Here is a 72089-nt window from a genome sequence, read left to right as displayed (position 1 = left end):
CACAGCTAGCAAGTGGCAAAGACAGGATTTTAACTTGGGGCCTCTGACGATACAGCCCTGCTCCTTCTCCTGGTGGCACATAGCTTTTCCTTCTTGACAGCATCACACATGGGTCAGGGTGGGTGCAGGACCACCTGAAATTAGAGGGGCTCAGGGTCTGGAGGTGTGATGGGAGCAACCTCCACATGCTGAACAGAGAAAGGGTCTTATTGTTTTGTAGTCTTGCCTCACAATGGAAAACACAACTTCTTTGGGGAATATGAGAAGTACCAATGGCAACAGAGGAAATCACTGAGCAGGCAACTTGGAATTTTGGGAAGATGGGCTTTGGGGTCTGAAGACCAGGCTCAAGTCTTAGCTCTATCACTTACTAGCCATGCTGAATCTCTCCGCAACTCAGTTTTCTCATCTCTAAATAGGGATAATGAATGTCTCTTTCCAGACTTAAGGTACAACATAGGAAGTATCTAACAGGATGATTGGTCCCATAGCAGATACCCAGGAAAAGGCAGTTACCAGTTGCACAGTAAGAGCATGTTAACTAAACACACAGATAATGTGTTGGTTCAAAGTGAAGACAGTTGGGAAATTCATTATTTGTTCAGTGTCTTCCTTGTCCTGAGTTTTGATTCATTTCCTGGCATTTTAGCCTTGGAGATTAGTAAGTAAACCAAACAGACCCTGGTCTGGTTATCTATTACTGCATAATAAGCCACCCCAAAAGAGTGGCTTAAAGTAGCACTCATTTATTTTGCTTAAAACTCTGAGGGTTGACCGGGCAGTTCTTGCTTGGGGTCTCTCTGGTAATTGTAGTTGGATGGTGCTGGGGTTTGGGTCCCTTGAAAGCATCTCCATTCATGGCTCTGGAGTCTGGGCCTGCTCCTTGGGCACTTCTCTTTAAGTGGTCTCCCCACATGGTCTCTCTGTAATACCAGCAGAGGTCCTGGGGAGACGCTCAGTATCCAGCCTTGGACCAGTCACTGTGGCCAGAGGGAGACAGCTTTGAGGGCCAGGCCTGGATCATATACTTCCCCTGAGTCAACGCAACCCAAACGACTTAGACCGAGGGTGGGAAAATGATGATTCCCAAGGGGAAAATGTGGTGGAGATGGAGGAAGGGAAAGCAAGGCTAGCAGATGCCCAGTGGAGTTCCTTGTTTCTTGTAGATGCTCACTAACTGTTCATTGATGATGGTGATGGATAGAGATAGGCCTGATACACTGTTCCAGCCCAGCTCTTCAAGGGCTTGGGTCAACGCAGCTGTAAGACCAAAGAACATATAGGCACAGAGTGAGACATGGGTTTATTAGGACTTATGAACAGGAGGGTCCCCAGTGGCGGCGGTCGGAGGGAAGCAGAATTAGCGCTCCGCAAGGGTGGGGAGTGAAAGGGCAGCTTGTAAGAGTTTAGGACAAAGACATTCCATAGGGTATGGAAACAGAGTTTCAGCAGAGTCTCGTGACACAGGGGTCTGGAGGTTTGTTCTCAATAGTGATCAGGGGAGGGGAGTTTCAATGCTTTGTTTATGATGCCGTCTGTATATGCTTTCTTTCCTAAGGAGGTCTGATGACCTTCAACTTCCATCCCAGTCACACTGGCTACTATGTGCGGTGGGGCCTCATTCCCCATTAGGGAGGGGGAGCCCAGGCCCTGGGTTCCCACATACACCTTGCCTTGAGATGCCAAGACCAGTATCTTCTCCGCCTGGATCAGAAGGCACACATAGTGCTGTAGCTTAGAGGTTGGGGTGATGGGCAGCTTGGGGTTCACTTTGGTTAAACTTGCGTTTTCCTCCTTCTGCACCTTTTCTTGTCATCTCCTCCACTTGGAATGCCCTTCCTACCCATTTCCACTATTTGAATTTAATTGCCCAACTTGAAAGGCCCAATTTATGATCCCTCTAGCCAAAGGGGAGCTTTTCCTCCTCTGATCCCTGTGGGCTTGCTACTCAGAGTGTAATCCAAGTACCAGCAGCATCAGCCTCCCTGGGAGACTGTTAGAAATGCAGAATCTTGGTCTCCACCCCAGAGCCATCGAGGCAGAATCCCTAAGATCTTTGGGGGGAGGAGGGCACGAGGTCAAAACTATTTCCCTAATAACACTCAGACTTTATTTGCTTTTTGCACTCTCATTCTCTCATGGGTGTACAGTTGAGTTTTCCCAGGGCATCTTTGACCAGTGTGGGTGGTATCCCTCTGACGGCTAATGGAAGGTACACTAGTGTATTCTGGCATTTCAAAAATTTGTTTTGATTTCTGATAAGATAAACATAGGTAGATATAATCCACATAAACAAAGCTCTTTGGGATCTTCAATAAGAGTGTAAGGCGGTCCTGACAACACAAAGCTCGAGCACAGCTGCTCTTGAGCCTTCTGTCTCTGGGTAGGGGCAGTGGTGTGTTTACCTCTGCATCCTCAGCTTCCAGCACTGAGCTCCTCCCCTGTAGGCATTGGATGAGGAGCTGCCTGTGCCTCCACATCCTTGAGGGCAAAGAGGGGCTCCTGAGGTCACCCCTGGAACTCTGGCTCCATGGAGACCCTTTGTTTTGTTCAAGGCTAGATTCAGAGCCTCTGAATATAGATATTTGCTCAAAATTTGGGAAATTAGGAGATCAGATTTCCATTCCAACATCCTCCTTTCATTTTTTGGGGCACTTTTCAGTCTTTAATTCACACTACTGAAACTTACCTATGGGATAAATGAAGAAATCTCGCTCCCATTTAAAGACAAGAAACATAGCTTAAGAGAAGCTGTATGACCTTCCAGCTTCATAGAACAAGCCAGTGACAGCTGGGGCTGGGACCTGGATCTGAAAATACCTAGACCAGATTCCTTGTCACCAGACTGTAGGGCAGGGAAAGGCCATAAGTGAATTCAGAGATGAATTGGAGAGCTCATCTACCTGGGTGTGCAGGGGGCTGTGGCTTGCTTGCTTCTTCTGGAACTCTGTTCATGGGCTTTATCCAGTGCTTTCTGTGCACCCCACCCAAGGCTGAGTCCTGTTCTGTACTCTAGGAATCTCAGTTGTGTCTCTTAGCAGTTCAATGAAATGTGCACTCCTATTATTTTGACTACTCCTATGAGAAAATTGGGGCTTCAGGAATAACTCACGCAAAGTGTAGTTGGTAAGTGGCAGATCCTGCCTTTGGAGACCTGCCTCTGCTGAAATCCCTCTGGCCCATTTTCCACTTGGCCTGACTTTGCCAAGTGACTAGTTTTATGGTCTCCGTGGTGCTTGTTTATCAGTCTGATCCAAATCAGTCATGGAGAGGGTCTGTTCTAGGACTTTCTTTTGGAATCAAAACTCCATTCAGGTTAGCATGCAGGTTCTCCTCCCTCCTTTCCCCCTCTCTCTCTCCCTTCTGCCTTCTTTTCTTTCATCCTTCCTCTTCACCTTTCCCTTCCACTCTTCCTCTTCTCCTCCTCCTCTTGGCAGTTTTTGGAATCCCAGAAAGTGCTGTGTAAGAGGATGAAATTGCCCCTTTCTAGGGTTAAAAGCATTGCTGTCCCTGGTGCAGAGCTCCCAGAATGTTCTGTGTAAAAGCCAACACCCTGCTCAGCCCCATCTGCTCCCTGACACGTTCCCCACGACATTGCAATGAGTTTGATTGCTCTCGGGTTCTTCCTCCGGGCTGCTTCCCACCCCTGCTCCGGCACTTGAAATATCACTTTCAGAATCCACAGGGGTCTGTTTCTATGCCCCACCCCATCCAAAGTAAACTGTTGGTTATCCAGCATTAGGGACTCAGGTGGGGGGCCCAGGCACTACTGAGAGACCAGCTCAATGAAATCCGGATAATCCCCAAACCTCATTTTCCCCACTGCACCCCACTGCCTCCCCTCCTGCCCTTTTACCGGATGGGCCAAGAAGCCACTGGCTCACTTTGCCTTGTGCTCCTTTTATCTTCTTGGCCCGAGGGGGCATGGGCTAATGATCAGTGAAATCAGGGAAGGCCCAGAAGCCCAGCTAATCCACAAATTGGATCATCTGCCCTTGAATAATCAAGTTGCTGGCACAATAGTTGGTTTCTGTCTTTGATTATCAGCAAACACAGAACCCACGTACATTTGCTTCCTGTGGGAGTTCTTTGGGGAATTAAAGACTGATTCTCTTTGGCCAAATAAAATTCAGATAAAGGACCCCAAATTCCCGTGTCCTGGTGTCCTACAGGGACTGTTTTAGTATGACAGTGAGGAACAGATTGAAATTCTAAAGAGGCTATGTAAACTCACGAGATCTGATGGGTCAGTTTCCATTCAGTGTCGTAGACACTTCTCCGTCAAGATGGGTATTAAATCATCTATAAACCTTAGCATGCCATATCTAATGTTATAGATCTTAATGATGTGTTGCAATGGGGCTGAAAGTAATAATTCAGGTAGCTACTGCTTTAGAAAAAAAAAAAAAACAACCCCAAAGTACAGAAACCAAAATTTGGGAGGAAGAAACAGAAATAGGGAATCATTATTTGTATTACAAGATGATTTTTGTTTTCTTAACTAAAGATTTTTCTTCTCAGTTTCTTTTAAATAACAAGCACATCAGTGTTTTGCAAGTGATTTAAGTGACGAAAATTGGATTTACTCACACATTTTCATGAATGGATTCCAGTGGCACACATGCTCACATTACTAATTTTTAATGACAATTAAGGTATGTCCACCTACATATCATCTTGGCCAGAAAGCTGAAAGTAGCAGATGCCCCCTTCTCAGGCTAGGAATTTCCCATGCACTGTGATATTGTGCGGGTGGGTTCCAGGCAAAGGGAAACCAGGAATTTGGTCAGGTGTTTCAGCCCTCAGAGAACTTTCTGAGAAGGAAAATATTCCCATGTTCTCCCTTTGAAATAAGAATGCTGGACTCTCTTTGGAGCCAGAAGGACATGGATTAAATTCTGACTCTCTTATTTATGGGCAGTATTGCTTACTGCCTCTGAGCCTCAGTTTCCATAAATGCTTCACATCCTTGCTCAGAAACCTACAATATTTTCCCATCCCACATCACATCCTATAGGACCCTATAATCTGACCACTGCCAGCGTCACAGACCTCTTGCTCACTAAGCTCTACTCAGTCGAGCCTCGCTTGCCTCTGCTTCAGGACCTTTGCACCTGGTCTTTCTATGCCTGGGAAACTGCTCCCTAGACCATGGCCTGGCTCACTTCTTACCCATTCAGGTCCTTGTTCAAATGTTATTTTTTCAGAGAGGAGGTCCTGGCCACATACCCTCGGCCCCTCCCCTGACTTGATTTCACTTCATGGGACTTATCATTGCCTGGCACATTTAATATTTATTAATTTGTTGATTAATGTGCTGTTTGGCTTTGTCTTATTAACTCCGGTGCTATCACTGCCCAGGAAGTGCCTATACTTGACACAGATGCCCTGAGGAGACCTTTGACAGTGGATTAATTCATCTTAAAGAACACAGCCTCAGGAAACTGTGTTTTTAAGGCAGCCGTCAAAACCTCCTTCTCCAGCCCAAGGGTCTAAAACTCATGCTTGCAGGGGCCAGGCGGATAATATTATGACTGAAACAGTCTGGGCAGGAACTCGAGCTGGAGAGGTCATGTTCAATGCCAACTGGAGATCCAGGGTTGCGAGAACTTTTGCTTTTGCAAGAGAAACTGGAAATCCAGATTTTTATATAGAATCTTCTGATTTTAGATGTTGGTTGCTGTGTTGGGGGGTGGCGTCCCCAAGACCACCCCCATGTTCAGAGATTTGCTCAAAGGACTCCCAGGACTCAGCATATAACTGTACTCGTGGCTAAGATTTATTACAGTGATGAAGTAAGGATACAGAACTGAATCACGAAGGAGAGAGACACATTAAGAGTCTAGAGAGAGACACACATAGGCTTCCTTACATTCTCTCCTTCCCTTGAGGGGTCTCACTGAGCCCATTCTTCCTAGCAATGAAAATGTAGCAACATGAGGGTGATGTTTCTGCCCAGGGAAACCTATTAAAAACTCAGCACCCGCAAAGGAGAGGCTAGGCCTCCCTATAATTGTGCCTAAGAGCCTCCTCCCGAATGCCTCTTTGTTGCTCAGATGTGGCCCTGTCTCTCTAGCTAAGCCAACTTGAAAGGTGAAATCACTGCCCTCCCCCCTACGTGGGATCAGACACCCAGGGGAGTGAATCTCCCTGGCAACGTGGAATATGACTCCCGGGGAGGAATGTAGAGCTGGCATCGTGGGACGGAGAACATCTTCTTGACCAAAAGGGGGATGTGAAAGGAAATGAAATAAGCTTCAGTAGCAGAGAGATTCCAAAAGGAGCCGAGAGATCACTCTGGTGGGCACTCTTATGCACAATTTAGACAACCCTCTTTAGGTTCTAAAGAATTGAGGTAGCTGGTGGATACCTGAAACTATCAAACTACAACCCAGAACCCATGAATCTCGAAGACAATTGTATAAAAATGTAGCTTATGAGGGGTGACAAAGTGATTGGGAAAGCCGTAAGGACCACACTCCACTTTGTCTAGTTTATGGATGGATGAGTAGAAAAATAGGGGAAGGAAACAAACAAACAAACAGACAAAGGTACCCAGTGTTCTTTTTTACTTCAATTGCTCTTTTTCACTTTAATTATTATTCCTATTATTTTTGTGTGTGTGCTAATGAAGGTGTCAGGGATTGATTTAGGTGATGAATGTACAACTATGTAATGGTACTGTGAACAATCAAATGTACGATTTGTTTTGTATGACTGCGTGGTATGTGAATATATCTCAATAAAATGAAGATAAAAAAAAAAAAGAAAAGCAGATAGAATAAGAGATACAGTATAAGATAGTATTCTTAGGAACTGTATCCATAAATGAAAGCAAATCCTAAAAGAAAATCCTATAAAGTTTTTTAAAATCCTAAAAAAAAAAGTTAACTGAATTCTTGCTTTAACTACTACAGATTTTTTTCTTTATTGATCGTATTCACAGACACTCATGTTCCAAGAATAACTTCAACAGTAGAAATAATAATAGTCTATCAGATTAACCCTGTTTATTACCACCCCAATGTTCAGTTACTCAAACATATTCCCTGGTTCTTGTAGTCAGAACTCTCTAGAGAGTGTGACAAAGACTGACAAGCTATTCAGCAAATCATTTATATTTTTTCCTCTGGGCACACCATTAGGCCACATTTCCCAGCCTCCCTTAAAGTTCAGTATGCCCTATTAATGAGTCTGGTCAATGGAATATGGATAGAAGTCTTGCTCATAAAACCTTCCCCTGCATGAATGTCCATTGATGCCCCTCATCTAGTGGCCAGATGTGGAGGATCTAGTGGCAAGGACCATGAAGAGGCCCCAGGAATCATGAAGCCACTAGTTGTAAAGAGCCTATGTCCCTGAATCACTGCTGGCAAAAAGTTGAGTCACCTGTGGAACTTTTTTTTTTTAATAAATGAACATTTTATTGTATGAAAAAAAAACAAAAAAAACAAAAAAACTCAGCACCCAAGGTTTTTACTGGGGACTAATCACTCTGCCGACCATGTACTAAAATTCCTGATTCCCAGGAAGAAATCAGGTGTCCAGGATAAATTGTATTGTTTGCACGCACAGTCTAGGCACAGTGAGCCACTCTATAAGTTAGGGATTGTTTTATATTGGTTAGGTAACTGTTTACCAGCCAAGTTCTCAGACACCAGCCAAGGACCAACTTTGCAAGCAGGCCTTCCTAAGAATACAATCTTAGGCCTGATATGTTAACTCTTCAGAGCATTACTAAGTAAAAAAAAAAAAAAAAAAAAAAAAAAAATTAAATGTTTTATTATGGAAAATTTCAAACATATGCAGATACAAAGAAAATCAGATAATGAACGCTGTGTGCATATAACCTAGCTGCAACAATGAACACATACCTATATTAATTCAATTAGCTATACACCCATTTTCCATGCCACCTATATGTGTTGGTTTGGATGTATTATGTTGCCCAAAATACCATGTTCTTTAATGCAATCTTGTGGGAGCAGATGTGTTAGTGTTGATTAGGTTGGAATCCTTTGATTGAGTGTTTCCATGGAGACATCACTCAGTCAACTGTGGGTGAAATGATTAAATTATTTCCATGGAGACATGGACCCTGCCCATTCAGGGTGGGTCTTGATTTAATCACTGGAGTCCTGTAAAAGAGTTCACAAACAGAAGGACTTCAGAGCAGCTCAGAGAGACATTTTGGAGACGGCTGTTGAAATCAGACTTTTGCTAATGCTTCGGAGATGCTAGCCTAGCATTTGCTCTGGAGACGCTAAGAGAGGACAAATGCCCCAAGAGCAACATTTTGAAGAACACACAGAAACTGAGAGAGGAGCTAGAATATAACCTGGGATCAGCAGATACCAGCCACGTGACTTCCCAGCTAACAGAGGTTTTCTGGATGCCATTGGCCTTCCTTTAGTGAAGGTATACTCATATTGATGCCTTAATTTTGACATTTTCATGGCCTTTAGAGTATAAATTTGTAGCCAAATAAACCCCCTTCATAAAAGCCAATCCATTTCTGGTATTTCGCAAAGTGGCAGCGTTAGTACACCAGAACACTTACTACAGTAGTACCTCAATTTACATGACATATTCATTCCATGACCCATCACATAAGTTGAAAATCAGGCATAATAATAGCAGACCCAATTATTTCATATTTCTTATATGAACATACTTATCACACTTTTTTTGTGAAGAAGGAAGTGAGCACCCTAGTAACAATAAGTAAACAAAATAAGTCATAGAAATAATTTTTAAAAATTTTAATTCTCTCTCTCTGCCTTTATTTTTTTTTGGGTTGCCAGTCACCTATACCTGAATTCACTTGTGTTGGGTTTGCATAAAACAAGGTCCTACTGTATTTCTCTTTTTAACTTCCTTTTAATTTAATTTTATTGCGATTGTTCACATACCATGCGATTATCCAAAGATCCAAAGTGCACAATCAGTTGCCCACAATACCATCCTACAGCTCTGCATCCATCACCACAATTCATTTTTTTCCCAATTTTTAGAACATTTTCATTACTCCAGAAAAAAAATAAAGACAAAAAAGAAAACTCAATCTCCCATACCCTTAACCAATCCTCCTCCATTATTGACTCATAGTATTGGTATAGTACATTTGTTACTGCTGGTGAAAGAATGTTAAAATACTGTTAACTGTAGTACATAGACTGTAATAGGTATATATTCTCCCCTATATATCCCTCTATTATTAGCTTCTAGTTATAGTGTCATACATTTGTTCTGGTTTATGAAAGAGATTTCTAATATTTGTGCAGTTAATCACAGACATTGTCCACCACAAAGTTCACTGTTTTATACATTCCTGTATTTTAACCTCCAACTTTCCTTCTGGTGACATACGTGACTCTAAGCTTCCCCTTTCCACCACATTCACATACTGTTCAGCACTGTTAGTTATTCTCACAATAATGTGCTACCATCACCCCTGTCCATTTCCAAACACTTAGGTTCACCCTAGTTGAACATTCTCCTCATAATAAGCAACCACTCCCCATTCTTTAGCCTCGTTTTATAGACTGTTAACTTATATTTCATGTCTATGTGTTTACATATTATAATTAGTTTATATCAGTGAGACCATGAAATATTTGTCCTTATGTGTCTGACTTATTTCACTCAATGTAGTGCCCTCAAGGTTTCTTCATCAACCCTTTTTTTTTTTTTAAGATGGTTTTGTTCACCTACCATACTTTTGGTCCTAAGTAAACAATCAATGGTTCTCTGTATAGTTACATATTTATGTATTCACCACCATCACCATTATCTATATAAGGACATCTCCGTTTCTTCCACAAAGAAGGAGGAAGAGTCAAAGAAAGTAGAGAGAAAAAAGAAAAAGAAAAAGAAAAAAAGCCCATGACAGCTAAAAAGCAATGAAAGGAGAGATAGAATTAAACTGAAGTACAATAAAAGAGTCAGACATCACCACCAATGCCAAGAGTCCCATATGCCTCCCTTATGTCCCCCTCTTATATGCATTTAGCTTTGATATATTGCCTTTGTTACATTAAAGGAAGCATAACACGAAGTTTCTGTTAACTATAGTCTCTAGTTTGTATTGTTTGTAATTTTTCCCTAATACCACCCTACTTTTAACACCTTGCAAGGTTGACATTCATTTGTTCTCCCTCATGTAAAAGCATATTTGTATATTTTATCACAATTGTTGAGCATTCTAGGTTTCACTGAGTTATACATTCCCAGACTTTATCTTTCCTCTTTCCTTCTGGTGTCCTTCATGTTCCTAACCTTCCTCTTTCAACGATACTCACAGTCATCTTTGTTCAGTGTACTTACATTGCTGTGCTACCATCACCTTAAATTGGGTTCCAAACCTCTCACTTCTGTGTTTTCCTATCTGCTGTAGTACTCCCTTTAGTATTTCTTGTAGCACAGGTATCTTGTTCACAAACTCTCTCATTGTCTGTTTGTCAGAGAATATTTTAAACTCTCCCTCATATTTGAAGGACAGTTTTTGGATTCTTGGTTGGTTTTTTTTCTCTTTCAGTGTCTTAAATATATCACACCATTTCTTGCCTCTGTGGTTTCTGCTAAGAGATCCACACATAGTCTTATCAAGCGTCCTTTGTATGTGGTGGATCGCTTTTCTCTTGCTGCTTTCAGGATTCTCTCTTTGTCTTTGACATTTGATGATCTGATTATTAAGTGTCTTTAAAATATTCTCTGACAAACAGACAGTGAGAGAGTTTGTGAACAAGATACGTGTGCTACAGGAAATGCTAAAGGGAGTACTACAGCAGATAGGAAAAGACAGGAGTGAGAGGTTTGGAACCCAGTGTAAGGTGATGGTAGCACAGCAATGTAAGTACATTGAACAAAGATGACTGTGAGTATTGTTGAAAGAGGCAGGTTAGGAGCATGAAGGACACCAGAAGGAAAGAGGAAAGATAAAGTCTGGGACTGTATAACTCAGTGAAACCTAGAGTGCTCAACAATTGTGATAAAATTGGTGTAAGTCTATTCAGATCTATTCTGTTTGGGGTTTGCTGCACTTCTTGGATCTGTAATTTTATGTCTTTAATAAGAGATGGGAAATTTTAATTATTTCCTCTATTATTGCTTCTGCCCCTTTTCCCTTCTCTTCTTCTGGGACATCCATGACATGTACATTCATGCACTTCATGTTGTCATTTGATTCTCTGAGACATTGCTCATATTTTTCCATGCTTTTCCCTATCTGTTCTTTTGTGTGTAGGATTTCAGCTGTTCTGTTCTCCGGTTCTTGAGTGTTTTCTTCTGCCTCTTGAGATCTGCTGTTGTATGTCTCCACTGTGTTTTTCATTTCTTGTATTGTGTCTTTCATTTCCATAGATTCTGCCAGTTGTTTTTTCAAACTTACTATTTCTACCTTATGTTCGCCCAGTGTTTTCTTTATAGCCTTTATATCTTTTGTTATGTCTTCCCTGAACTCGTTGATTTGGTTTTTGACCTGATTTAGCATATTTCTTTGAAAATCTTTCATATATTGTTACATTAAAATGAAACTGTCTCAACTGTATCTTGATTGAGGTGTAAGTTTGTTCCTTTGGGTGGGCCATATCTTCATTTTTCCTAGTATAAATTGTAGTTTTCTGTTGTCTAGGCATCTGGTTTCCTTGGTTACCCCAGTGAGATTTTCCCAGACCAGAACAGGTTCAGGTATCAGAACTGGGTTATATTCAGGGTGTATCTTAGAGGAATGACAGACTTTACTGTGAGGTTTCCAGTTGCTGTATCTTTCCTAACCTGTCCAGCCAGTGGCATCTGTCAGCCTGTCACTCCCGAATGGTGTAAAGTGGTGTGGCCTCCTTAGTTTCTGTTTCGGCTGTTTTCCTCCAGGCTCTGGAGTCTGGTTCTGAAGGGAAAGCTGGGCCCCACCTCCTTACTCTTAGGGATGATACATCCCCTAGGGAGTTATCATCTGTATTTGAATAGTTTCTCTGACTCTGTTATCTCCACTCCTGTCTGGGTCAAAGGGCTGCAAACTGAAAATGGCTGAGGCTCTCTCCACTGAGAAGGAGAGAGAAAGGGACAGAAAGCCCTCTTTCGGAGCCAGTACACAGCCCCCCAGTTTCACTTGTTGGCCAGAGGTAACACCTGGTCTTCTGGGCTCTCTCTCCCAGGAAAGATGAGTCTTCTGGTTCTTTAAGGTCATTTGTCACTAAAAGCCTCTGTCTGCTTCTTGGGGATTTGTAGCTTGTATTCAGCAGTCCACATTTGTTAATCAAAACCCCAGTTGGAGCTTAGCTGAGCTATATTTGCTCGCTTGGAGAGTGCTGCTAGTTTCTACCACAGCGAGGTTTTGCAGCTGAGCCTGCCTTGGGGGTAAAGAGCTCTTGGCGTGGTTCCACAGCTTTTACTTAGAGATTTTATGCTGTGATCTCAGGCATTCCTCCCAATCCAGGTTGGTGTATGATGTGGGACAGTCACGGTTGTTCCCCAGCAGTTATTCCAAATTATTTACTGGTTGTTCCTTGTTGTTTATTAGTTATTTCAGGGGACTGACTAAATTCCACTCCTCTCTATGCCAACATCTTGCCCCTCCTCAAGGTCCTACTGTATTTTGAAGCAAATCCCAGAAATTATATTTCATCTGAGAATATGTCCAAATGAGTAGGTATGTCTAAATGAGAAGGACTCTTAGAAAGTGAGGTTTTCAACCTTTACCCGAGCCCAGGCCAGGAATCATTTCCCAACAATGATTTTCAGTTGACTGTCTGCCTTGCTAGGCCCTCCTGTGGTCAGCATCAGTACCACCAGGACTAGGAAGAGGGTAAGAGAGCACATTTTCAAGGGCACCCCCCTGCCCTGGTGGTCAGGGACTGGGTAACCTGGCACTGAATTTTAGTGGGATATTTGCTTTGCTAGCATGATTCCTGTGGCTGTTGCTGTGAGTCATATTGGCTTCTTTGGACTGATTGTAAGCCCCCAAAGGGCAGTAGTTTTATCTGTTTTTATTTCAACAGTCTTCAGTGAGGTCCTGAAGAAGCCTGGTGTTTACAGATCCCAGGGAAGTAGTGACATCTGAACTCCAGCCAAAGGAGGGAGGCGAGTAAGTTAAAGCAAGCACTTCCTGTGAACTAAGAGGCTTTATGTCTGAGTATTCCTGCTATTGGTGTTGGGAGATATGGCATAGAGAGAGATGAGCACTGGACAGGGAGTCAGGCTTCCTGGGATATGTATCTTTGGCTTGTCACTAACTAGCTAAGTGTCCTTGGCCAAGTCACTTCACTTCTCCAGCCTTGGTTTTCTCATTTGTAAATGTATGGTTTTTCATTTATTCATTCATTCATTCACTCATACATTCATTCTACAAGCATTTATTTCATGGTAGATATTGTGCTAGGCACTGAGGATAAGCTCCCTGAAGGAGCTTATACTCTAACATCAGGAAAGCACACATACACACATATACAGAGAATTATATCCAAAAAATCATACGTGCTGAGTCCCGTAAGAGAAGTGCAGAGTGTTGGAGGGATTGGGTGGATACGTTAATTACATTTATTGGGCTCCCGTTATAGACCAGCCCTGACTATCTCAGACAGTCTTAAATGCATTCTTCTTGTTCAGACTTCACAATGAAGCAGCCAGAGGGATACTGCTATTTGACTTCTTCCCTCCTTCCCACACACCCTAATTTTAGTTGAGAGTAGTGAGACTCAGAGAATTTAGGTAACCTGATTAAGGCCACACAGCTAGTAAGTGTCTAAGCTCCCTTTTCAAACCAGATCCACTGGGCTTGAAGTCTTTTTGCCTGGCCCCTCATTTTTGTCCCCCTGGAGGGACAAATCTGGATGCTCTCAAGGGTCCTTCCCTACTCCAGTCACCATGGACTCTATGGCTCTTTCCGTGTGTCAGCCAGGAGCTAGAGATTTTGGGGTTGGGTCCCCTAGAAGCAGACCCTAGTGTGAGGACTTGAGAGTTAATAATTTATTAAGGAAGTTGTGCCAGTTCGAATGTATTATATCCCCCAAAACGCCATTAGCTTTGATGCAGTCTTGTGTGGGCAGATGTATTAGTGTTGACTAGATTGTAATTTTTTGCTTGAGTGTTTCCATGGAGATGCGACCCACCCAACTGTAGGTCATAGCTCAGATAAGATAATTTCCATGGAGATGTGGCCCTGCCCATTCAGCGTGGGCCTTGATTAATTTACTAGAGCACTATATAAGCTCAGACAGAAGGGGCGAGCTTGCTACAGCCAAGAGGGACGCTTTGAAGAACGCACAGGAGCTGAGAGAGGAGCTGCAGCTTACAGAGACATTTTGGAGATGGCCTCTGAAAGCAGACTTTTGCTCCGGAGAAGCTAAGAGAGGAGAAATGCCCCAACAGCAACTAAGAGTGACATTTTTGAGGAGCTGCAGCCTAGAGAGGAACATCCTGGGAGAAAGCCATTTTGAAATCAGAACTCTGGAGCAGATGCCAGCCAAGTGCCTTCCCAGCTAACAGAGGTTTTCTGGATGCCATTGGCCATCCTCCAGTGAAGGTACCCGACTGTTGACACCTTATCTTGGACACTTTATGGTCTTAAGACTGTAACTTTGTAACCAAATAAACCCTCTTTATAAAAGCCGATCCATTTCTGGTATTTTGCGAAAAGGAAGCATTAGCAAACCAGAACAGAAGTGCTCCAAGGGGAAACTCGAAAAGGACTTTGGGAGTCAGGACAGGGAAAGGCAGATGTTAAGCAAGGATAACAATTTCAGGAAAACTTTCTCAAAAAGTAGCTGCAGCCTGATCCCGTAGGGACCTCTGGAATAGGTTGCACATCAGAATTCATTCCAAGCAGATGCAAGAGCTCCCAGGCAAACACCTCTGGCTCTCTGGACATTCAGACAAGTTGATCCAGCACCGGATGGGCCTCCAAAGAAGAACCACAGGTGCAGACTGTTAGGAAAGCACACCAAAGCTCAGGGAAGGGGGGCACTGGGAAAGGGGTCCAAGATACAGAGAGCAAAGGAAGCTTCTTTGGTCATTAAAAGATGTGAAGATAGCTATTGCAAATGTGAGCTTGGTCTGGCATTGTCCAATTTTGCTCTTATTCTACTGATGTTAAACTCTGTGGTGGCATTTCTAAGGGGTACAGTCAGCCTTGGGAAGACTTCCCAGGGCTTTGGTTGGAGACTTCACGGAAGCCTGGGCTGGGGGTTCTGGGTCTGGACTGGCTGTCACTCTAACCACGAGTGTGGCCCTGAGAAAGTTGTGCTCTCCTCTCATCTGAACAGTCAAGATAAAAAGCCTGTCTCTCCTTTCCCAGGCATCTGGTGAGGGCAGAATGGGATCACAGAATAGAGAATAACACTGAAAAGTAAAAAAATTATATAAGCACAAAGTGTTATTTTAGTAATATGGCAACTGTGCTATGAAGGGAAATATACAAAGGCAGGAATTTAAGATCTCAATTAAGATTCCTATAAGTGTCCTCATTAGCACCAACCCTAAGCCCTGCTGTCAGTGTCTTTGGGCTCTCTCAGACCCACCTGATGGAGAGCTCCATAGGTGAGGTTGTCCCCTTCTCTTTGGAGGGCCTGGTGGGGGCTCAAATGGTATTCCTTGCTCCTCCACTCCTTCTGTCCCAACCATCCTTCCAGACTCAGCTCCAGGCTTTCCTTCCTGCACTTTCCCAACCCTCTGACCTCTTTTCTCTACTTTTATACGGGCACTTAAATGGTTCATGATAGGGGTTTCCAGAAAGGCTTTGCGGTTAAGAGCGTTGGCTTCAGGACAGAAACTTGGTGTCCCTTATTAGCTGTGTGACCTTGGGCAGGTGACTTAACTTCTCTGTGCTTCAGTAAATGTTAGCTGTCATTATTATTATTTCATTGGTAATTAATCACATACCATTTAAAAGTTACCTGCTATTTGTGTGATGGACTGATACTGGATCATTCTAAACTCTTAGGTCTCTCTTCCTATTGTGAATACTCTTTGAATGAAGGGGCTGTGTCCTCAGCATTGTTAAAATATTTGTTTTGGTAGCATGTTGTTCTAGTTTGCTAATGCTGCCGGGATGCAAAACACCAGAAATGGACCGGCTTTTATAAAGGGGGTTTATCTGGTTACACAGTTGCAGTCTTAAGGCCATCAAGTGTCCAAAGAAGCACATCAACAATCGGGTACCTTCACTGGAGGATGGCCATTGGCATCCGGAAAACATCTGTTAGCTGCTTCAGAGTTCTGGTTTCAAAATAGCTTTCTCCCAGGATGTTCCTCTCCAGGCTGCAGTTCCTCAAAAATGTCACTCTTAGTTGCTCTTGGGGTGTTTTTCCTCTCTTAGCTTCTCCAGAGCAAAAGTCTGCTTTCAAAGGCCATCTCCAAAATGTCTCTGTAAACTACAGTTCCTCTCTCAGTTCCTGTGCATTCTTCAAAATGTCCCTCTTGGCTGTAGCAAGCTCACTCCTTCTGTCTGAACTTACATAGTGCTCCAGTAAACTAATCTTGGCCCATGCTGAGTGGACAGGGCCACACCTCCATGGAAATTATCCAATGAAAGATCTTGCCCACAGTTGAATGATCACATCTCCATGGAAACATCCAATCAACACCAATACGTTTCCTGCCCACACAAGACTGCATCAAAGATAATGTTTTGGGGGACATAATACATCCAAACCAGCATACACACACACACACACACACACACACACACACACACACACACACACACACACACACCGTGTATATATATGTATATACATATATCAACACAAAATTTCCCATGTTGATATCTTTCATGTGTGCCATTCAGTGACTGTAATTATTTCCCAGATGTTGTGCTACTCTCATTACCATCTTTATCTCTTGGAGCTTCTGGCTTGCCTGGGAGGAGGAGAGGGGCAGGTGGACACATAATGACAGTGCACTCTCATGTGTCCTGAGATGGAGGTAGACCAAGGATGGCTTTGGGGCCACAGAGGAGGGGCCTCTAGTTTGAGGCTGAGGGTGAGGGTGATGAGGGGTCAGCAAGGCTCCCTGGAAGAGGGGACACATAAGCTGACTCTTAAACTACTGTGATTATCAAACCTTGGCATGCATTATACCACTTGCAGAGTGTGGCAGTTTGGAGCTATGCACCCAAGAAAAACGTATTCTTAAACTTAATCCATTCTTATGGATGAGAACCCATCATATATATGTCCTTTTGATGAGGTTACTTCGGTCAGGGTGTGGCCCAACTGACTGAGGATGGGTCTTAATCCTATTACTGAAGGCTTTACAAGGAAGGACACAAACACAGAGAAAGACAGAGGGAGCAGCCAGAAGCTAGAAGTCAATGGAACCAAAAAGCCAGGAGAGGCCTCTACATGCATTGTCATGTGACATAAAAGCCAAGGACCAAGGATCGTCAGCAGCCAGCTCCGGAATGCCACAGTCTTCTGGGAGAAAGCATTGCCTTAGCATTGCGTTGATGACACCTTGACTTTGGATTTGCTTTAACAACAATGAAACTAAAACAGGGAGCTTGTTTAAAATATAGTAACCAGAGCCTGCCCCAACCTACTGACTCAAAGTATACAGGCATGGGGCTCAGTCATCTGGTTTGTGTGTGTTTTCCAAAACTTGCCAGGCTCTAGTAGGAGTTTGTGTTTTCAAGGCCAGAAGGGAATGCCAAATTTTATGTAGTTGCTTGTTAGAGATCAAACTACTGATTTTAGCAAACTCATCCCATTAAAATAGACAGCACTTGGAAGTTTTAACAAAGAATTCAACCTAAGGAAGTGTTTTTGACAGGTTGTAAGAGAAATTAGATCACTAATTAGTGACTTATAGTTAGAAGATATGACCTGGGGCATTCAGAAACCAAGTATGGAAGCTAAGACAAGGAACATGACTACCGCTGCAGCAGGATGCCCAGCCAACACTTCCCCTGGGTGCAGAGAAAGTTCAGGAGGCCCATGTTCAAGAGTGATGTGGAGGGGACCCAGCAGGGATGTTCAGCTGTGTAAAGCCATATTTTGGGAAGGAAATGAGGTGGCCTGTGCTGTGTACCGTTGTGCACCATAGCAAGGCACGTTATAATTGAAGACACTAGACGTTTAAATTAAAATCCTGCAGAGAAGAAATAAGTGCAAGATATCCCCATATCACTTGCTGAACTTCATGTCTGTCATTAGAATTAAGAAGATGCATAAAAAATTCACAATATGTTCATGGAAGTCAAATGACAATTGAGACTGAATTAATAGGGGCTTTACAATTGGACTTTAGAATGATAAGGAGGAAAAGGGTCATTAGAAAATGATTAGCCCAATGTCCTCCAAACTCTGTTCTGTGGAGTTCTAGGGGGTCCCATGGAGCCCCCTTAAGGGTTATCTGGATGAGGAGGGTGGAATTTTGGACTCCTTTCAGCCAAAGGAGCTCTGTTGTTATTTGCTGATTTGTTTATCCTTCTTGGTATTATTTTCTTTTGAAGAAAGTGTTCTGGGACTAAAAGAACATTTTGAAAACTGCCTATTTTATCGGACCCTTTCATGTTGCAAAGGGACTCAGAGAGACTTGGGGGACGTGCACTGCCCGAGCAGTTCAGCTCCTGGAGTCTACACTGGGCCCAGGTCTCACTCCTTGTCCAGGGCACTTCCAGTGGTTGCATCGAGCCTCTGTTCCATCCTGCATGACCCAGAGTGGCGCTCTCTTGGGCAGAATTCAGAGGTCAGGGCAGGGTGTGCCAGGAGGTTTCGCAAACCCTTTTGGCATCTGGAGTCAGGTTGTCCAGGTGGATTTATGGGTAGTCACCTGTGGCTGGGGAAGGTAGAAAAGCATCACGGGGAGGAGATTCAGGCACTATATTTTCAAGGCCAGTTCTTGTTGAAATAAATAGATAAAAGCAAAGAAAGGCCCTGTGTGTGCCGATGCTGAGGTGTGCCATGAAACAAAGTCATGATTAATCCATTTCTGTGCACTGAGGCTGCCAAAATAAAAGCAAGAACACAGTGCCTTTGGGAAACTGCAAATACTGCAAATTGTTCATGTGTCAGGAGTCGGGGTGCATGTGGAGAGAAGCTGGATGTGGTGGTTTGGAGCTGTATGTAATGCAGAAAAACATGTTCTTAAACTTAATCCATTCCTGTGGGTGTGAACCCATTGTAAGTAGGACATTTTGATGAGACTACTTCAGTTGGGGTGTGGCCCACCGCAATGAGGTTGGGTCTTAATATTATTACTGGAATCCTTTATAAGCAGGATGAAATTCAAAAGGAGAGAGAAAGCCACAGGAAGCAAGAAGCTGAGGGTCAGCAGAACCTGGTAGAGAAGGGTGAGGCCAGGAGAGGCTGCTGTGTGCCTTGCCATGTGACAGAGGAGCCTAGGAGCAAAGATTGCCAGCAGCCAGCCCCAGAACACCAGCCTCCAGGAAGAAGGCATTGCCTTGATGATGCCTTGATTTGGACTTGATTTGGATTCAGACTGTGTCTGAATTTCATTCTGCTTACAAAGGATTCTTTTAGCCTCAAAACTGTGAGCCAATAAATCCTCATTTTTTAAGCTGACCCATTGCATGATATTTGCTTGAAAAGCCAAAGAAACTAAAACACTGGGCAAGGGGCAGGGTCCAGGTTCCATGGAGAGTCCCTAGAGGTTTAGTAAGGAATTGGCTGTGGCCCTGATAGCAACCTAGGAGCCAGTTGAAATGGGGGTGGGGTATAGTAGGAGTGGTGACATGCATCGTCTTAGTTTTCCACCTGTGATCACAAATGCCTCACAGTGGTTTGGCGTAATCAGTGAGAATTTATTGGCTCATAATTTTGAGTCTAGGAGAAGTCCAAAATCGAGGAGTCAGCAAGGCCATGCTTTCTCCCCAAAGACTGTAACATTCTGTGGCTGGCTGCCAGTGATCTTTGGGATTCCTTGGCTCTTGTGTCACATGGCAGTGCACATGGCCATGTCCTCTCCTTTCTCCTCTGGGTTCCATTGACTTCTAGCTTATATTTCCTCCCTGTGACCTTCTCTGTAAGGCCTCCAGTGATAGGATTAAGACCCATTCTGATTCAGTTGGCCATACCTTAACTAAACATAACAACTTCAAAAGGTCCTATTTGCAATGAGTTCACATCCACAGGAGTGGATTAAGATTAAGAATTTTTTTTGGGGGGAGGGGGTGCCCAATTCATTCTGTCACTTTCAGGATTTGCCTTCCTTTTTTTTTTTTTTTTTAAATAGATCATTTTGATCACCAACTTTGGGAATAATTGGAAGGACAAGACTGACGTTAGAAAGCTTCATAGTAAGTCAGGCAAAGGATGATGTTGGTACTGGTAGTGGGGACGAAGGAAGGAGACTGACTTGAGAGCTCAGGTGGAGGATAATGGCAGGACCTTGTGACCAGCTTGGGTGCAGGGATGGATTTTGAGGCCACTGACTGAGCTAGGTGAATAGGGGAGGCCAGATTAATCACAGTAGCTAACATTTATTGATCACTAACTATGTGTTAGGCACTGTGCTAGGAACTCAGCAGACTTAAGGGTATTTAATTCATATGCAAGTGCTTGGCTATATCATTTCCATCTTACAGATGGGAGAACAGAGGCTCTGAAGGTTGACACTTGTCCAGGACCACAAAGATTGTCCATGGTGGGTGGTCCTGAAATGTCCACCTTGGCTGCACTAAACTACGTTTTGCAAAATTCCCTTTCTTGTGTGGTTCTGGTTAGGGTGTGTCGCAAGGGAGATTCTTGTGGGAGCCTTCGTGGGCAGAAGGGAAGCAGTTCACACCCACTGATGCTGGTCTGTTGGCTCAGCTCATTGGCATGAGGCAGGGTCGAGGCTGTAACTGTTCCATCTTCCCTTGGATCCTCCTCCAGCAGATCCTCCATCTGGTTCCTGGGCCAGGTGTGTGTGCTAGCTCTTGTCACAAAGGATTCCAGCTGCAGGATACCTGCACCACAAAGGTTAGAGGCCACAAGAGCTAGAATGGGTTTTAGTCCATCCTCATAGGCTTGAGATTGTGCTGGTGGGCTTCAGCTTGTTCTTGATCTCCATCTTCCTTTCCTGATGCCTTGCAAACTTCAAGCTCCAGCATCAGATGCAAAGACAGGCCTAAGAGAGATTGCTAAACCACCTCCCACAATCGGGAGGCCAAATCCCTGCAACAAATCCATTTATATGTGTGTGTGTATCATATATATGGTACCATATATATCTCTCATGTATATCCTACATCTATTTCCTATATAGTTATATGTGTATAGGTATATATATGCATATATGCATGTATATCTGTGTATCTATATATCTGTCTCCCCTATATATTCCATATGTAGTCTAAATATCACCCCTATATATTTATATATATATGTGAGTGAATGTATCTTTATATCTCCTATATATCCCATATATAGCTTATATAGCCTGTGTGTGTGTGTGTGTGTGTGTGTGTGTGTAAAATCACATATATATCTTCTGGTGGTTCTGCTTCTCTGATTGAAGGCTGCCAGATTCAGTGGTGCAGTCAGGATCTGATCTCAAGTAGTTTCATCACATGCACACTTACCGACTCAGTGTACTTGGGAAATTGGGGGTTCCACTTTGGAGAGGCTGAAGTGGAGGTGCTTGTGGGATGTCTGTGTGGGTGATTCACAGGCAGCGGGAGATACTTGAGAAGGCTTGTTGTAGCAAATGATCAGAGAAAGGCTGAAGTCAGTGTGGGCTGGCTGGAATTGGAAACAAGTTTTATGGTGGTGAGACTTGATTTAAGCCTCAAAGGCTGGTAGGAGCTGGTTAAATGGATGGGAGAGGGGAGGGCGTTGCAGATGGGGAAATATTCCTGCCCATGGCAGGAATGAGCGGGGTCTGAGGAGAACCAGCTTGGCTGGTGGAGGGGTATATTGATTATATGGCCACTGTTACCTATTTGGGTCTGAGAATTATATCTCCCCAAGGAGATGGTGTGCTCTGAGCCTTGTGTATTGCACCTGGTAGAGTTTCTTTCCTAGTTCAGTTGAATTTGATTCACCTCAAGCATTTTGTGGCAGCACTGTGCTGCATATAAATATGAATGAAAAGTAACAGCATCTGGAAGAAATTTGTATTCAGGTTGCAGATATTCAATACATTTTTAAGTTGAATTGAATGGAACTCTTGGACCAAAAACAGGTTGACTGACCTTGTTTTGGGCTAACTGTGTGACTGAAATGATGAAATTCAAGCTAATCTATCCATCTACTCATCTCTCCATCCATTCACCCAAAGCTAGCCTGCTTTCTGTCTCTCTACCTCCCTGTCATTCACTATCTCTATCCATCACTCGTCTATTATTCCTTCCTCTCCTAAATGGGGGTGCTGGTAGGAGGGAAAGGGACAGGATCTGAGCAGCATACAAAATTAGCCACACATTAAAGAACAATTAATAAATAAAAGCAAATAAAAAGAAAGTAGAGGGAAACAGATGTTGGCAGTGACAAGGGCTGAATCAGTTATTGCAGCTGAACACTGAATTTAGTGCTGAGTTTCTTAGAAACTAAGGCAAAAAGAAAAAGTAGAAAAAAAAAGAATGCACACTCAGTTCTCCAGTCCATAATATCTGGAGGGAGAAGGGATACAAGTTGGAGGAGAGAGGCTTTGCTGGCGTTGTGCAGAAGGAGTATTTATTGTGTCAGGGCTGGGCAAGGGCACTGACCAGCATAATGGATGCTTTTTTCTGCCATAGTTCTGCAAAGGCAGAGAAACGGTGTTCAAATGTTTCTCCTATCAACCCTCTATAAAGGCCAAAGGTATAACATTAACTCTTATTTCAGCTCAGGCTTTTCTGTGGTAAACTAAGATAATAATGTTTGGCTACGTTAAATTCTGATGGGACTTAGAATAGGAGAGCCTAGAAAATTGGGAGTGAGGGCTGATTAACTGTGTCCAGAGAGCCTGCAGCTCTGGGGAATTTAATCTCCATACCAGAAAGCTCTCTCCTTCTCTAAAATCCAGCGTGGTCAGTCACCTTCCTCCCTTTCCCAAAGCCAGGAGCTGAAACATTGTGACAAGAAGGTTTCTCAGTTTAAGAAGCCCCTCCTCCTGGCTGAACAATAACTTGGGAGCCCCTTGGAGAATGGCCCCTCGAGTTAGAGTGCCCGGGGCTGACATGTCCCACCACCAGCAGCTTGTTCAAGCTGGGGCTGGTCTGGGGCATGGCCAGTGACCGGGTTAGTATCTACCCCATTTTGCTGAGCAGCTTCACCACATCCGGTGTGTCAAGAGTCCTGGCATTAGCTGAACTGGTCCCCAGAACTCATCCCACTTCAGGGCAAGCCCTTGGGGACTTGAGGTCAGCCTGAGGCACCTGAATTGGGAATGGGTGAAGCAAGTGCTCCTTGCATAAAGGCCATTTGGCCCATTGTCCATTTTGTTTGAGCACCGGCTGGATAAAGCACCTAGAGGCCCTGGGGTGTGTCTGGAAGAGGGGAATTGGGCAGAGATGGAACATGGAGGAGGCAAAAAATAGAAAAGATGGACCAGGACCTTCAGAATCATTGAAAGGAGTCTAGAGAAAGGCTTGGATAACAACCAAAATGATGCAACACAGCAAAAAAGACCTGACTGCAAGTGCAGAACAGCGTGTGCCTCAGATTGCATAGGTGACAAGGGGTAAGTCATAGGACTTCTCTGTCCTCAGCTTTCTCTTCTTTATAAAGCAGGACAAATAATACACCTGCAGCCTCCCAGGATGGCAGTGAGGGGGAAAAGGATGGCCATCGAATGAAAGGACATTAAGAAAGTAAAAAAGGGCTAGAAATGCAAGTTGATATTATCATCAATAATTGTTGGGTTTAAAATATTACCTGTAAAAATAATCTGTGTTGATGTCCAGAGTTAGCAGTGGCCATTAATGCCAGGCGTTTCATGGAATTCCACTCCAAATATAGCAGGCTGTTTCTTCCTTTCGTCCTCAACAGGATCTGGCAGCCAATTCCAGCCTTCCATTGTCCTTCACTTGAAGCTTCTCTAGACTTTCACCCCAAAGCGTAGGTACATACCAGACAATCATCCTACCCCTGCCCTTTTGCCAGTTGACTTGCTACTGGCTAGCATATGTTAGAGGCCAGAGTTCCTTTCTTCCAGTCCCCTGCCTGTTCCGCAAATGCTGCCAGCTCCTGCTGCTGCTGGGCAGAGAAACCCCATTTGCATCAGCTCGGCTCAGCTCTCCTTTTTATTTTGATATACAAGACATTCCCTTTTAAAGTCAACACTAAAATTAATCTATTAGAATACAATATTAGTAATACAGTAATATATAATAATACACATCAAATGTAATGCACTATATACTATACATTATGCTATAGGTAGACTATGTATCTACTAGTATATATGATACTATACAGTGTATTCTAATATATTCTTATACAGTCCTCAGAAGAACCTCTTGAGGTAGATACTATTATTGCCTCCATTTTGCACATGAGGAAACTGAGGCTCAGAGAGGTTTGGGTAATTTGCCCAAAGTCTTTCAGCTCGTGGATTGTGAAACGATGATCCTGACTTGGATGCTTCTCTGTGAGCTACTGTTCTATATTGCTCTCCACTAATCCTTGAAATTCTCTAACAATAGATTAATATTTTTTCATTGATACTGCTGCAGTTTGGTGGTGGGATGGTTGTGGAGACATGTGTGCCTGTGTGGGTATAACAGTAACAATATCTAAGGTATTAACACTGATTTCCCAATAGTTTAGTTGAGCGTCTGATTTGCTGTGTCTCTCTGGACCACCCCCTCTGCCTCTCTGTCTTAGCATTCTCCAGTAAAAATCCAGAAATAACACTTCTTCCCCTTCTTATGCTTATTGCACCTGTAAAATTAAAAACACTTTACAGGAAATAAGTATTTGTGTGTATCATCCTTCTGAGAAATAAACATTACAAAGCCCCTACCCCACTCTTGCCACCTGAGGAACAGAGATAAGGTTGAAAAAAACAAAGCCCTCCTGTCCTAGCAGTTCCCCTTGTGCTCCCATCTTCCTTCTGACCGTCCCTGCCCTGGCCCAGGCCCTGTCACATCAGCACGAGGCACTCGAAGACCCTCCTAAAGTATTGCTCAGAGTCTAGTTCTTGCCCCTCAAATCCATCCTACACACGCTGGTCAGATAACTTCTCAAAGTGTAGCCCTGTTGCTGCCAGTTCCTGACCCATCACGTGCTGCATGCCCTCCCGGAACAGGCCCATACTTCTTTCAAGACTTCTCTCTGCCGTTCCTCTTCAGAGACCCAAACTGAGCCCTTGACACATTTTTCAAATATTTTGGGGAATGTACCATGTGCTAAGCATTGTGCTGGGAGTCACATACCAAAAATTTTAGAAAGTACCTTGAACTTTCAAGTTGCTCAGGGTCTTTTGGGGGAGACAATAGTCTGTGCAAAGCACTATAGTGAGAGTCTGCTTAGGGTTCCAAGGGTGGGGAGTGGTCACTGAGGAGGAGGCATTTAACCTAACCTGGAGCAATCAGGGAAGACTTCCTGGAGGTGAAGACATATGTACTGGTCTCAAAGAGAATCATCATTCACTGTCTCCTAAACATCACTCTTTACCTTCCTCTCCTTGTATGTGTTTTCTTCTAGATGGAGTGGTCTTGCCTTATCCACAACCCCTGAAGTTTATCCTTCCTTCGAGACTCATTCGAGTGCTACCTTCTCATCCACAAATCATTTCTGGATTCCCCAACTTAAAGAGACTTTCCTCTTTTGAGTCCTGATTTTGTATATTATCTCTCACAGTTCTTTATCTTGTCTCATTCTTCTTGTATTGTAGTTACTTTACATTACTATCTCGAAGTGCCCAACCTGGTATTTAACTTACTTTTGTTTCCCCAGCCTAGAGCTTTATATATGATAAGGACTGGTTCAGTGATGTTCCCATTGATTGCTTTGCAGTCACTTGGCATTGGTTGCTTTTCAGTCTCTTTGACTTTATGTGCCCCTACAGGGAACCAGGAGCTGCCCAGGATGGATTTGAATGACAGGAGGAGCCAGGCTTGCTGAGCCTGGCGAATTGTGTGTCCTGGGGGCTGAGATTCTGGGCCTCATGACACTGAGGACATGGCTGGTCACCATGTGACCCAGTGACCTTGACGTGTGCCCTGGTCTCACTCTGAGTACTGACTCCCATCATCTGTCTTTCAATGTGGGCCCTTGGTCACAGAGTCCTCTACCTGGAGGAGAATGCAAAAGGCTGGAAGAGCGTGGAACAGGGGGAAAGAGGCTTTGGGGTCAGGAAACCAGGGTTCCAGTGCCCCCCTGCCATTTACTGTTGAGTGACCAAGAGCAAGTCACATCAGAGGTCCTAGCCTTGGTTTCCCAGGTGCAAAAGATTTAGGGATCTTCGCAACTCAAAATTGTACAAACTCTGAGGGGAACACAGTGACATCAGTCATCTTTATATGGGGTGGATAAAGTAGATAAATTCTAATTTGAAAGTGCTGCACCTGTCTTTTGTGGTGATGTGGTACAGCCCAGCTTTCCCTGTCCTTTGGCCCAAACTGGAAATATCTTCTCAGTTGGTCCCTGGGAATTGTGCTTTTCTGGTCAAAACTGAGAGAATGTCAGTATGAAATGCTACATTTTACAGCTTCGAAATCTTACCTGAAATCTCATTCCTTGTCCGCTGGTCATTTGGCTCTGAGAATTGGCTGTAAATGGCTTCAACTGGATATATTTCAGGCCACTGTCCCCAGGAAGAGTTTGCAAGCAGGGAAGACATGCATTTTGAAGGGCATTAGGAGCTTCTGAAATTGTCATTAACAGTTCTCCTTGGCTCTCACTTTAATGAAATGCGTGGCAGTGACATAAGAAAAAAATAACAGCCCAATCTTTGTGTTTTGTAATGAATAATAAAGAATTTTAACCTCTTTAGGGACTTAACGCCACGTTAATCCTTTAATCCCCAGAAAAACCAATTTTGTTGACATGAAAAGGGGATATTTAGCTTCATCCAATTAATTTTCTACCTTAGAGATACCATGATTATGAAGATTAGATTGAATGGATTCATTAGAGCTACCATATTGTGTATCAAGTACTGGCTTTGACACCCAAAAGTGGCATCGGAAAATAAATTTTCTGGCCCAGGCTTGCACCCGCTCTGCAATGCCAGGGCTTTGAGGCGTTCATTGAAGCCATAGTGATGCTGCTTCCACCAAAGCACTCACATCTGCAACTACTCAGCCACCCCACAGCCATTGAAACAGGCATTTGCTGACATTCCTGCAATACCAGCTCCTTCTCTCTGTTCGAGCTCCAAATTAGAACTGTTCTGCGTGCTGCAGAAACATTCTGAACAGTAAAAAGTTAGCTAAGTGTGAACTCAATTTTAAATTACACAGTGGGAGGGAAAAGCACACTACTCAAATCATTCTCAGAACAATGGATTGGAATTAGAGATGGAAGATAAATGAGTGGAGATTTAATTATTTTTTGCATTGGACTTCAACATGCAGACATGGAAAGGTTTTCATTCCACCCCCTTCCCCAACCCCTAGCCAGAACTGAATTTACAGGGATGAAAGAAAAGAGATGATGAAAAGTAAGGGCTAATGGTGCCACAAAAAACCCAAGGGCTCTTCTGGTTGAAGATGGCCCCTTTAAGAACAATTGAAATACAGGGCATGGGAAATTTCAGGGTGACCCCTCGCTCCTGATCCCAGCAGTCATTTCTGGTGGTTTTTCACCCAATCTGCAGAGCAGGGAGCAAGAATTAAATGTGCTCGCATCCCCTATGGTGTCTTGCTCAGAGCTTGGCAAGCATTGTGACACGGTATGATTACAAAGAAATGACACTGGCCTTCTTAGTGGCTTGTGAGGGAGCCCGGTACTGTGGGAGAATGGGAGGTTTTAGAACTTGAATCTTTGTCCTACCCACTCTCCAGCTCTCCACCACCCATCCTCTCCTTCCCCTCCACTCCCTAATGAATTTAGAATTTAATATAAAAGGCCGAAAGCCAGCGTTTAGGCTGTTGGCCTGAGAGTGGCATGGGCTGGAAGGCTGTGAATGTGTCTTATTGGGGAGGGGCATGGAAGTTGCTTAGTTGGGAAAGGGATTGTCCAATCTGCTAGGAGGGAAGCTAGACTTTGGGGCTATCCTTCTGACGGGGGTTCTCCTGGTCAAGATCCAATGCCAGACAGTGGCTTTGGGGGAGCCATTACATTCCACCCTAACTATAATTTTCAGGTTAAATCTCTCTAAATCAACCCTCACACTGAGACTGTCAGCACTTACCCCTGCTCTCTCTGTCAATAATCCATCAATTAAGGGTGGCTAATAATATGCATTGATACAGCAGATTAGCCAGGCTTGGGCCATGGTGGTCAGCTCTTCAAGTCAATGGTTTGTAGGATTATCAACCTTGCATTGACGTGTGCTTCATTTCTCCCCCTCCAGTCCCTTGTGAGATGCACAAGAGAGTCCCATTCAAACCCAGAGATTCACAGAACAAAAGCATAATCTCAGCGTGAGGGTCTGAAAGGCAATTCAGATCAAGCAAATTCAGAGGCAACCCACCGCTTTCCTCTTTCTCATCGCTGCCTTCTACCCTCTTTGTGCTAAAATCGTCATTTGAGGAGAGTTTAGCTCAGAGGACAGGGATGTCAGAACCCACTAATCCTTCAAACCCAATGGACAAAGGAACAGGGGAAACTGCAGTAGGAACTGTCCTTGTTTTCCAGGCAAAAGATAAGGCTGTGATGGTCTCCCGTTACATTTCTCCCCTTTGGTTAAGTAAACAGATGGCTGCAGATGGGGAACAAAGGCTGGCCAGATAACAAGGCACTTCCTTGTTAAAGGGGACAGTCAGGAGCCCATCAGGCCTTTCCTTTTGACCCTCTCCTCTCTATTGGCCTCCAGTCTATCTTCATGGGCAGCTTTAGCATTGGCGGATGGCAGTATTTAAGCAGAACAACAGCTGCGAGGTTGAGCGAGGCTGGTGCCCGAGACTGATGCTGTAACCAGGTTCTGAGATGATGTCAATCAGGGGCCACCCATACCAAGACAGAAAGTATAGGCACATCCTGCACTCCTACTTTGCATGTCTGAGAGGTGGATCAAGAAGTGAGAGAGCAATGAGACCAAGCAGATGGAGACTCAGGGAATGAGAGCTAGAGAGACAAGAAGGTAAGGTGTCCAGGTGCCCACCTGCTGTGTATCCTGACCCTGACCACAGATAGCTGCTGTTGTATACATGTTCATGATTCCACCTAGCAGGTGAGTGCCCCCTGGACAAACTCACAGTGATCGCCAAAGATAGCTCTGCTCTGAGCTGGGAGGAATTGGACCTCAAACAACATTCTTTACTCAACTTGCCTCCAGGAAGGGGATGGCCCACACAGCAAGCATCTTTCTGGGATAGCTGTTCCACCCAGCAGGGAACTCATTTCCCCCCAAAGAAGTGGAAAAAAAAAAAAAAGTTTTAATACATTTGGGGTTAGGAGGCACACACTAAAGAGGTTGTTAATTGATTTTTCTAGGTACCATGTGTACTGTTTTAAAGCTATATGTACCCCCAGAAAAACATTTTCTTAAATTTAATATTTCTGTGAGTGTGAACCCATTGTAAATAGGACCTTTGGATGAGGTTACTTCAGCTAAGGTGTGGCCCGCCTCAGTCAAGATGGGTCTTAATTCTATTACTGGAGTACTTGCTAAGCTAGGTGAAATTCAGACAGACAGAGAGAAAACCACAGAGGGAGCAGCCGGAAGCTGAAACAAATGGAACCTGGAAGAGAAGGGAGAGGACAGAAGAGGCCGCCATATGCCTTGCCAAGTAGCAAACTAAGAACCAAGAGTCACCAGCCATCAGCCCCAGAATGCCAGTCTTCAGAAAGAATGCAATGCTTTGATGATGCCTTGATTTGGATTTTCTTTTAGCCACAAAACTGTAAGCTAATGAATTCCCATTATTTAACCTAACTTATTGCATGGTATTTGCTTAAGCAGGCCAGAAAACTAAAACACCATCTATATTGACATTTCTGGTAGTTGCCAACAGGCCATTAATGGTGGGGAGGACACTGCTAGGAACTTCTGTCCCACCCCATGGCATAGACTGGACCCCTCTCTACCAGAGCCCTTGGGACAGTGTACTAGGTTGTATTATTGCTCCCAAATTCTTCATTCCCTTCCTGTTATTCAGTAGTACACCCATGCCCATTTGCTCTAGGGCTTGGCAGTCCCTCCCACTAGAGTGGGTGGAGTACAGGTCTCTGTTCTACTGATGATGGGCTTGGCCACATGACTTGCTTTGGCCAGAGGAACAGATGCAATGTGATCAGAGGCATTCAGTCTGCAAACCTGATTTGGCTCACAAACTTGGGTTCCCATGATCTGCCATGAGAATAGCATGGTCCCAGAATGAAGACAGAGGGAGCAGGTTAGAGCCTGACCTGCACCTGAAGCAGTTAGCTCTGAGGCTGACCCCTGCAGAAGAAAAATGAATGTTGGTTGTAAGTCACTGAGATTTTGAGGGTTTTTTGTTACTCAGCAAAAACTGACTAATACTGACAGTGAGCATGGGAGCTGGCTCTGCCCTGCAAGATCAGCCCTGGATATCTGGTCTACCTGTGTAGTCCCTTCCATTTGGGGATTATTACCCTTCTCCACTGGCTGTGGCCACAGCTGTTCTTTCAGGACGGACCAGCCTTTCTTCCCCTACTTTGCAAGAAGAGTAGCTTGATTCTTATCACTGAGCTTCCACTTGTGATGACTTTTGGGAAAAAGGTTTTTCTGGTAAGCACATTTGAAACCCACCCATTTGGTCTAACCCACTTGACCCTGGGACTCTGCCCAGTGAGCTAGAACTAAAAGTCCAGTTCTCTTCCTCACCACCCCCCCCCTTCCCACCCAGCCATCCTGCTCTCCTTGGGTGCAGCTGCCACAACTCTTGAGGGGGCATCTCTGGGAGCTATTTCTTAAAGAAATTAGGGACCTTGGGTGTACCCCACTTTTCTAAGTTTAAAATTAAACATTTAAATATTTAGAAAATTAATTTTAAAATATCTTGGGCTTCAGATTGGATAGAATTTAACTATTAGTAGTCCATCTTCATTGGTTTCTGTGCTGTTATGAAGCTGTTATGTACCCCAGAAAAGGCCATGTTCTTTTAATCCATTCCTGTGGGTGCAGACCTATTGTGGGGAGGACCTTTTGGTTAGGTTATTTCAATTCAGAAGTGACTGACCCCATTCAAGGTGGGTCTTAATCCTTTTACTGGAGTCCTCTAGGAAGAGAATAAATGACAGAAAAAAGTCGAGAGAGCTCAGAGAGAGAAACACCAGGAGAGTGTGGAGAGAGAAAAACCTGGAGAAGCAAGCAAGGACACACACAAGCTGAAAGAGCCACTGAAGCCAGAAGCTGGAAGCCACAAAACATGAGACAGGAGGACCAGCAGATGCTGGCCATGTACCTTCCTGTGTGACAGAGGTGTCCCAGATGCCAGCAGCCTGTCTTCAGAGAAGATATCTTCCTCTTGACACCTTAATGTGGACATTTTCATGGCCTTACAACTGTACATTTGTAAACTAGTAAATCCCCATTGAAAAAGCAACCCATTTCTGGTATATTGCACTCTGAACGCTTTAGCAAACCAAAACTGTTCCTTTAAAACTCTTTTATTCATTTGATTACTTAGTGGCTTAAAATTCAGATTTGTCATTTTACAGTTCTGGAGGTCAAAATCCAAAATTGATCTCACTGAGCTAAAATCAAGATGTTGACGGCTCTGTATTTCTGCAGGCTCTAGGGGAGAATTTCTTTTCCTGCCTTTTGTAGTCTCGAGAAGGTGCCGGCATTCCTTGACTTATGGCCCCTTCCATCTTCGAAGCCAACAATGACCAGTTGAGCCTTTCTCACATCACATCACTCTGATGCTGATTCTTCTGCTTATCTCTTTCACTTATAAGAACCCCTGTGATTACATTGGGCCCACCTAGGCCCTTAATTTAATCATATCTGCAAAGTCCCCTTTGCCATGTCAGGTAACATATACACAGGATCTGGGGATTAGGAAGTGGCCATCTTTATGGGGTGGGGGTTGAGGAATGGGAGGAAATGGGTAACCACTATCCTGAATGTTCCATTTATCATTCCCTTCCTTTATTTAGTTTTATCACATAAATACCACATGCATATGTATACCAAACATTGCTTGGTTCTCTTTGTTTTTGGACTTTATGAATAGGGTGTCGTATTTCATGTGGTATTTTCAGACTTGCTTTTATCATTCAATATTTGGTTAGGAATATTCGTCTATATGTCACGTGTAGTTATAGTTCATTCATTTCCTTTGCTATATCATATCTAATTTTGTGAATATATGACTATTTATCAGATTGTTTTCAGGGGTTTTTTTTTGCTATTATGCAGAAAAAGATATTGCTACGAATAATCTTGTACATGTCTTTTAGCAAATATGCAAATTTTTCTCTTGTATATTCAGAAGGGGAACTGCTGCCTCATGAGATATGTGAATATTCAATTTTACAAGACAATGTAAAGTTCCATTCCCATCTGAAGTGTTTCAGAGATTTGATTGATTTAACCTACCATATGTCCAGTCTTAGTTTTCCCATTTATGGTCTTGATTTGTATATCCGTGAGGTTGGTATCTCTTCATATCTTGATTGTCTAACTGTGTTTTGTTTTCTTCCCATGAAATGCTTGTCCTTTGCCCATTTTACTATTGGATTATTTGTCTTTTGCTGTTTTATAATTCTTTATACATTCTGAACATTTATTTTTCATTAGTTAAATATGTTGCAGGTATCTTCTCTTTGTCACTTGCCTTTTAACTTTTTTAAAAGTTTCTCTTCTTTTGCATGTGTTTTTGTCATTTTTTTGTTAACCAATAAATTTTCCCCCAAATTATAGATGCAATTGTAACTTAACTGTACAAAATAAAATTATGCTAATGGTAAATGCCTATTGGAATTTACCACATACTCATTAATGAAAAGTTTCTCTTAATGATTTGAAGTTTAAACATTTTTACATGGTCAGACTTACCTATCTTTCCTTCCAATGTTTGTGATTTTTGTTTCTTGCCTAAGAAACCCTCCTTCTACTCCCAAGGTCAAGAAGATACCCACCTATCTAAAATTTTTAAACTTTGCTTTTGACATTAAATCCTTAGATCATCTGGAGCTAATTTTTGTGAGTAGTGTGAGGTAAGAATTTGATTTCTTTTTCCCCCAGTATGGATGACTGTTTTCCCAGGTGCATTTAATGAATATTCTCCATTCCCCTACTGTTCTGTGCTGCCACTCCATCATATATCAAAGCCCCATATATGCATGGATCTGCTTCAGGGCTCGCTTCTGTCCCAGTGGTTCGTTAGTTCATCCTCTGCTAATACTACACTGTTTTAATGACCATCAATTTATAAGAAGTCTTAATATTTGTCAGGATGAGTCCCCCCTCCCATTTATTTTTTCTGTATCCTTGGCTCTTCCATTTTAGAATCAGTTTGCCAAGTTCCATGAGAATCTCTATTGGGATTTTGATTGGAATTACATTGATTTTATTGATCAGTTGGGAAACATTTGACATCTTTACAGTATTAAGTCTTCCTATTCATAAACATGGGAATGTTCTCTTGATTTAGATCTTCTTTAATGTCACTGTGCTGTAAAGTTTGATAATTTTCTGCATACAGGTCTTGCACATCTTTTGTTAAGATAACTCCTGGATATTTTATAGGTCTTGTTGCTATAATAAAAAGTCATTTTTTTTTTGTAAGAAAACAAAAAAACAAAACTATACTTTCCAATTTCCTGACCTCTGGTGACCTATTTGCACAGCCCCTCACTCTCCCTCCTGTCTTCTGGTTGGGGTAGGGGACATTCCAACTCCTTTTCTCCCCCAACCCCATTGTGTATGGAAATGGAATTAACTTTTGAAAATTGATCTATTATCTAATCACCTTTTCTATAATTTCTAATCATTTGCCTATAAACTGTTTTGTGTTTTTCTATGTATACAATCATTATGTTTTCAAATAATGATGGTGTCTTTTCCTATTTTCCAATATATTCAACTTTTTTTGAGGTATAATTTATAATTAAATGCATGGCTTTTGCATGTAGCTTTGACACATGAATATACCAATGTAATCACCACTGTAATCAAAATACAGAATATTTCTATCAGTCCAGAAAGTTTCCTGGGCCTGTTTACACTTACTATCTATCTCTACTGCTCCAGGAAACCACTAATCAGATCTTTGTTGCAGTAAATCTTTTTGCCAATTCTAAAACTTCATCTAAGTGGAATCATACAATGTACATTCTTTTGTGTTTGGCTTCTTTCACTCAATATTAAGTCTGTGAGGTTAATTTATGACTGTGTTTTCACTGTTCATTGTTGCGGGGTAGTACATTGAAATGGTTATGCCACTATTCATCTTTTCATCTGTTGATGGATATCTGAATTATTATGAATTTTTGGCTATTATGAATAAAACTACCGTTAACATTTTTTTTTGTTCAAGTATTTTTGAGAACATATATTTTCAATTCTTTTGGATAAATGCCTGAAAATTCTGGGTCAGAGGATAAGTGTATGTTTAACTTTATTGCAAAATACCAAACTGCTTCCAAAGTGGTTGTGCCATTTTACACTTCTACCAGCAATGTATGAGAGTTCCAGGTACTCCATGTTCTCTCCAACATATGGATATTTTCAGTCTTTTTAAGAATTTAACTTTAATGTGGTATAACTTATATATGTTAAAATGCATCCAATTTAAGTGGACAGTTTGATGAGTTTCGGCAAATATACACACTGATGTAATCACCTCCATAATCAAGATATAAAACATGCCCCATTACTGTCAATAACCCATCCCCTGACCCCAGCTCTAGGCACTTACTAAGTCGCTTTCTATCACTATGGGTTAATTTTGCTTTTTGTCTGTCTTTTTAGTTTTGTCATTCTAGTGGCTGTGCAATGGTATCAAGTACGGTATTTATTTGCATTTCCTGGATGACTAATGATGTTGAGCTTCTTTTTATGTGCTCATTGGCCATTTGCATATCTTCTTTTGGAAATGTTGCTAAATCTTTTGCCCATTTGTTTAAAAATTGGGATTCAAAAATTGTTGAGTTATGAGAATTCTTTATGTATTCTAGATACAAGAACTTTGCTACACCTATGTATTGCAAATATTTTGTCCCCATCAAGTGGTTTTTTTCTTTATCTTCACCTATCTTTAGAAGAGCAGAAGTTTTTTATTTTGATAAAGTCTAATTTATCACCTTTTTTTTCCCATTATGACTAGTGCTTTTTGTTTCTTGAAGAAATCTTTTTCCTGTTCTAAGGTTGTGAAGATATTATCCTTTGTTTTCTTCCAGAGATGGTGTAGTGTTATCCTTTAAGTCTATGTTCATTTTGAATTAACTTTTGTATATGGTGTGTGAGGTAGGGGTCAAGGTTTTTTTTTAAATATATGAATATCTAATTGTTCCAACAGCATTTGTTGAACAGACTTATCCTTGCCCATTAATTACTTGGTGCTGTTGTTGAATATCAATTGACCATATGTGTGGAGGTCTATTTCTAGACTCTGTGATCTACTTGTCTATCCTTACACCAATTTCATACTCTCCTGATTATGGTAACTTTATAGTAAGCCCTGAAATTAGGTCTTATAAGTCTTCCAACTTTCTTCTTTTTTCAACTTGTTTTGACTATTCTAGTTCCTTTTTATTTTCATTTTAACTTTAGAATCAGCTTACCAATTTCTACAAAAAAAAAAAAAAAAAAAAAGCCTGCTAGATTTCATCTGGGATTGTGTTGAATTTGTGGATCAATTCAAGGAGAATTGACATCTTAACAATATTGAGGCTGTTAATCCATGAACATGGTATAATCTCTCTCTTTTTTGTTCTCTCAGCAAGTTTTATAGTTTTTAGTTTTATAGGTCTTTCATATTTTTTGTTCATTTATTTTTAAGCGTATTTTTATGCTATTGTAAATGGTATTATTTAGAAAACTTTATTCCTTTGTTTGTTGTTAGAATGTAGAAATGCATGTGGATTTTAGATATTGGCTTTGTATCCTAAACCTTGCTGAATTCGCTTGTTAATTCCAGGTTTTTCGTAGGTTCCTTAGGATTTTATATGTAGTAGTTATTCATGCTGTTGTGTATAAAGACTCTACAATCTTTGTCTTTTGAGTCTTAATATGCTATCTCTCTGTCTACAGCAGTAATTAACAGAGTTGTAAATGGGCATCCATATTGTTCTTGAATTTAAAGGACATGTTTCTGTTGTTTCTTCAGACAGGATGATGTTTGCCGTAGGGCTATCCTTTTGTAGAAATCCTTTACCTGTTTAATGATGCTTAATTTTGTTTCTAATTTTTTTAGTGTTTTTACCAATAATTGGTATTAAATTTTATCAAACACTTTTTTGCATTGAGATGATAAAATGAATTTTTCTCCTTTCGTCTCTTACTGAAATGAATGATATTGTAGATTTTTTAAGTATTAAACCAACTTTGCATTTCAGGAACAAATCTAATTTGGTCATATTGTACTAACATTTTTATATAGTTTCAATTTGGTTTGCTAATAATTTTAATGTCATTTACATCTATTTTGAATAACAATTTTTCTTTCTTGTACTGTCCTCTGTCTTTTATATTAATGTTACACTGGCCTCATATAATGAATTGAGAAATCCTTCAGGAGAATTTATAATGGTTGAAATGTTGTGTTCCTTGGTATTTATGTGGTATTTGCCCATAAAACTCTTTGGTGTCCCCATGTGGGAAGATTTTTAACCACTGCTTCCATATCTCTAATTATTATCAGAATATTTAAGCGTCTTATATCTTCATCAGTCAGTTTTCTATCATTCAGTTTTTCTAGAAATATGTCTATTCCAGTTTGCTAGAACTACCATTATGCAAAATACCAGAAATGGATTGGCTTTTATAAAGAGGAGTTATTAGATTACAAATTTACAGTTACAAGGCCATAAAAGTTTCCAAACTAAGGCATCAACAAGAGAATACCTTCATTGAAGAATGGCCAATGGCTTCTGGGACAACTCTGTTAGCTGGGAAGGCGTGTGGCTAGCATCTGCTGGTGCTTTGCTTGCAGGTGGTGTTTCAAAATGGCTTTCCCCAAAATATCTCTGGGCTTCTGTCTCTGCTCCTCTCTCAGCTGCTGTGCGTCCTTGCTTCTTTCTCCCAGAGCATTTCTCTCTAAGCATCTGGGGGTCCTCTTTTAGCTTCTCTGGGGCAAACTCTGGCTCCATCTCTTAGCTTAGCATCTCTAAATGTCCTTCTGTCCACATCTGCAAGTGTCTCCAAGCATGAACAAGCATCTGGTCTGTGTCAGCTCTTAGCTTCCCTCTTAAATACTCCAGTGAACTAATCAGGACCCACTCTGAATGGGTGGGGCCACACCTCCATGGAAATAATCTAATCAAAAGTATCACCCACAGTTAAATGAGTCACATCTCCATGGAAACACTCAATTAAAAGATTCCACCCTAATCAAAAGTCTAACAAATCTGCCCCCACAAGATCGCATTAAGGAACATGATTTTCTGGGGGACATAATATATCGAAACTGGCACAATGTCCATTTCTTCTAATTTTTCAAATATACTGGTATAAAGGAGTAGTTGATGGTATTCGCTTATCTTTTAAATTAATGCTCTAACTCTAGTTATGTTTCCATCTCTTACTTCTGAAGTTGCTGTTAGATAGGGATCTATTGGTGTGGTCCCTGAGGGAGGGCTCTAAAAGGCTCCCTGTGTGGAACAGAACATTGGGCTGGGCGAATCACAGACTCACCAGGGGAAGGAAGAAGGAGGCTCATGTGTTTCACATGCACGCTCAAGCATGTGTGAATTCAATCTGAATCTAGAGCCAGAATATAGAACCATTTCATTAATGGCTCTACTAAGAATGATAGACAGAACAATGGATATAAAGCTCAGAGGAGAGAGGATTCACAGTGGAAAATACCTGATAATTCTTTTTAAATATATGCCAAACTTTTTCTTGGAAAGAAACTTTTTTTTTTCCTCACCAGGATTCAAAGGGGTAGAACCAAGTCCAATTTGCGTTGAATAAACAGGGAGATACAATTTGGCTCAACCTAAGGAGGGGGTTCCCCATTGCCTGGAGCAACCCAAGGGCAGCATGGTAAAGCTTATGGGCAGACAGGGAGCTCGAGGCAATGCCAGTTGTAAGCTCTAGAAATAATGTGATCCACACCCTCAATGAATTTACAGTCTCTGTCACAGAAGTGGGTTATATATATAAACTCTGTGACCTACGTCATCTGTCTATATATATGTGCATATATCTGTTTATGTCATGAAGTGTCATGAGCTGGTTGGGTCTGAGAACCAGGAAGAAAACTGGATTATTGGCACAAATGTTTGATTGGAGTCTAGGGGCCTGAGTTCTAGTTTTAGTTCTGCTACTAACTAGGTCTGTGATCTTGAACAAGCACTTATCCTCTCTGCATTTCTACACAAAGAGAACACTTATAATAATGATTCATGATTGGAAGATGTATTTGTTATTGTTATATTAGCTACAGGACCCTTTTAAAAAAGGATATTTATGAAAGAAGAATAGCACATAAAGTGTAAACATGTAGTAAGTAACATGTCAAACCCCCAACTCCTGGGTACCTCTTCACTAATTCATGGTCATCTCCCTCAGTGGCTCCTAAGGATGATTAGTAGAACTTCTAGAGTGCCTCAAACGTGGTTGGAAACCAGTTAAAAAATAGTGCATAAGATTGGGGCGAGCTGTGACGTTTTGGTCCTATGAGCCCATTCTTTTGTTTTATCTAGTCCGGGAGCTTTCCTGTAAGTGGAGGATTCTGAGCTGAGCTCTGACAGGTGGAAGAAACACAGGCCACCTGGCAACAAAAAGAAGTCTGTCATGCCAGGCACGAGGTGTGTAGCTTCTGTTTCTGCCATATATGTATGTGGCTTCAAGGGGATGATGAAGACCCTATGCTTTGGAATCATGTCTGTTTTGGACTTCAGCCTCTACCGCTTAGTAACTGTGCAATTTCAGTAAGTTACTTAACCTCAGTTTTTTTTTCTGTAAAATGGGGCACTTGATATGATGGGGGTTCTTATAAGTGTGGGGAAAGTAAGGGGATACATTTCCCATCACATCCCTTTGTGCATTTCAAATGAGTCAAGTGCCCAGAATGTAATGGCTACTAATAAATACCAGTTTCTCCTGAGGACTCCCACGAAGGCCCCTTTCCACCCCCTTCCCCTGACATTTTACGATAGAGAAGCTCTTCCTGCATTTCTGCAGCCTTTGAATCGCCCCTCCTAGCTGCAGTCTGCCTTTCGCCTGCACCATATTTGATAAACACACGCACTTACACCATGTGCCCTAAAGTATAAACACTTCTACATTATTCATCAAAAGTATCATCTCGCAAGATCAGCCATAAAAAGTTCTTCACATCCATTCACACAAACAGGTTTTTGAACCCTTTCCAGAAACAGAAATTGCAGAAGCAGAGGCAAAGGCGTGTTATTGTTTGTAGGCCTTTAAATATTGTCTCACAAAACCACTTTTCATCTTGTTCTCAAAGGATTAACTTCTGAGCAGTGAGGATTAACTGATGTCAGGTTAGAAAAGCAGTCAACACCAGGGTCAACCAGCCTGACAAGATTAGTCCCCAAATAAAGAATTTACAATCTGTTTCAAGACTGAGTAACTGTACCTTCCTCTGAGAGCTTTCAGTACCTTGAGAAAGGAAGCCAGTTTGTGAGGCTGGGGCCATATGGCTCACAGGCAGGCCTTGAAGGGGGGAAGGAGAGGAAGTGGGGTGGGAGGGACTTCACCTCCAGGGGTACCATAAGAAAGGGGCCAGTGTTGAGTTCCATGTCCTGGAAGGGAGAAGCAAGGGGTAAGCTGCATCTATAAAGGAGGGCTGGCAGGAGCTAAGCAGTTCCTTAAGATGGCATAGGACACAAGGTACCACACATAGGAGTGACCCAACAAACAATCCTGGGCGGGGAGGAAACGTAGAATCTGATGAAACTGTGCCTGTCCTCTGTCCCCCAATCTAACACTTAACCACACTCTCCGTCTTTCAATTTTGATTCCTTCCTGATACCCACTTTCAGAAACCTCCTTGTCCACAGGGCAAAGCTTCCTCCTTAGCCCCTGTTATGGGCTGTTCGGAGATGGTGGCCTGCCCCTGACCTCTGCCAGAGGGTTCCCCGCCTCCTATCTCCACATGTCTCCGGAACCTTGATGGGCTTGGGAAGGCCAGCCACAGAGCTGAATGTGCAGATCTGGGTCTGACATCCCAGGCTAGGGTCCCAGCTCAACCTGGAGAGGGTCAACCCACCTGTCCAAGCCTCAGTGTCCTCCCCTGTAAAATCAGGATAATAATGGTACCAATTTCATTACATGTAAAATATTTAAATGAGGTAATTCATGTAAAGCACATAGCAAGCATTCAGTTAAGGAAAAAGCAATCCTGCTGCTTAATCTCACGCAGGCATATAGTTAATGCTTAAAAAATGGGTGCCAGATAGATGTGCCCACCCAGAATGTAAAATGGTGCAGCTGTTGTGGAAATCAGTTTGGCAGTTCCTCAAAAAGTTAAACATAGAACTACCATTTGACCCAGCAATCCCACTGTAGGTATATACCCAACTGAATTGAAAGCAGGGATTTGAACAGGTAATTGTACACTGACGTTCATAGCAGCACTATTCACAATTGCTAAAAGGTGGAAACAACCCAAGTGTACATTAACAGATGAATGAATAAACAAAATGTGATATACATACAATGGAATATTATTCAGCCATATAAAAGGAATGAAGTTCTGATACATGCTGCAGCATGGATGAACCTTATGCCAAATGAAAGAAGCCAGACTTACATTGTATGATTTCACTTACGTGAAATATCTAGAACAACCAAATTCACAGAGATAGAAAGTAGATCAGAGGATACCAGGGGCTGTGGGGGAGGGAGAATGGGGAGTTATTGCTAAACGGGCACAGAGTTTCTGTTTGGGGTGCTAAAAAAAAGTTTTGGTAGTGGAAGGTACCACTGTAGCACAACAGTGTAAAATTAATTAATTAATGCCACTGAATTGTACACTTAAAATCAGTTAAAATGGCAAATTTTATGTTATATTTATTACTACAATAAGAAAAAAGGTCCCCACCCCCCCACACCCAGCATATATTTTGCCACATGCCAGCCCCCTTATTTGCCCCATCTTCTTTGCCTGGCTCCTCTATAGAGCCCAGACTTTTCTCTACTGTAGAGGAAACAATACATGGCTGGTTAATTAAGCTTAATCAAATGGGAACATTTTCATGATGATTTGCGTGTTTCTGTCCCTGGTACATGTTGGAGGCACAAGATAGGTGGTGGAAGAGATGTTCGTATGAGGGGCTGGGCCTTACTCCATCCTTCACCTCCCACCGCACAGATGCCTCCCTCCAGAGGCTCTGCTCACATCTGTCTCCCTGCTTCCTCTCCTGCCTTGTCTTTGCAGTCCTCCACCTGGCACACCCAGACACAGCACAGAGGATATTGGGCCCCCAGCCTTGATTGTCCAAGGAGTGTGCCCTTCACTGTCTAAGCCCCCTGACCTGCCATACCTACAGGTGGGGAGACTACAATTCTTTTCCTTCTTTTTGCTTGTGTATTTTCCTCCTGAACACAAATAACAATCCAGTTGCCTCATAATTAGATTGGATTACAGAATAATTACAACCTTGTTTGCTCTCGGCAGATTACATGGTAATTATACTTGGCATTACCATGAAGAACCAAGAAATTCCAGCGATGTCATTACATGGTTATTTGTACAGTACAATACAGCAATGTAATTATACATGCAACATTTGTTCTCCAATAGGAGAATGATTAAAACAATGCTAATGCCTCAAAGTGCTGATTAAGCGCCAATGCGATGTGACATTTACAATGCGAACAGGGTGTCTGTTTTTATTTTTTCTTTAACATGGCAATATTGCCTTCCCTTGGACTCCCCAGTGGCCTCCGTAGTAGGTTGGGCTACAATCAAGAAGGCATGGAAGATCAAATCCCCGTGCTCTCTGCTCTCATAGTTCATAATTCATTCATGCTCACAGCAGCTAGGGGACTCCAGTCTATGATAAAAGCCAGTGGTGGCTGGCCATTTATCCCTCACCGGGGTTGCTTCCTAAACTGCCATTATGGTGGAGAGAGCATGGGATAGGATATCAGACACCAGGAGTTTGTTTTTTTTTGAATCTGCCTTCAGCACTCTGTGGCTTTGGGCAAAGCACTTTCACCCTCTGGACCTCAATTTCAGGGGCTTGGAGATGATCTCTAAGGGTCCATGTACATCTAGAACATGTGACAGTCAGTGGCGTGATAGCAATTGTGATTTGCATGTTCATATGTTTTAGTGTCATCTATATGACAATGATCTCCTTTTGGAAAGGGACTTCCTTTCTTTAAATTCCCTTAGTGCGCAAAAAATATCAGTTGAATATGTAAAAGAATGACTTCTTTCTAGTGTCATCTACTGCAGAGGTTGGTTAACTTTACTGCCAAGTTGGTTTCCAGCTGCTGCACTGAATGCTTTCATTTGGGGGAAGGTGGTAGTATACAGGCTGTAGGGAAAAGAATGGGATTTTGGAAACTGATCACTGAGATTTGAATCCCATCTTCAGTTTCTTCATTAGTGATATGATACAAGGGCAACAGTGCTTATCCTAAGGGTCACAAAGCTTAGAAATAATATATGCAAAGCACCTAAGCACCTAGCACATTGTCTTGCACAGGGCAGATAGTGCTCAATAAATGATGGCTGTTTTGTGTACACATTAAAGGTAATTTCAGGATATGGGTCATGGCGTTCCTCTCTCTGAGGTATTTCTCCAGAATGAGGGTAGATTGCCCTATGTTATGTGGCCCCTCTGGACAATCAAACTTCAGGCCCAAGCCTAATGCATCTGTGGCATGCCAGCAGGAGCTCAAGGTTATGCAGCACCCAGGTGTGCTGGTTGCTTTCCCCCTGCTCCTTCATCTCATTCCCCCCAGCACCCTTCTGAGGATCCAACACATCTTACCCAGTGAGATACATGGCTCTGACGTCTGTGGGAACTTGACTGTGGTTCAAAAGCTTCCTGTTCTCCTTAGATTCAAGGCTGGCCTTTAAAGTTACCTCTGTTGTCTTCCCTGGGTCTGAAAAAGGAAATGAGAATAAGGTGACGGAAAGTCAGACATCCACTTTCCAGTAAATGAAATGTGTCCTATGCGCTTCTCCGTCTTTCTGGGTTGCATGGAAACCGTTCTGTGTGTGTGTGTGTGTGTGAGTGAGAGCTCTGCATACTCGTGCAGAAAAATACACGGTCTTCAGGCTGATGCTGGGTGTCATTGGGTCTAGTGAGCTGGAGAAGGGAAACTGAGGTGGACATAGGTAGAGGATAGGTAAGGGTGGCAAAGGAGATGCTGGGCAATGTAACTGCTTCTATGGGCAGTTTACCGGCCAAATGGTGTTTTTGCAACTCACTGATTGCTAAAACCTCTTTGGAAGCCTGCCAAAGTCCCAGTCCTGGCAGATACATCACTTATCAGAGATCTGAGAAACCAGAAGAGGTGTGTCAACTGAGAGTGCAGAAGGTTGAATGAGGAGGTTGACCCTACTCCAAGGTACTGGGTATTTGGGGAACCCACAGGACATTGTTAAGGGGACCAAAGCTTTCAGGCCCAAGCATATGGTGCTAGAGAATACAAAGCTTTCATTTGACTCAAGCATGCTTTATTGCAAGGAACCAAAAATCATGGTGGGAAGAGAACAAACATAAGAGACCCACTTCTCCAGTCTGCAAATATCATTTATAGACAATTACTCTTACTGGACAACATTAGAATATATATATATATTCCATCCCCTGTCCCCAGTCACTGGGATAGGCACTCTGGGAGAAAACTAAAATGAGTCCAACCCTGTTTCACATCAGGGAGTGTGGATGATGTGAAGGAATGCCTTGGGTGGGAGGTATGGATGTACAAATGGGTTTTCAGGGCTGGGGGATTGCTGAGAATAAACTCAGTGTGAAAGTTTCCAGTTTCAGGATTTCACATGGGAACATTATGGGCTTTATGATTAGCCTGGGTTGGGTGGATTGGTAAATGGTAAAGAGATCCCCCAGGTTTGGGGATGGAACAGACAAGAAGGAGAGAGAGCTTCCAAAGCCCACCCCCCTGCCTGGTGAGGAGAAGAGCAAAAACGAGTGTCTGCTGAGCTGTCAGCAGGACTGAATGAGGGCATCTCATAAGAGAATGCATTTCTCAGATCTGGTATCCCAGAAGACTTTGGTCTTCACCCTTTCAATCACACTTTATTATTAATTCTACTATTAGAGAGGCAGCATTGCTGTAGTGAGCTGGAAATTTGGGCCCTGGAAACTGAGTCGGAATGAGTCTGAGGGACTTTGATTGAGTGACTTGTGTAAGTTCCGTAGCTTCCTCAAGCTGTGGTATTCTTGTCGGAAAACAGGGCAAAATATTCCTACAGTATTGTGGTTAGAACCGTGCGGAATGATTTATATAAAGGGCTTACCGCAGTTTCTGGTACACATTCCAACACTCACTAAATGGTAACAGTAATTATTTTCCATGAGGGTTTCCAATGAGGTTAAAATAGATTTAGATGGACTCGGGGAAAGGACTTAGTGCATAGGAGCCTGGGACATGGGCCAAGGTCAGGGAGCATGGCTGCTGGACATCCTGCTGATGATTAGAGACAGAGCTTGGGTATGGCCTGGCCTTGAGGTCACTGCCATGGTCATCCCTCAAAGGCTGATGGCTCGGCTGGTGGGCAGAAGAAAACTGGCCTGATCTTATTCATCTCCTTTAGCCCATAAGCAAAATCCTAAACCCTGAGAAGGCATAAAAGGGGTGGGAATTTGGAGACCTGTTCTGACCCAGCAGCTGTTGGATCTGGAGAAAGTCTCTTGGCAGTTCTGAAGGTTCTGGCCTCAGTTTCTCTACCTCTAATATTAGGGGTTTGAATTGGATTGTTCCTAAGGTGACTTCCAGCTCTATACTTTTACCATCTTGAGAAGGACTTTTTTTTTCCCTTCCAAGAAATGTGCCCACATTGTATATTTGAAGTCAGTTTAGATTTACTGAACCGAGCTTCATTCTATACATCCATGTGCTTACTATAAATATACACATAAGCATATGTATATATTAGGATTGAAAGAGGAAATTGTCCCCACACCTCAGTGCTTTCAGTTGAGCCATTAAGTCACTGAGGTATTTATGATGGAGGGGAAACTATGTGCACTGTTTTCCTCTCTCTGGAGGATTATGTCATGAACTCTGCCTGTATGTTAAGACTCACGTTGGGGGAGAAAAATGAAACTTTAATTAGTGAATGATGACTGTATGGAAATGAGATAAATTGAGACTCCTTTCTGGTCCTATACTTCCATGTACCAACTGGGCATGTCCTTGCAGAATACTTGATGGACCCACTAACGGACGTCTTCATTCTCAAGTACAACCATTCCAGCGCTCTCCTGGTATTTGCATTGGTTGGACTCGGCCCACGTCTGCATTCTCCAACTGTCATCTCTTTCCTTGACCTGTTGACTTTTTCCCCTTTCATTCAGGGACAAATGCTTATTAAGCATTTACTGTGCATTAGGAAGAATGCAAAGTGCTGGGGATACAGCATGCATAGGACAGACCCAGGGATCTCCCTCAGTAGTCTAGTAGAGTGTGTTACCATAAAACTGGCTGCCAGCAATCTCAGTGGTTTAACATAACAAACATTTATTCTTGGCTTACATAATGTCAGTTCAGTGTGCATATTTGGCAGGCCACCTTCAATGTAGGTGGTCAGGGATCCAAGCTGCTGCTACCTCGTGGCTCCACCACCTCCTGGGCTGCTGTGTCCTTCACTTCCATTTGGCACTTGTGTAGGGTGTGAGTGTGGACAAGGTCCATCCTTCCTTTAACACTTAGCTCTGATGTGACACTCATGACTTCTGCTAACACTCCATTGGGGCCAAGCCCACATCCCCACCCGGACTTGGAGGTGCTGGGAAATATTGTCCCTAGCTGCAGAGGACTTCCCAGGAAAAATGTACCTGATGGAAGGAGAGCTCAAGTCTTCAGTGAACAGACACTAAACACGCAATTCCCATAAAGAGTTTGGGGTTCTGTGACAGCAGAGAATCACAAGGTGACAGCAGACTCAATCCTGCCTGGCGGACAGAGAAGGCCTCCCTGAGAAAACAAGTAGAGTTAACCAGATACAAGAAGGTGGGGAGTGGGAAGCCAGAGTGGCTGGCTGACCTTCAAAGGTCATGGAGGGAGGGGAAGGTGAGGCCAGAGGGAGGGTGTGTGTGGATTAAGTACACAGCAAGTATCCGAGGTAGAAGTAGGTGTGAGAGTGCAAGGGGAGGAGGTGGCAGATCTGTGAAGGCTCTTTGTAAGCCATTATAAGAAATTATGACTTTTCTAAAGAGAAAGCTACTGAAAACTTCTAAGCAGGGGAAGTGGGATGACTGCTGTTTTTGAAATATAACTGGAAGGCAGATGAGAGTGCAATTGTGGAGGCAGGAGGATCAGTTGGGGGCTGTTGGTGAGAGAAGACAGGAAGGTGCTGGCAGTGGGATGGAGAGAAGAGAGAATGCAAGATACATTTCGGCAGCAGAATCTGTAGACATTTCCCTGGTCCGGGCTGTTGTCCTTCCAACTTGAATTATTGTGGCAGTCTCACAACAGCCTTCTTGCCATCACTTCCTCCCCAAAGGGACTGAGATGATCATGTCACCCCCTCTATAGGGCAGGGTTCTAAATTGCAGATAACACAATCCAGCATAAGCAGAAACTGATATATTCAGGGGTAATAAAAATGCACAGGATCACTGGGAGGAACAAGCAAACAGATGCCAGGCTGGGCTTTTCGGAGGAACTCCAAGCACTGGCCTGCCAGAGGAGCTGCCGCTGCTGGCGCCATCAGGAAGATACTGCCTTAGCTGTCCCCGCTGCAGCCACAGTGCCACACTCTGTACCAGCAACACAGATGACCTGCACCTACCTCCTTCACCTGTAACTCTGCTCCTAATCAAAACCTAGTGTAGAGGTATCTGTTAATAGGAAAGTTAAATCATATATCCATTAGGAAACTGGAAAAATGTGATTCCCTGGAATCTCTGTTGAGAAGATAGGTAGGTTTTATACCAAGGAGAACAATTAGAATGTAAAGAGAGTGTTTGAAAGGTGTTGAACAGGCACAAAAGACAGAGCTCTAGGACACTCCCCTGCTCACTATGCTGAGTACCTGGCACCAAGGATGGCACTGGAGGCATTTTCTTCTCACTCACTCCTGAAGGCTTTCAAGCTTGCCCAATACGATGCAGCAAGCAGTTGGCTGAGTCTATTGGAACCCGCTTTGTCCCAAACCTGCCCTTTCCCCACTGCCTCCTGTGGAATTATAATACTTTCCAATTGTTTATTATAGGAAAACTCTTCTCAGTCTGATGCCCTCCCACCCGGCCAAAGTTTATTCTCCCATTTACTGCTGGGCAATGAGGGCAGACTGGCAGCCTGGAAAGCAGCTACAGCCTTGACGTGCATAAGCAGGAGGACAGCGCGGAGCCATATGGGAAGTCAGAGAGGATCGTTCTAGAGTTGGCCTTGTTGACACTCACCGTACAGGGCTGCTCTGGACAGTAACTGGAGAAATGCAGTCGTTAGATTTTAATTAGGAAGAAAAGTGGTCGTTCCTCATTGTTGCCTATAATGCTCATTCCATGATAATTTCACTTGCATTGTTCTCTCTTAGGGCTGATGGGGAAGGAACGCAGATCTGATTCTCACCCTTCCTCCCCTGCCCTCCTCTTGCCTGTAAACTCAAACCGAATAGCCTAGGGGTTAAGACAGAAGATTCCGGAATTAGACTGGCCTGGATTTCAGCCCCACCCAGTCACTCTTATCAGAGATCAGATTATGTAACACACTAGATCTGTTTCTCCCTTTGCAAAATAGAGATCATAAAATCTTTTTCCTGGGGTTGTTGCGAGGGTAACATTACATAAGATAATATTTGTTAAGTGCCTGGCAAGTGAAAGATGTTTCGATAAGGGCCAGCTACTTTTTTTATAATTTTAAGGTTTATTATCAGCCAGAATCTCAAGTGCCAGGCTAAGAGGTCTAGAATGTTCTTATAAGTAGTGAGAAATTCCTGAAGGCTAAATGCACTTCTCAAAAAAGATGTGTTTTTTTTGTTTGTTTCTTGTTTGTTTGTTTGTTTTTTATGTGTTTCTCTTGTTCTGAGGAGGGGTTTGCCCAGGGAGCTACCATAACCCTTGGCAGGTAAAGACAGGCTGGCTTTATGGCTGCTCATTGAATAAGAGCAGATAGGGGGAATTTGGGGTCTTGGGTTATGTGCCTTGATGTCCCTCTTCCCTCAAACTTGATACCTCCATTTATGTTTAATTATTTGATGTCCCTGAAGTTAATTCACGTAAGGTGTAAGGAATTAAGAGTTTGCATTAAGTCAGTGTCCTTTGTATGTGTGAAGTTAATTTGCCCCTGCAGGGGAAAAAAAAAAGAGGAAAGGAGGAAAGAAAGAAAGAGAGAGAGAGACAGAGAGAGTAGGGAGGAAGGAGGAACGAAGGAAAAAGGAAAAGCTCAAGAATGTTTTTTTTGATCTGATACTGGGCCAAATATGTTTATTTGGTTTAAAGTCTGTGACTCTCAGAACGGATAGAAAATTCACAAGGCAGAGCACAGCTCATACATGGCTTGCTGTGGAAACGCTATTGCTGAAGGAGAACTGTTATCTTGACTACTTCTCTTTAAGAGCATTTACTCTTAAATGAGGTAAGCTGGTGGTTAAAAAAAAAAAACCACTAGACAATCTCATTTTGTCCCTTACACATTAACCAGCATCCCTGAAATAAAAATGTTTTTTGTCACATGTAGAAAGAAGGCTGGGATAGGATCTAACCATTAGGGGATGTTGGGAAAGAGAAAGGAAAGGAAATGTCCCCAAAGAACTGTTTGTATAAAATTAAAGTTTCTCAAAAGCCCTGCTGGTCTGAATCTTGAAATGTTACCCAAAGCCAGTTGCTCTTAAGAGCCAGAGGCTCTTAGCAGTCAGTTCACAGGTGGAGGTGGCAGGTCTAGGTTTGGAGCGTCAGACCCCAACTCTCCCCAGGTCGTGGCCCGTGGTTTTACGATTATGGTTTGTGCCTTCAGTGTCTGACTCCGAATGGTCACTCAGTGGGGAGGGCTAGCAAGGTGATTCCCGCAGACCCCACAGGGTGGCTGCTTGCTCCTGGGTCACTGCCCCTCCACTGCTGGTCCTTGGCTCTACATGTGTGAACCACATCTTCGTCTTTTTGCCCAGAGGGTGCGCACTCTGAGGAACTGACTCACATTCGCCAAAGACCCCAGAGACAGAAACAAATACCCAGACTCCCCTGGAGAGCATGTGAGCTGGCTACACAATGGGGGACCCTGGCTTTTATCTGATACTTGGGGTGCCTCAGGCTTTCACAGAGCCACCTGGCTAGGGGCTTCTGGACTTCCCATGTCAACTTATTCCAGAACAGCTTTCCTTTGATCTGTTCTATAAAGAGGGATTTGGCATAAGATTTTGTTAAAAATTTTTGGAAATAATTATCTTCTATTTAAGTAAATATCTATTATGAACATGTTCTCAATTTTGAAATAAAGTTCATCTTTCTGATTATTAAGGTAATATATGCATATGGTTGAATATTTGAAAAATAGAAATAAGAGTAGGAAGAAGAAAAAAACAGATATCTGGTAAGGATTTCCAATGCTTCTCGAACTTGGAGGGCTAGAACTGGCCCAGACCGCCTCAATTTACCTAATGCAGTACATAAAATATCTAACTCAACAAAGTGCTTGTTGGAGGAAGTAGAGTTTTCTCCAGGCTTTCTCAACAACCTTTGGGTATGGAGGCTGTTACATTATTACTATTACCCAAGCTCTCCTTCCTGGGCTGTTTCTGGGCCATTCTGGGCACCTTACAGGGGTTCATTAATGAAGCACTCGTATTTTTCACTTGGGCGCACCGCCTGCATAGCCTCTGAGGAAGGGATCTTGTTTTTGGCATTGGCACTGGTGCCCTCCATGGGAACATGATTCTTCTGTCTAGAATGCTGCTGTTACCTGAAGCTTCCAAGCTGCAAAGCCCCAGAGGTCCCAGAACTACTCTACATCCCCTCCATGGTCTGGACTGAGGGGGCTCCTGCTTGCCCCTCTTGTGACCACCCTAGTTCAACTTCTTTCTTTCGGCTCTCCTTCCAGGTGTGCCTGTGCACAGAGCCTCCTTGGCATGAGTTCCTGGGGAGTGTGCCTCCAGGTGCCCTGTGCAAACCCTTTAGTGCTTGAATCCCTGCAAAGGAGTTAGCCTGCACTGCATTTGTGAGCGCAGATCGGCGGTTTCATGAAATGATTCCATCGAAAAGCTCATGGGCAAGGCTTCTGTAGAGATTATGAATATTTGACACTGAGGCTGGAGGAATGAAAGGCCCAGAGTTGAAACAAGTAATACTACACTGGGTTTGTGGAGTGATACATTCTCTTCTCTCCAGTGTCACTATTTCTGCTGAGTTGATTGCATGAGGGTTAGGAACCCCTTGGAAATAACTAGAACAGTCCATATATGTCAAAGAGAGAACACAACTGTGGAAATAAATGATGAACACTCCAGTGAAAACAAAGACTATTTATTCAGAGCTTCCAAAGGCAAATGAGTCAGCCATCATCGCTTGTGTTGGGCAAAGACTCAAAGGCAAGCAGAGGAGAGGGAAAGCTTTAGAGTAGAAAAAAGGAATAACATCAGATGTGTCTTGATTGGAGGCTGTTGGCATGGTGGGCTAACTAGAAGTGGGGCATCCTATGTGATTGGTTAGGGAGCATATTTGGCTTTCTCTGGTTGGTCTTAACATGGAAGTGGGGACAAAAATTAGGGAAGTTCTCAGTTATTGATAAAGTCTTGGCTATATAGGGCCAATCATGACAGGAATTGTTGGTTTAGCTTCCTGGATTGGTTGCTGCAGGTAACAGGTCAGAGTCCTATCTTTATCTTGGTTGGCCATTGTCCATTTGTTTATTCAGTCTTTCACAACCAGAAGCTAAATTTCAGGAGGGACTGTGGAATTTTGGTACAGAAGGAAGGTGGAGTCTGGCTCCAGAGCTTTCTGGGTCTTAGGATGTGAGGGCTGGAGGGGAGTGGTGGGTCCTGGAACAGTGGGCAGCTGTCCCTTGAACTTGACCTTGGACTGTCCCACCCTGTTGGTGTTTATTATGCAGAGGAACAAAAGGTGTAGTTTCAAGGGACCCAAGCAACTAGGTTGGGGAATCCCTCTAAAAGAGCAAAATACAGGGAAGGACTTGAGGGTTCACCCCACTAGAAGGAGTGAGGTGATTCCTGAAGGCTGGAGAAGGAGGCAGGTGCGGTGGGGGTGGGAGAGCTGGTGGGGCCTTGAGGAGTAGGGGCAGAGATGACCTGGGGGCCGGCCAGAGCTCCTGGTGGGGCAGATAGTGAGGAAAAGCTTATATAATCACTCCCTCCTGCCCCTCCCTTCATGCTCTCTTCTCCATCACCCCCCCCCTCCACCCCGGCAACCCTTATTTCTTAAATGGGGATTGTTTAGTTTATTTGTGTCAGGATGTTGTGAGAGTCAAACAAAGTAAAGATTAAGAAGCCTTGGGAAATTTTAAAGTGCTAAGCAAAATGTAAAACAAGGGGATTATTAAGGTACTGCAGTAGAGTCTCCTGTTTTCTCTTTAGTGGAGAAACGGGTAGGAAATAAAATTTGGTTTGAGTGTGAAAGCTTTTCTTTTTTTCAGTTTTTCATCTTTTCACCCAGAAACATTGGACATTTTGATGGGATCCATTTCTCTATTCCTTCAACCATTTTTTCTTTCATTTATTGAACACGTGCATTTTGCTCCAGCTGAGTGAGAGCTCCTGGGCCTGATGTGGAGATGCAGTTGGGCACTGACACCCGGATGTCCTCTGAGCTTGCTGTGGGGGACATTAGTGGAGCAGGGTTCCTAGGCCACTAGGATATCATAAGGAAGGGCACTTCTCTTTCAGACCCTGAAATCCTTGGCTTCCAGGCCCACTGCAAGGCCACAGTGAGCTCCACTGTGCTTTCTCAGGGCGGCTGACTGCTGCCCTTGGCTGAGCGTCTTAAAGAGAGCTGCGGTAATCCCCACTGAGTGACTGAATGCCACACGTCCCCAAAGAGTAGCTAGAGCATCAGGCAACTTGTTAGCTTTCGCTGGGGCCAGGAAGAGAAAGGGGAAGTGCTCTCAGGGTGGATTTGCCATAGTGAAAACATAAAATCAATCGTATGCTCCTAATTTAATTTTAATTCATGTTTTTATATGTGGAGTTCATTATAGGGGCTGACATTTTGCTGTGATAATCTATAAAGGCTGAATTGTCTTCAAATTAGAAGATTTTTAAAAGAAGTTCTTTGCCACTGGGCTGCAATTTGTTAAAACAAACAATAGCATAACCACAGTGCAACTGGATGCCAAGATATTACTGGACTCAGCGAAAATCAAGTAATCTTTTTAGGTTCTGTTCTCTCCTGGCTAAGCTCCCCAGCAATGTCAGGAAATGACAAATTGCAGGATGAATATAAGAGCAGTGCCTTCAAAAATACAATAGTTATACAAGCCATCTATTGTTAATGAAGAATATAATGCAATTTGCCTGTCCGTAATACAATTATGCAAATCAAGGGAGGAACTATCCAGAAATCTCTTTACATTCCGATTAAAATGAGATAATTTATCAAACAGAATATTACTGATTATGTTTATGTGTTGCACATTAATCCTGTTACAATAATGTATCCTTCTCCTAATGTAATGGATTTGTGCAATCTCACAGAAAATGACTTTTATACTATCCACAATTACAAAAATATTCAAAGCATATCCATTCTCCTGCCGTAGCACGTCTACAACTATACAATAAACCTATTAAAACAAGCAGAGCTTATGAATGTAACCTTCATCCCAATAAAGATGACAGTACATTCAATTTTATTCTGCTCATTATCTGGACAACTCCATAGATGATAAATACTAGGAGTAAACTGGTTTAACCTTCATTATCTTTTTATTTTTAAGGAAAAACAAAAAGCAAATTTTAATCAGTGGCATTCAAGACTCCCCTCCCCATCTGTAATCATATGGTGGATCTTTTGGTTGGTCAAATATGATATGATTTATATATGACAGATTTCATAAAGAGTACCACCATTTCTACCTCTTGGTAGGTTTTGGACTTGTACATTTCCGTAGGGTCAGGAAGTTACCCTAATGTATCACTTCCCATGTTGTGTTCATGTACATTGGGAAATATGTATGCTTGGGACTGGAATATTGGTTGAGCTGCGTTCATCCATAGGGAGCACATGAATCTCCAGTCTTGTATGTATATCACAGCCAAAAACTAATGAGGAGTATTGTCAGGAAAAACAAGGGCCCAAATAATTGACTAAGGTCTCACTTGTGCTTCTATTGCCAAGGATAATCATTTTTGTGTTTAAAGCAATCTCTCTACCTTGATGAGCGTCATTAGCATCTGACAGTGAGTGATAATGTGCTTAAATTTCACACCTCTTGGCCTTGTTTGCATTGTCAACATTTTCCCATGCTCAGTACCTCTGCACTAGGCATACAGGTTGACTTAAACAAATGTTTATCTTTTGTGGTAAATTTGTAAACCCCAGTATAATTGCACATTCTCAAATTGTTTTTCCATGCTCTTAAATACCTTCAAGCCACTTTTGGTTTGGAATATGCCTGGAATATTATTCTCCTCAGAATGCCTGGGTTTCATTTCCAACTCTAATTAGCTTGAACTGCCAAGTCAAGAAAAGACAAAACTCCCAGAAAAGCATTTTTTCACTTCTAAACAATCTAATATGCACACACACATATGAATGCAAAGCATGATAGACAAATCTGTTAGCCCTCACCTCAACAAACCAGTGTTTGTTGCTACTTTAAGAGTTGTTCTCTTGGACATGTAGATATGGAAGGGAAGGAGAAAGAAAGGAGAGGAAGGAGGGAGGGAGGAAGGAGGGAGGGAGAGAAGGAAGGAAGAAAGGAAGGAAGGAAAAAGGAAGGAAGGAAAAAGGAAAGAAGGAAGGAAGGAAAAAGGAAAGAAGGAAGGAGGGAAATAATAGTAGAAACTATTGTTATGTAGAGTTTTTGAATGATTTCCTACCTAGATTGTTTAGAAGTGAAACCTTTCTGCTGGCCATCTTTCCACAGGTCTGAGTTCTTACTGGTAAAGGAGCCTGCAGAGTTGGTTTGCAACAGCTGATGTGTGTTCTTTTTTCATGGTATACCAGTTGGTTTGGGAAGCTGTTGCATTTTCTTTTCCTCCGGTGTAGATGGTCCCAAGAGGAGACATTTGATGAGAAAAAGAATACATATTGCCTTCTGTGTTCTCTGGGAGGATTTCACACCACTACTCAGGAGGAAGCAAAAGGAGCATCTCCCACTCGCTAGGATTTCCTAAGCCAGAGCAAGGATAGCTGGTAGCTCTGATAAAAATGGGAACATCAGAGATGTAGTCATAACAGTGGGAGTGAGAAGTCTGAGGAGGCAGCACATATGGAAGATATCAACCTCTTGCTGCTCGCCCGGAAGGGGACCTTGCTGCTCTTTCAGACCGTACTGAGGGTTGAGCATGTACTTAAAGCTTGGGCTCAGAAGACAATGGCACTGAGAGAACAGGACTTTGACTAATGGCCCAGGGTCATAGGGGTTGTGCCAGGCTGTCTTCATAGCATTTTGTAGTCATTAGGACTGAATTTCCAGAGCCCTCTGCCACGAAGCTGAGCTGGACAAAATGAGATGAACTGAGTCAGTGACATTGGGCTGAGAGCAAGCAAATGTCCGGTGGAAGATAGAACCATGCCATTGTAAGCAAGGATCAACAATTTGCAAAGAGTTCATTTTTTGTTGTTGTTGTTGTTCAATAAATATTAACTGAGTGCAACTGTGTATCAGGCGGTGTTCTTGGGTGAGAAGATAGCAGCAAAGCTCTACCCTCATAAAGCTTACAATTACAGAGGGACAAACATAATAAATATGCAAACAATATAGCACTTAAGTAAGTGATAAATGCTGGTGTGAAAAAAAAAAAGGAGTGAGGGAGGTCAGTCAGGAATGTGTGGGCATGGGTTTTATGATTTTAAAAATAATTATACTTTTGTTGTCAAAACTTTTTTTAAAATATTTGCTTTAAATAGATTATTCTGCCTAGTTAAGACCTCTGTTGCCGTGGGAGTATGCGACTAATTTACATTTCCATAAGCAAATGTGAATTTTGATGCACAGATCCTTAAGGGGCATTTCTCAACAGGTAACTTCCTAGCACTTGCATCTGAAATCAAGACGTAAGAAGAGAATCTTGACTAATTGGATTTTTACTAATTAGTCTTTCTTCTTTGGACAATAATTGATAGTTTTGTTTTAACTGGAATAAAATATTTGCAATTGATTTTAGCCTTGATTATATCTATCTGAGGCAGTTTGGCTAGACTCCTTTAGAGGAAATAATTTAGGAATCCTAAAAGATAGCATTAGAGACTATGCATGCCCCCAAAGTTACATGGGAAGTTCAGCTTGTTGGTGGAATTTTCCATTTTGCCTAGCATGACCGCCTTAACCTGTGGTTTGAAACCAGACTAGTCACCTATCGAGGTATGTGGCTGGTGTCAATGTAATTAAACCCTGGGTGCAGCTCATATAGGGGATGCTGCCTGAACCCCCTTCGGGACTGGTGATCTCTTTGGCATCTGACAGCCCTCAGCTGAAGATAATCATTTTTCCCAAAGTCACAGCTCTTCCTGGGGGTGGCCAACATCTAGCGATTGGTCAGTCAGGAGTTGTCAAGGCCTGGCTCCCTTGCCTCAGGGAGGGACATCTCGGAAGGACCACTCCAGTCTCAGAGCTCCCAGAGGGACGGGCTGAGTCTTCTGTCGGGGCGTCATCACCCTTCAACTCCCCCATCGGCTCAACTGTGCTTCTGTCACTCCCCTATAAACTTCCTGCATGCAGATTGCCTTCTCGGAGTCTGTTTCCCAGGGAATAGGGTGTGAAATTCCATTCACCTCTCTTGGCAGAGATCAACTGGTAACACCTTTTACCCCACATGTCTTTGCTCTTACACTGAATTCCATTTTCCTCTGCCAGTTTCTGACCCTTTGGCTCTGTCTCCTGTATCCAGTTTCACTCTTCCATTTTGATCACCTGTTGGCTTCAGCTTCGTAGGTTTTGATTTTTGCTCCTAGTGATTCTGGCTTTTTTGTTGTTGTTGTTTTTTTTTTTTTGGAGGTTGAAAGCCCCTTCTATTCTAGCCTCAGTTACCAGGATCTGAACCTCAGGACCTGCCTCTCCCTTTCACTCCATCCCAAGCAACTGACTTCAGGAATGGCCTCCTCCTACAGTCACACAGCTCACACTTCACCAGCAGTGAGGCTCTTGCACACCTTATGAGGAAGACACAGTAAGTCTAGGACACAATAACCACAAAATTATGGGCTACACAGAATAGGAATGAGGCCATTTTCCTTGCAGATGCTGGTTGAGTTTGTGTGTACTAAACATAGAGTTCTCTTAAGGAAAGTGCAAAAATTGTGGTTTTAAATGATAATATTTTCATGATGATGGAGTTGGATTTGAACCCCTGGCATACAGGGTCAAAACTGACTTAAAAATGTACTTTGATTTTTCCTTAAATAATCCCCCCCTTGGTATAATATTACCACAGGGTTTTGGAGGCCTGGCTTCTCTTGTGTTATTTATTCCAAATGAAACACCACCCCACTGTAAGTGACTTTGTGTGCCCCTAAATATCTCAGGAATTTTTTTCAATGCCTGTCTGTCTAAAATTATCCACGGCTCCTGCACTGGTGGGTAAAGTTAGTGCCTCCAAAGAGTTATAAATTCAGGGTCCCCACTGAGCCCATTGTTTTAGGTCCAAAAGTGTATGAATTGCAGCCTCCAAGATTTTTTTCTTTCTTCTTTGTTATTAAATAGGTAACCAGATCTCTCTGAATGGAAATCCTCCTTCGAAGACTTTCTGGCATCCGACTCCACTTTCAACTCTTGCAAACCTTATTTTGGAGAAATGGTCATTTATAATATCAACATTTCTAGATCATGTTTCTAAGATGGCTACAGGCGCTTGGAGTAACCGCATGCCAAAGCTGTCTACTTCTAATCTAACAACCCCCTAGGTTGAAACCAGAGTGAAACCTAGAGACAGGCGGCCAAAAGCTGAAAAACTCTGGGGGGATATTTATAATCCCCCAATTCAACCAAAATTATTTCCACTCAAAATTAATACTTGGAAACAGATTTTGAAGCCCAGATTTAGACTCTGCCTTCGGTTCTCGGTTCTTCGTGGAGCCAGCTACTTGAAATAAATGTATTTGTGGCTGATTGAACATTAAAATGGCTGTTTTTATGAAGAAAAGACAAAGAACATAAAATATATAAAGGGATAGCTCTCTTGATCCCACATCTCTCTCAGAGCCAGTGACCAAGGGTTGGCTGATGTCCGCAGTCCCAAAGGATCATGACCAAGTGAGTAGATTTTAACTCTACACATGTAATTCCTCTGTCTTAAGTCCTCTGCTTGGTGAATGTAGCTGTGTTTTATGTTTATGGAGATAATGTGATATGCTAGAAAGCATTTTGGCCTTATAGTTAGAAAAGCTAGGCTCAAAGTGCTGCTTTATCAGTTCCAAGCTGTGCAGTCTCGAACAAATCATTGAGCCTCTTGAAATCTCAGTTTCTCCATATGTAAAATCAGGCTAACCAGCCCTGCTTGAGCTGATTAAAGGCTCAAATGAAGAAATATATGTGAAAGTGCATTATTGCCATTCCAAATGCATGTTGATATGTTTCTTCTTCTTTTTTTTAACTTACTTTTCAAATTTCATCAGTACTTCCAATCTCAAATCAGAGCATCAGGCCATACTTAACTAGCAATTCTCTGTGAAAAGAGAAGCATAAATAGAAACAAAATGAATTTCCTGAAGATGATCCCCTGCACTGGACATCAACTAGGGCACTGCCCTTGTCCTGATTCTTAGAGGGATATATATATATATGTTATTTATATTTATATTTATATTTATATTTATATTTATATTTATTTTTTCCAGAGCTTGAAAGATGCTTCCTGGTCACTCCCCATGACCAATTTAAAAAGTTCAAGCCTTTAATTATTCACTTATTCCCATATTCATTCATTTCATAGAAATGCTTGACAGTGAGTGACATTCCAGGCACTGTTCTACCTTGGATAGCTAGATAAAACAAATTTTAATTTCAGTTAAACTTTAATATAAGTATGCCCCCAAAATTGCATGGGACATACTTTTATATTAAAAAAATTATTCATTGCTTATCTGAAGTTTAACTGGGAATCCTGTATTTTTGCATGCTACTCTTGGCAGTCCCATCAACGGGCTGGGAACTGAGTGATCCCTGTTCTCAGGCCACATGTATTCCATGAACTAAGCAGACCGGTCCTATATTAAAAGGGTGGAATGGAAGACTTCTTTGGGGAAATGGCTTGTAGTAGACATCTGCGGCATATGAAGCTCCTGGGAAAGAGCACCCAAGCTGAGGGCACTGTATGAGCAGAGACCTGGTTGGGAATGGGCTGGAGTATATGGGGAACAGCAAGGCTACGGGACCAGAGCTGTGGATGGGGAGCGTGGTGGGAGATGAGATCAAAGGTGTTGGGTGGAGCCAGATCAGACAGCGGGTTGTGGGCTAGAGGTTTGGCTGCAGTTTGGGTGATGCGGAACCATTGGAAGGTTTTAAGCAGAGGGTAGTGACTTGAATCCAATTTGAAACAGAACTCTAGAAGATATGTGGGGAAGGGACTATAGAAAGGCAGAAGTGGAAGCAGGATGAGTTAGGAGGTTATTGTGCGAATCCCAGTGAGAGGGAATGGAGGCTTGGACTAGGATGGAGGCTATGGAGGTTGGAGGAAATTGTTGGCATCATGACATATTTTAAAGGTGAAGCTAGCAGGACTTGCTTTTGGGTTGGAGAAAGGATCTGAGGAAATGTGAACAAGGAGGTGAATGCTGGTACCATTTGCTGAGATGAGGAAGAGTGCAGAGTATGCTCACTGGGAGGGAAATGGGGCATCTGGTTTGGACATGTTATGTGTGACATGCCTGTTAGCTATTCAGGTGATAGCAGTGGAATATGAAGGTGAGAGTAGAATAGGGGGAAGTCGAAGACACAGCAAGTACCAGCTCATCCAGGACCTCTTTGGCTATGGTAAAGAGTTTGGATAGTATTTTAATGTTACAAAATATCAAAAAAGTATTTTTTTAAAAAAATGGAAGTGACATGATTTAGCTTACATTTTAAAGGATTGCTTTATTGGATGGAAAAGAATTGGAGGATGGGGGAAATTAGCACAGTTAGCAAAGTGCTTCTCACCTGAAGAAACTTGTTAAAATTCAGATTCCGTTTCACAAGGTAGAGGGTGTGGCCCAGGATTCTATATTCCTAACAGGCACCAAAGTGATACTTATGCAGTTGGTTGTGGCCATACTTTAGTGGCAAGGTGGTAGGAGCTATTCTAATAATTCAGGTGCCAGATGATGGTGAGTTGGACTTTCATGGTGGTGATAGGGATGGAGAAAAGTGGGAAGATTTGAGATACAATTTGGAGGTAGAATTGACAGGAGAATTAATGGATTATATGTGAGGGTTAAGGGGGAAGGAATAATATAAGATGACCCTTCTATTTCTGGCTTGAACAACTGGACTGGTGTTGGTGTCATTTACTGAGATATGAAAGGCTGGATGGTTCATTCAGGGTTGTTGGTTTTTTGGAGGGTGGAAGAAGGAGTCAAGAGTTCTGCTTTGGGAATGATAGGTCCGACACACCTATGAGGCAGTCAAATAGTGACGTCAAGTAGGTAGCTACTTATATGAGTCTGGAGTTCAGAGTAGAGCTCTAGGCTTAAGCATAAATTCAGAACTTTTAAACACATGCAGAGTATTTAAATGGGACTAAATGTGTTAACTTAGGGGAAGAGTATAGAGAGAGAAATGGTCCAGGACTGAGCCAATTGTGGTGCAGGTGTGTATGACATACCCAGAAAAACTGGATAAACTGATGAGATCTCAAAATCTTGAAAGCCCACCAAGGCCAGGAAGGCCAGGTAAATGAGAGAAGGGTGGGCTGTAAGACCTTATGGGAATAGTGGGAACCACAGATCTCAGAGGGCATATGATTCATCACCTACAAGGGCAACTGACACATCATTCCCCCAGCTGATTGGTGCCAAGCAGCAGGGCTAGATCTTCTGAGTTTTCAAAAGAAGCCAGTGGGGGCCATCAAATCAATGTTTTCAAATACTGGGGTGGTCAAACAAAATGCCAGTGGACTGCACCAAGGATATGGTCTCCTGGTTTCTAGCCTCTGATTTTGACCCTTGAAGGTACAAGATTTAACGTTAGCTCTTCTGATTGTTAGTGGGGAGGAGTGTGGCTTGGAAGGTCTATGACATGGAGGAATTTATCAACATCTTGAGATAAAGATTTGAATCACAATCACTGGCTTGCAGAGTTAGTGAGTGACTCCAGCTAACCATGGAGCCTCCAGATTTCAACAGGACTTTGTAGTTCTCTACTCATCATGATGTGTAAGTCTTGGTAAGTAGAAAAAGAAAACTCAGTGTTTCTCTGAAAAATGGCCATTTATTGTAGCCTATGTTTTTTTATTGTTTTTTATTTTTATTTTTTAAACAGTTTTATTCACATACAATACATTACTTCCTAAATAAACAATCAGTGGTTCCCGGTACAATCATATAGTTATGCATTTACTACAATATGATTTTTTAATGCATTTTTAAAATTGTGAACTTTAACAAATATACATAACAGTATTAACTTTGAAAGTACGAATTAACAAGTATTAGCAAATTTCAAAGAATATTATGGGTTATAGTACCACAATTTCAGTTATTTCCATTATTGTAAAATATAGCATATATACAGAAAGATGTTAACTTTCAAAGTACAGCTCAACAAGCAGTTATATAGGTAATTTCAAAAAGTGTTATGGGTTATAGTTCCACAGTTTCAGTTCTTTCCTTATTGTGAAATGTAGGATATATACAGAGAGGTGATAACTTTCAAAGCACAATTCAACAAATAGCTATAGAGCAAATTTCAAAGAATGTTATGGGTTACAGTTCCACCATTTCAGTTATTTCATTCTAGCTATTCTAATACCTTAGCATCTAAAATACATATATATTTATGTATATTCATATTTATATTTATATAAGTTTCAGTATTTGTAATCCTTTGTTAAATCCTATTTTGTCTGTTGCTGCCCCTTCTCATTTAATCACTTCCTTGATCTTCAGGGATGTCTAGGCAGTGAGCACCCTAACTTGTTCATATTAAAGGGGGTGTTGACATTATGGGGAAGGGGGCTCCATCTGATTGTTGTTCTTAAAGAGGCTGTTGCCTCTGGGTTTTAGGCCTTCTCTGGCATAGGAACACACTGGGGGATTTAAGTTTCTAAGAGATAAAACTTAGTGAGTGAATCTTTTATAGAATCTCGGGAAGGGAACTAGACATTTGGGGACTACTTTTGGTAAGGGCATGGCACACTGTGGCCATTTGGGATGTCTAGATGTCTAGCTGAAGCTTGCATAAGAGGAACATCCAGGATAGCCTCTCGACTCTATTTGAGATCTCTTAGCCACTGTGTGGCCTATGATTTTAGTTTAGGTTGTCAAGTGGTGAACGTTTGGCTATGTATGGAAAACACGTGGCTCTAGTTGGAAATATGATTCAGGAGAAAGCCAACAGACTAGATAAAATTTCCACAGTCACAAATTTGGAGACTTGGGAATGTCCCTGGATATTTTCCTAGGGAATACTTGGGAGAATTAATGAATATGGATGGCAGATAAAGTGGGGTCTTGAGGAACACAAGGACCAATTCAGGGACCAGGCAAGAATCTATTTTCTCCCTAATGACATTGTAGATCTCTTCTGAACTGGGTGGTCAGATGAAAAGAATGACACCCTAGAACCAGGAGCCTTCTATTTGTAATGGGATGTGTGACACTGTGCACATGAATTTAGACCCTTGCTCCTCGAAGACACAGAAATCTTGTGACACAATCGGGATGTGGGCAGTAATCCCAGTTGTGTTTGACTTAAGGGGCCCCCACCAGTATCTTTATAGGGAAAACTAAGTCCTTCTTTAATCCCTCCCTAAGTTCTCCAAGTATGTCACACACCAGTTCCCATATGCTTCCTCTAGTTGGCATCAATCTTCCTATTCTTTGCTCCCCACCATGGTGGCCCCACCCTGTGTCTCCAGGGCCAGCACCACTTACAGAAGGAAGAGACTAGGAATGACCTTGGCACTGGCCAGAAGAGGCCATTGCCAATCGCCACTTCTGTCCTTTCACCAGGGAGAAGTTATTCTCTCAGTCTCGCTCCCCTCATCTGTAAACAGAAACAATAACAGAGGTTTCACAGGAACAAAAGTGCCCAGTGCAATGCCTGGTGTTCAGTAGGTGCTCGGTCATTTTGCCTCTTCTCATTGACCCATCTCCTTTTTTTTTTTCAAATTTCAACCAAATTTTAAAATCCTGGAATCTAAATCGGCACTCCATCATTTCCCCCAGGAGACCAAGATGGTGGTGGAGGAAGGTGACTCTGGAGTCCCACCCCAATATCCCAGGACCTTCTGGATGGGAATGCACATTCAGCTCTTTCCCCCGGAAACCCTGACCCTTGCTACACTTAATAAATCAATTAATAAGCATGGCCCATTTATTCTACAAGCTTTTCCTTGCTTACCATATGCTCAGCGCAAGACATGATCTCAACTCATGAGGGGCTGGCCATCCAATGGGGAAGGTCAGACTTGTAAACAAAAAGTGCCATAAAGCATTACAAATATGTATTGGGTGGCAGATATTGGAGCCAGCTCACCCTCACATCTGGAAAAAATATGGATTGCAACATTTTCTGAGCAACGCCTTCCCCCAAAGAAACCCTGCAAAAGTACTTAGCAGCATGGGGAGTCCCCATTGCCCTCAGCCCTGTGGAGGACTGTCTCTTGCAGCTTGATTAGCTCCTCTCACCCGGTAACAACAAGGTTGGAGACTCTGCAGATAATTAGACCCAGGTTCTCCATGTGTCTCAGAGCAGTATTGTGCTCTGGGCAACTGGTTATATCAGGGGCTAGAGAAGAATACACCAGCCATTGTCAATGAGGGAACAAGCCAGTCCCTTGCAGAAAGGGTCAGGGTTGGCAGCTACAGCACAAGGCTGGGGACTGGGTTCTATCTGGTGAAGGGAATGTACAACTTCCCTCCTGATGGGTCCTGAGGGAAACGCCGCTCTCCCGGCTGACAGGGCTGGGAATGAATGGCCTGCACGCTCCTGTTTTCACACAGTACATCAAGTCTAAGTGAAAGGTTTGTGCTGCTGCCAAGAGCAGAAAATGATGGCTCTGTGTCACGTTTGGAGAAGAAGATGCTTTAAAGCAGACCCCGGCTCCCAGAGAGCTTTTGGAAGAGGCTGAGATCCTCACATGGGGGCCTCCAGGACATCTGGTCCGTGAGGCCCACCCAGTGCCGCCATTTCCAAGTAACTCTCAAGGCTGGGGAATGCTTTGCATGCTTCAGACATCTGGGATCTTACTCAGCTCCTGGCCTTCTTTCCTTGGAAGTTGGGGAGAGAAATGTGGTCTGTAAATGAAGATTCAGTAAAGAGAAAAGTTGGTCATTTATCTGAGCAAGCCTAGCATGGGCTGGATTTCCATTGGAGGTGATCATTGACCATTGTCTAGTCTGGTCTATTAAGTAGGTTGACCTGATTTGTGCCAGGGGGCAGCAGACAATGAGGGCAAATGCTCAGCACCTGCTTCTGTATCGTTGATAGCCTGCATCTGGGGACCCTTTTGCTTGGCCAAGCTTGAACTCTACTCCAGACCTGTTGCTAGTTGTCTTGGATCTGACCGCCCTGAATTGACATCTTATGTCCCACGCTTATTCCATGCATGTTACCCATGATTCTGCCTCTCTGGTGCAGATTACGCTTACCTCCTCAGATGCACTTCGCACTGAGGTCTCTTTTACTTCTTGGCTGTCCCCCTTTCCAGTCCCCACCAGAGCTACTCACCTTTCCTGACAGTCCCCAGGGTTTCCTTGCTTTCTGTTCTGTTCCTTGTTATCTGTTCAGCTTCCTCCAGATATTTTCCTTCATCCTTCTTGATTAACTTTATAAGTATATCCCACATCTAGAGCAGCAGTCCTCAAATCAGATCATTAAAGGTTCTGGACATGAAATAGGCAGATGTGTGGGAGAAGTGGGGACTGAGGCAAACTGGGGGGCACATGTTCTTACTCAGCTTCAGAAATTGTTGCCCAATACAGAAATCTGGATTTTTTGCAAGCTTTCCACTAATATATTCCAATTAAAATAATGTTTATGCATATTTAATGCAATATTTAAAGAAAGCTCTAATAGTATTAACCGTTTATACTAAAAACACAGTACTCTCCTGCCCGACTTTTCCCCATTTCCATTAACATTTTTAGCTGTTTCTTCCGGTATTTATCCTAATTCTTGATTTATCCATTTTCAGCATTATCTAATGACCTCTGACTTTCTACTCTGGTAGTTACATGAGCTCCCTCTCCCACTTTCTCTCTCTTATCACCTCAGTATTACATCACAATCGTTGAGTCAATCAATGGTCAAAGTTTATGGCATCATCACTGCATAAATACTAATAGGCTAAGTAGTTTATTAGGATTACATTTCCTTTTTTAAACAAAAAATCTTTCCTAGAATTGATGATTGCCTTATGATTTCATTTCCTGGGTTTTCCGTGCACTTTTTGAGGTAATATTTTGTCATTTTAACTCCGAATGCTTTGACAGCTTTCTCAACCTCCCATCAATATTTTCTATATTGTCAAATGTGCCCATTCCATTTTTTCCTTGAAGTTCTGCTCCTATCTGCTGGATTTCTTCTTAGGCCCGCTACATAACTATTATCCTAAGGTTTCCCTTTGTGACTTTCAAGAGTTGGGTTTCTATTCTCTTTCTTGAGTTATTCTCTATTTTGTTTTTCTGGAGTATTCCAGTAACTTTCACAGAAAGGATGCATGAGCAGTAAATTTTTTGTACTTACTCATCTGAAAATGTCTTTATTCCATCCACACACTTGCTTATTTTGATGAGGCACAGAATTCTTGGTTGAAAATTCAGAATAATTTTCCTTAGAATATTGAAGGCATTGTTCCATTGTCTTATAATTTCCAATGTTGTCATTGAGAATGCTAGCACCTTCTGATGCCCACTCCCTTCTAAGTGACCTGGTTTTTTGTCTCCCTAGAAACTTTTGGTGTCTTGTCTTTATCCATGTGGTTCTGAAATTTCACATTTATGAGCCTTGGTTGTCTTCACATTCATTGCACTTGATGCCTGATGAGCCTTTTCAATTTAGACACTAATTCTGTTCACTTCTGGGGCATTATCTTCATTTTTTGGATACTTTCTTCTAGTTTCCTTGTTCTCTTTTTCAAGAATTTCTTTCATTTGAATATTAGACCTCTTGGACTAACTCTCAAACATTTTTTAAACTTCTCTCTCCCATTTTCTCGTTATCTGTTTGCTTATTTTCTGTTCAAGTCCTTGATTTCTGGATGGTTTTATACTGTGTCATCTTAGTTAACCTACATTTTCTGGAATCCCCTTTCATGAGTTGTTCCACTGTGATGATTTTGTACTGTATCAGTTTGACTCTGTTGGAACTATGATTCTCCAGATCACCTTCTCTGTATGGTTTTGAGTTATAGCTGGCCAAAAGCAAAATTTATTAAGGTTTGGGAGGTGGACATGAAACAGCAGACATTACATGTTGGAGCACATCATGGTAAGAGGTGGTGAGAGACAGACTCAGACATGTCAGCAGGTTCCAGTTTGTTGTCTTCTTCGTCCCTACTCCACATACTCTCTGTGTCCAGCTTTTCTTCCATGGATAAAAGTGACTCCAACCCCATCACCACTTGTTTGACTGCAAACTCACAGAAGTAGGAGGTATGAAGAGGAAACAACCTTCCATGGAATTCTCTACCAGCAGCCTTTCAAAGGTTCACTCCAGCAGCACTGGTGTCCATCTGCACTTGTGCTTCAGAAGGTCTGGCTAGGAACTCTTCCTGGGTCCTCTGACTTCCCTTTAGAGCCTTTTCTTCTCCAACTCCTCCCATAATTATGTAAAGTCTAAATTCCTAAAAATATTTCTTATTCCACTATACTCATAGTGGTTCTGCTTTCATGTGTAAACCATGACTAATAGAATCTTTCATGAAGTTTTTACTTTGGCTATTCTAATTCAATTTCCAGGGTTACTTTCTCATTCTTTGATTATTCCTTTGTCATTGCTGCCATTTCTGCTAGCAGCATCCTATTCTTGTTTCATATCTTCTCTTATTCCTCCAAGTTACTGATTATATTTTTAAAAGTTTTCTTCTGATCCCTGAATTTTCTCTATTTCTGCCAGGTTCCCTTTCTTCTATTTCTTTTGGTTTTTGACTTTTCTATTGGTAATTTGCCTCAAATTGCTGGTGTTCCTTGGCTGGCTGTGGATGTTTAGGATTGGGGCACTAAAAGCTAGTTGGAAGCTCTGTGTATAGAGGAGATTTGTTAAATGGTGGGTTTCTTTGTTGGGCAGAGAATGTAACTGGCATTTTCACTAGAGGAAACCCTTATGTTGGTCTTTTTCTCTATCTTTTCCATGAGACCATTCAGTTCATCTCAAGAATACTTCCCCAATCTCCTGCCTTGTATTTATAAGTCAAGATACTGGCATTCTCAAACAGGATACACTCATCAGTAGACAGATTCTTACTCAGTTCCCTTGTTTTCAGGCCCATGTTCCATTGTTCCTCATACCAAACTGTGCCTGTGTCATGGAGATTCTTTGATTTAATTTCCCCAAAGAGAAGTCCATTGTCATCTGGCACAGGGCTTGGGAGGGGTATTACCTGGGTGTCCAAGTGTTTGGAGGACAGGAGCTCTGACTAGTCCATATACAGTTATCCAACCAATTACCCTGTTTTCCTCCTTCCACATCATGTCTTCTTTATGAGATTTCTTGTTCAGCAAGCCCTGAGCCTTTCCAGGGGTGTTCAGGGCAAATTGAACCCACTTAAAAAATTTTAACCGCTTTAAAGTGTACAATGTAGTGGGATTTTTTGGTATATTCACAATGTTATACAACCATCACCACTGGATAGTTCCCAAAATTTTTAAACCCCCCAAAGGAAACTCCATTTGTAGTCATTCCCCATGACTCCCTGCCTGAAACCCTTGGCAACCAGTTATCTGCTTTGTATCTTGATGAATTTGCCTATTCTGGATATTTCATGTAAATGGGACCATAAAATATGTGGCCTTTTGTGTCTTGCTTCTTTCACTTAGCATGTTTTCAGGGTTCATCCACATTGTAGCATATATCAGTAGTTCACTGTTTTTTATGATGGACAGTAGTCCATTGTATGACTATACCACATTCTATCATCCATACATCTGTTGATGGACATTTGGGTTGTTTTCACCTTTTGACTATTACGTATAATATTGTTATGAACAGTAATGTATAAATTTTTGTTTGAACATCTGTTTTCAGTTCTTTTGGGTATATGCATAGGAGTTGAATAGCTGGTTCGTATGAATTTTCTGTGTGTAACTTATTGTGGAACCTGCAGACTGTTCTCTAGGTACCCAAGAAGGGCTTCCTCCACTAAGCTAAGGCATCTGTCATTCTTCCATCTGCTTCTAAATGTCTGTTGAAATCTTTATTCTGCTGTTATCTCCTTTCTAGGTTGTTTTCTCATTTGTTTTTTGTTTTGTCTTTGTGGCCCAATACCTTTTTGTTTTCTATCACTTTTATTTTTACTGGGTGGGTATAACATTTGTTTAGTCATCATGTTGAATCAGAAGTATCCTTGTTAATAGTAGGGTGGTATACGGGAATCCTGTGTTTTATGCATGATTGTTTTGTAAACCCACAACTCCTTTAATAAAGAAAAAAAACAAACAAACAAAACGTAATGCAGGTCAAACAAAGCACAAGTTAAGGCCCTACCTGGCCTGTGGATTCTTCGATCTCTGCTGACTGTGGAGGCAAAACCAGAGACAGGATGTATTAGTTTCACAGATGCTAAAACAAACACTATCCAATGGGCTGGCTTAGCAACAGGAATTTACTGGCTCACAGGTTCAGAGGCTGGAAGGTGCGCTTCCTCCTGGGGTTGGTATCTTCTGGCTGGCCAGCAATCTCTGGGGTTCCCTGGCTTTTCCACAACATGGCAATATACATGTCGGCATCTTCTCCTTTCTCTCCCAGGTTCTGTTGACTTCCAGCTTCTGGGGCTCCTCATGGCTTCTCCTTCTGTGTCCAGTTTCCTTTGCTTATCATGACTTTAGCCATATGGGTGAAGGCTCACCCTCATTCGGTTTGGGCACATCTTAACTAATAACATCTTCAAAGGTCCTGTTGACAAATGGGTTCCCACCAACAGGACCAGGGGTTGGGACATGAACATGCCTTTCATGGGAGTCATGAGTCAGTCCCCAACACAGGGGTACAAATTCACCATCACAATGAAAGCTGGTGCTGCTAATAGAATCAGGAAAAAAAATGGAGTGGGACAAATTTGCCACTCTGCAGGAGAGCGAGGGACAGAGTGCTTTGCCACCCAGCACCTGACACCAGCAGAACTAGGACTGAACCTGCTGGCCAAAGTGAAGGAGCTATAAGTCCAGGGGTCCCGCGCAAGCCTCTTGGCAAGAAGTTTCATCAAGCTGCATTAGTTACCTATTTCTGCATTACAAATTACTCCCAAACTTAGTGGCTTCTGCAAACAAACATTTATTATTTTACAGAGTCTGTGGGTCAGGTATTCGGAAGCAGTTTAGCTGAGTGGCTCTGGCTCATGTTCACTTACGAGGCTGCAGACCAGACATTGGCCAGGGCTGCAGGACTCACTTCCAAGGTCACTTACATGGCTGCTGCCTTGGGGAGTCGGTGCCACTTTGGCTGTTGACTGGAGGCCTCAGGTCCTCATCTGGTAAGCCTCTCCCCTTGAGCTGGGAGCTGGCTCCCTCAGAGCAAGTGATCCAAGAGAGCAAGCAAAAAGGCACAAGGCCTTTTATGACCTAGTCTTCACATGTGTGCACCACCTCTCTGCTTTATTGTATTCATTAGAGATGACTGCCTAAATTCAGATTACTCAAGGGGAAGGCAATTAGGCTCCACCTTTGCAGGAAGGAAGATCAAAGGACTGGTGGATATTCCAGGGGCCTTTTTTAATTTCTGAGAATTTGGACACCTTTTTTTGTTTGTTTGTTCTCTTTTTCACACTCACCTTCTCTCTCTGGTGTGTGTCTTCTGCTTAGAAGACACCATTAATTTTTGGAAGTGGAAACAAACCTATATTAACTGGATCATCTTATTTAATCCTCACAACTACCACTTCACAGCTCCATGGGGAAAGTGGGCATTGACCTCATTTTTAGAGTTCTTTTATTCATTGAACAAGTATTTATTGAGTGCGTATGATATTTTGGGTATGTGCTGGGTGCTGGGGTACATACAGTGTTGAACAAGACATGCTGTCTGACCTCATCTAACTCACATTTGCATGGGGTTTATATTCTTGTGGGGAGACCTGGAGGGAATTTGGGGTATCTGCCCTAGCTCACAAGCTGATAAGCATGGGATACTTCTCTCATCCAAGGAGGAGTAATTGGGGCAGGGCCTGGGGGGAAGGAGGAGAAGGGTATCTTTCTGGCTGTCCAGCATCGTCCCCTGCCTAGAAGAGGAGGCAGGGATGGGAGGAGACTCTTCAGTCAAGGAAGAGGCCATGCATTTGTCTGAGTGCCCTGGATCAAGGCTCTGAGAAGCAGAGGGGCAATAGCAGCTACTCCACTGCCTTCAGTTCAAGGCAAGGATGTTTTTCAGCCTGCCTAATGTCATCTGTGCAGACAGCTGTCCCCTCTGCCTCCCATAGGACTTAGACTGGCCTTTTTCCTGCCAGTGCCATCCAATGATTGTCGAAGTTGTGACCTGGGGCCTCGGACAGAGAGCCAAGGGGGGGGTCCAAACGCTGACATGCACCGACTTTCAGGGAGAAGCTAGTGGCAAGTTTGGAAACAAAACTTGGATTGTATTAGGGGTTTGAGAGCAGGGGGCTCAGGGCAGAAAGGATGTTTTTGCAAGCCAGAGGTATAAAAGGAGAAGGAAGACTTGAGTTTCCAGATGGGGTGGGCTGATCCTGGAGCTGCCGGAGGCTGGGTGGCTGTCGGGAGCTTTTCTGCTCTGTTGCGGTTGTAATTACAGCATCTGAAAGCTTGCGTGACATTGCTAATTTTAGAGAAAATGGGACACTGATATCTGTAAGAACACTCAGGCTCAGGTTTCTGATTAGCGCCTCCACGTATCACAGAATCAAACCCAGAAATAGCGTAGGCATGAGGAAATATTATTATTAGAAGAATGTTCTTAACGATGGAAATGAAAAATGTAAATGCCAACTCGTTAAGGGGTTTAAAGAGATTAATTGGAATAATAAAACAACTGGAAGTCAAATTGGTTATGGAGCTGTGCTTTGAAATGATGAATTCTATTTGAAGTCTGTTGTCCTTTGGCACATTCTTTTCTGGTGAAAATGTAAAAATAAATTAGTAAAACATAGCTCTGTAAGTGAGCTCCTCAAGTCTGTGAAGGACTATATAACATGGGATACGCTGACCAAATCATTTCCATTTGTTGGAAGAAGATAAATTCTAAAAAAAAAAGAAAGAAAGCTGTAATAGGAAGAACACAGGTTAAATATATAGACAAATTTGTTGGGAGAAAGCGAGGCATTGGGTATAGGAATCAAAGATCATTTAGGGGAACATGTCTATAGAGGAACTGGAGAAGCTGCACTTGAAAACAGGAAAATGGAAAAATGGTATGGTTTTAAGAGCACACCTAGAAATAGTATAAAGAGGAATAGTGTTAAGAGACAAAAAAAAGAAAAAGGAAATGGTAGCACTGGAAATAAGACATGAGTGATGTTTAGGACTGGAGTGAGAAATGCAAATGTTTATTTATTTGCTTTGAGTAAGACAGACAGTAATTCACACAAAAAGAGCTGATGCTTATCATTATTCTCAGGGATAATAGCGTGAAAGCAAATTTGATCCAAAATGTGTTATAATCACATAGATGCAGGGTTAAATCTTACCAAGCTATCTGATGTTACATTGTTCGTAGTGTAGTTTTATAGTTTGTAATTTTAACTTTCATGGGGGCTGGGAAAGATATGAACTTTGAAATAAGGGTCTGTGCACACTTTAAGTTCTCAGTGCCCCTGTTCCTCCACGTAAGGGAGGACAACGGTGTTAATCTCTCAGGATTGTCACGATTAAACAAGGCCACGCATGTACAGCGCCTTGGCATGTATTACAGTGAACAACTGCTTGTGCCTCTTCTTTCCCTTTACTTGAAGGCAAAAACCACTCAAAGACATGTTGCCACCACCTCTGCCATCCCAGCCGCAGGCTCAGGACTCACCTGCAAGGTGTAAGTTGTCAGCAAGGCTTTGAGAAACGAGAATGCCTTTCATTGCATTGCCCATGCTCTCAGGAAAATATTACATGGAATCCTGTGAAGTGTTTAAAATTCCTTCCTTAAATTACTTGAAGGGAAATTATTAGAGCAAGGAGGGAGAGCAAAGTTATGTGTTGAATCTCTGTGATTCTCACACAAATAAATCAAAGTTATTCATCAGGTCATTAAAAATGTTATAAAATATTTGCAGACAGCCTGGCTCCAGCCCTTCCCAGCTGTATGACCTTGGGAAAGTCACTTAACTTCTCTAACTCGCTGTTTTCTCAGCTCTAAAATGAGGGTAATAAGAGCAGCCACAACATACAGCTGCTGTGAGGATGGAA

At 42.6% G+C, this 72089-nt stretch overlaps 1 long non-coding RNA gene across 2 annotated transcripts; it reads right to left on the bottom strand.

Annotated features, from left to right (window-relative positions):
* Nucleotides 1-20232: 20232 nt before the first annotated feature.
* LOC119544909 lies at nt 20233-47867 on the bottom strand. Of its 2 annotated transcripts, none has more exons than XR_005218959.1 (5): nt 47685-47867; nt 43080-43194; nt 23793-24110; nt 21518-21677; nt 20233-21110 (listed from the first exon to the last, which is right to left on the bottom strand). It is a non-coding gene; the product is annotated as an uncharacterized LOC119544909 (long non-coding RNA). The 2 variants fall into 2 exon arrangements; XR_005218960.1 differs by having other exon boundaries at nt 20233-21063.
* Between the last annotated feature and the right edge of the window lie 24222 nt (nt 47868-72089).

The sequence above is a fragment of the Choloepus didactylus genome, chromosome 9, assembly GCF_015220235.1.
Source record: "Choloepus didactylus isolate mChoDid1 chromosome 9, mChoDid1.pri, whole genome shotgun sequence".
In the NCBI taxonomy this organism is placed as follows: domain Eukaryota; kingdom Metazoa; phylum Chordata; class Mammalia; order Pilosa; family Megalonychidae; genus Choloepus; species Choloepus didactylus.
This window is presented reverse-complemented; position numbering and strand designations above follow the sequence as displayed.